This window comes from Mus pahari, chromosome 10, assembly GCF_900095145.1.
Source record: "Mus pahari chromosome 10, PAHARI_EIJ_v1.1, whole genome shotgun sequence".
In the NCBI taxonomy this organism is placed as follows: domain Eukaryota; kingdom Metazoa; phylum Chordata; class Mammalia; order Rodentia; family Muridae; genus Mus; species Mus pahari.
Window position 1 is genome coordinate 52,141,775 of NC_034599.1, and position 63,593 is coordinate 52,205,367.

General features: G+C 50.4%; 2 protein-coding genes across 4 annotated transcripts; one reads left to right on the forward strand and one right to left on the reverse strand.

The window, feature by feature from the left end:
* The first annotated feature begins 8,301 nt into the window (after positions 1-8,301).
* On the forward strand, positions 8,302-17,617 carry LOC110328346 (taste receptor cell protein 1). The gene is given in 14 exon segments (XM_021207792.1): positions 8,302-8,344; positions 9,098-10,129; positions 10,132-10,463; positions 12,018-12,079; positions 13,470-13,621; positions 13,769-13,843; positions 13,846-13,889; positions 14,256-14,320; positions 14,610-14,749; positions 15,878-16,002; positions 16,096-16,154; positions 16,249-16,394; positions 16,615-16,697; positions 17,564-17,617. Coding segments are annotated over 14 exon segments (2,412 nt in total).
* A 3,330-nt stretch (positions 17,618-20,947) lies between these two features.
* C10H15orf39 (chromosome 10 C15orf39 homolog) lies at positions 20,948-55,394 on the reverse strand. Of its 3 annotated transcripts, none has more exons than XM_029543620.1 (3): positions 55,325-55,394; positions 24,244-27,001; positions 20,948-22,174 (listed from the first exon to the last, which is right to left on the reverse strand). In XM_029543620.1, exons 2-3 carry the CDS (start codon positions 26,948-26,950, stop codon positions 21,807-21,809), a joined length of 3,075 nt encoding a protein of 1,024 aa, XP_029399480.1. In that variant the 5' UTR covers positions 26,951-27,001; positions 55,325-55,394; the 3' UTR covers positions 20,948-21,806. The 3 variants fall into 3 exon arrangements, with proteins under 3 accessions (XP_029399480.1, XP_021061993.1, XP_029399481.1); XM_021206334.1 differs by lacking the exon at positions 55,325-55,394 and adding an exon at positions 30,135-30,307; XM_029543621.1 differs by lacking the exon at positions 55,325-55,394 and adding an exon at positions 30,135-30,289 and having other exon boundaries at positions 22,099-22,174; positions 24,193-27,001.
* Between the last annotated feature and the right edge of the window lie 8,199 nt (positions 55,395-63,593).

Here is a 63,593-nt window from a genome sequence, read left to right on the forward strand (position 1 = left end):
AAAGGGTATACTAGGTAACACACTGTGTGTGACACACTATAGGCTTCATGACAAAATGTTCTGTTTTGAATCTTACTTTCTTTTGGCAGGGAGGTTGCAAGGGCAGAGTGTGGATACAAAAGGATGGGGAGATGAGTGGGATTGGGACGCATGAGGTGAAATTCACAAAGAATCGATTTTTTAAAAATGATTTTTTTTTAAAGGACATAAACATAAAACACACAGACTTCAGCCCGGTGAAGTGCTGAGGCAGGGGGATTGAGATCAAGGCCAGCCCGGTCTATAATGAGATGCAGCTTCAAATCCCCACCCCCCCTCAACCCTCTGCCCCAAGTAAAAGATATCTATCTATCTATCTATCTATCTATCTATAAATATAGCTATAGGTAATGGATGGAGAAACATTAAAAAAAAATGCTGTTAAAAAAAAAAGATAAATAAACTGCTGTTGATTTTGTTTCAAAATGGTCCCAGGAGAAACAGAAACGATGTGTGTCTGGAAATGTAGGCGCCAATACTGACGAGAGGAGCTCAGCACAGATATTGATCGTGGCTTTCAGATGTCATCCAAATGACTGACTCACACAGAGGTCGGGGAAGCACAGAGGCTGGCTTCACCCCATACCCTCTGACACAGTAGTTTGAGGGTGGAGTCAGAGTCCGGATCTCTTGCTAAGTCGCCAAGTGGTGCTGATGCTGTTGGTCCTGGAGACTAATTGGGAAAACCTGTGGTCCAGAGCTGCCTTGTCTCAACCACATCCCTTTGCCTTTCCCGTGTCCATAGCAAGCGATCCCTGCTTCAGCAATCAGCACCGCGGTATGGTTGGGACTACCGCCATCCGATCACAAGCTCTAGAAAGAGCCACCCCTATGTTGTCCAAGGTTAGATTCCCTCAGAGGAGCCTGACATGAAGCCCGTGGGTTCTAGCAGCTTGCTCTCCCTTCCACCTCACGTGAGATGTGGAGATGGGACCAGGGATTGAACCTAAGGCCTCCAATAGGATGACACTCCACTAGTGAGCTACAATGTTTGCCTTCTTTTCAGGTTTGGAAAGAAGGGCTGCACTAAGTTATCCACACTGGATTTAAACTTGTGGTCATTCTGTCCGCAACACTATCCTAGCCTCCAGCAGCTTTCTGAGGGATAAAAATCAGAGGGATGGAGAGAGGGTCAGAGGCAGCAAGGAAGGCAAGGCAAGGTAGAGTGTCTTGAAGCTAGTCATCCTGTCCCGTGGTGCCACTCCTGTAAGGATCTTCTAAGGACCCATGGCACACTACAGGATGCCTCGCTAAGAACTTATCTGTGGCTTCCTGGTCTCCATTGACTCTGAGTTACCCAGAAGAACAACTGGCTCTCCAGGCAATTTCTACGTATCCTCACTCACCCACTGATATCTCTAGGGCATACCCATTTGCAGGCTGAATATACTTCCCCAGCTTTGGACCAGACCCAAGGAAGACTGAGATCGCTGTAGACTCAAGAAAACCATCCAGTGAACAGAGTTGATTTGCCCGACAACCATCTCGGAAGTCAAACAAGAAATCAGGAATATGCATGAGCAATCACAACCCCACTGGCTGTAGCAAGGTCCTCAGGAGCCCAGCTTTCCTGTATTAAACCAGAAGATGCATATTTAAATCAGAGATGTTTGTTTAAGAGAAAGCATGCCAGGAATGTTCACGCACATCTTTGGTCCCAGTACTTGAAGGTAAAAGCAAATGGATCTGAGTTCAAGGTTAGCCTGGTCTACATAGTAAGAACCTGTTTCAAAAATGAAAAAAAAATTAAAAACTAAAACATAAAATATGCTTTGGGGGGGCAGGCATGTGTTGCATGCCTGTTATCTGGAAGGCTGAGGCAGAAAGAATGCAGAACAGGAGTATGCAGCAAGACCCTGTATACTGGCTAGTTTGTCTCAACTTGACACAGCTGGAGTTATTACAGAGAAAGGAGCTTCAGTTGGGGAAATGCCTCCATGAGATCCAGCTGTGAGGCATTTTCTCAATTAGTGATCAAGGGGGTTAGTCCCCTTGTGGGTGGTGCCATCTCTGGGCTGGTAGTCTTGGTTCTATAAGAGAGCAGGCTGAGCAAGCCAGGGGAAGCAAGCCAGTAAAGAACATCTCTCCATGGCTTCTGCATCAGCTCCTGCTCCCTGACCAGCTTGAGTTCCAGTCCTGACTTCTTTCAGTGATAAACAGCAATGTGGAAATGTAAGCTGAATAAACCCTTTCCTCCCCAACTTGCTTCTTGGTCATGATGTTTGTGCAGGAATAGAAACCCTGATTAAGACACCCTGACTAAGCTGGTAACAGTAAGGGACAGGGAGGGAGGAGGAGGGGAGGAGAGGAGAATGGTAGGTCTAACTTCCGCTGAGAGGACAAGGTCCAAGGTGAATCCAGAAGCATTTGCACTCCTAGTTCTAAGGCTATGGGAACTGTCGGTTCCTAACCAAAGGAACCAGAGATCCTGTACAAATAGTCTTTCAGTGGCTACAGTAGCATATATGTGGTAAGTCTAGAGTTGATATTGGTGTTTCAAGGCAAAGTACAATCTATCATCTCTAGGCAGGCTAGATTACGTCACCCATCCCAATGTGCCAATTTAAGAAGAGAATAACGGTGGAAAACAGAGAGAAGATTTGTCTCAATGGGGCCTCGTTGGGAAAGACAGAAAAGGGTCAAAATAACTCAAGTCAGTCCCCTCCCGCTTATGTTAACAGTCTCATTTGGCCCAGATTGACCTTGAACTTGTTACGTCTCTCTTAAGATGACTTTGGACTTCTGATCTTCCTGTCTCCATCCCTGGAGTGCTGAGATCACAGATGTGTGTCACTATGCCCAGTTAATGCTACCCTGGGGGATTGAACCCAGGTCTTGAGCATGAGGGGCAAGCATACTATGAACTGACTGACATCTCCATGCCTCCAGGTCTGTCTCTGAGGTACTAACATGTAAGCCTGTTTTGCTTTGTTGAAACAAGTTCTTGCTGTGTAGTGTGTGGAACCTCCTATGTAGACTAGGCTGGCCTTGAATCTACAACTCTCCTTTAGCCTCTTTCTCCAAACTGCTGGGATCACAGGCTGTGTCACCATTTGAAAACTATGGCAGGAAATGGGAAGAGTCTTGGTCAATGTGCCTGACGGTTGACCACTACCTCAGATCTGCTTCTCTGGGGTAGTTTGAAGAAGTTAGCACTGTTGTCATGTGAAGAGGGTAATTTGGTTCCCATGTGAAGATTATTCATTTCCGCCTGGTATGGTGACTCATGCCTGTAAGTCCAGCACTCTTGCAAGCTTCAGTGTTTTGAAATCCAAGGTAATTGCAAGCTTAGGACAATGAATGACCAGACAGCTTTGTGTGGATGTTAGGAGACTGGAGCAAGACACTGTAAAAGCTGACAGTAAGATGCCCCAGTTCTTCATCTTGCTCTGCCTTGAAGTAGAGGGAGACAGGTTAGGCATCACACATTTTCAGACAGACATCACTGAGTGATTGACATGACTACATGCACAGGCAAACAAACGACCCACAGTGAAGGAGATGCATAAAACAAAGGCAGAGGTCCTAGGTCCTGTCTTGCTTATTGTCACATGAAGGCCCAAGAGGTGTTGATACCGTTTAGCACGAGCAGTTTCTAAGTACCTTTTCAGGAATATCTGTGCTTAGCAGAAGGAAATTATTAAAGGCTCCTTGGGGTCTTAGCAAAACGCAAAATCAAGGCCAGGAAGAATGGTACAAGCTCATAGTCCCAGTACTTGCTAGTTGGGGCTTCTATTCCGAGGCCATTCCCAGTCACAGCAAGTCTGAGACTAATGTTGGATACGTGAAACCTCGCCTCAAAACAGAACAGGAACTCTCAAGCACAAGCAGCCTGGGATCCCCGCTAGAGGGGAGGTGAAGCGGAGAGAAGTTCAGATCCAGCCTGGGTTATAGAGTGAGTTCAAGGCCAGCCTAGGCAACTCAGGAAGAACATGTTTCAAAACTAAGAAAGTAACCTAGGCGTGACGTCTCATCCCTGAGATCCCAGAACTTGAGAGATGTAGTCAAGAAGATCAGGAGTCCAAGGCTATCCTTAGCGACAGATTGAGTTCAAGGCCAGTCTGGACCACAGGAGAACTAACCCAACAAAATCAAACTATAATTTTGAGATAGGGTCTCAGGTAGATGGAAATTCCTTTGTGGCTGGGGCAGTCATTGAATTCCTGATTCTCCTGTCTCTACCTCCCAGTTGCTGAGACTGTGGGGATGCAGCACCATGTCCAGCTCAATGATTTAATTCTCTTCTACCATCACACAAACACGTAAGCAGTAAAGGGAAATTGTCAGGCCAGGTGCCAGCCTGGAAGAAAAGAGCAGGAAGGGGAAGCAGAAACCCCTTAGGAAGTAAGATTCGAGTCCTGGGTTGGCACCCCAGCAGGGCATCATTATTCCTTAGAATGAGCAGCAGTATCCAGTGTGGCTAAAGATGGGCCAGGAAATCTTGATGATAGCCAATCAGACTGCCTGGTTCAGTAGAACTAGCCACTCAACCTAGCTTCTGGCAGGGTTCACAGAATGCTTCTAGCTCTCACAACCAGCTTAGAAGACGGAATGATGAACCAGAACTAGGTGAGAAGAAGCTGGCAGAATGTTAACCAATACCTTTCCTAGACCCTGAAGGATCCATGGCTTGAACCTTGAGATCTGCAGAGGATCAAAGATTGGGAAATCCTGGGATTGTTACTTCCCTCATTTGTATATACCTCCTTAGTATGTGCATGTGCAAATGTGTGCTCGAGCTCGTACACACACACACACACACACACACACACACACACACTGACCCAATTCACACCTTTAGCTGTGAGACCCATTCTGGCTGTTCTTCCCACCTGGAACTCTTGTCCTGGAAGCACAGTGGTTAGACAGTCTCTCTCATATGTCTCTCTGTAGCAAGAACACAGCCAAGGCATGTGAGAGAAGTTAGGCTGGTTCTGGCCTGGGGTTGACCCAGTACTGAGACCTCTAGTACCACATGAAGAATTCAGAATTGGAAAGAGACTGGGTGGAGTCCTAAGCACCCCACTCTTTCCTATCTAGTCTTTACAGACATCTCCAGTCTTGTCTTGTCCTTGTTGGGCTGAGCCTCATAGTGCCCCCTCTCTGATGACCAAGATGACATCCAGGGACTAAGGTCTCATGAATAGCGAAAGGCTCCAAGCCACTCTTCCTCAAACAGGAAGAGGGTACCAGGAAGGGGAGCCCAGCTTGGTGCCCCATCTCTGAAACTAGGAAGGTTCCTGTTAGAAGATATGTAAGCAAAGATGAGCATCTGCTGGCCCAGCTGCCTGTGTGTCTAGGCAAATGTCTACCTGGCTCAGAACCCACCCCTGGGCGTTCCACCATACCTACTAACCCCTCAAGACTTTTGAGTATGTACACATTCTGTCTCTGAGCCAGGACACAAGAAGACCGTGGACAGCATCTATTGCAAAGAGTGCAAGGTAGGATACAACCTGTGGGAATCCGTGGCTTAGTTACCAGGCTAAGAGGGCTCCCCAGCACTTGGCTGTGTTAGGGAGAAAGGAGGAGGAAGAAGAAGAAGAGGAGGAGGAGGAAGAAGAGGAGAAAGATCGACTAGAGTCATCACAGACAGGATTTTCCTCAGCCTGAGGCTGTCTGGGAAAGCAGTAGCCCCGCCCCCTGGCAAGAGTGGCACAAAAATGTTAGAGCCAATCTCCACCCTCCTCCTAGAGGGCAGAGGCTTCTTGGCAGCACCAGGGGTACCAGGTAAGACCTGGGTATCCAGGGGACACAACTGAGGGAAGAATTAAGGAAGAGGGATGTGTACAGGCTTGGAGACAGGTCAGAAGGACTGGGAAAGGCAGCTTCAGGGAGAAGAGTGATGGTGAACTCTGGATTGCAGGTGGGAGTTGTCAGAAGCCCAAGCTCTCTTCTCTTCCTGGGAGACATCTCTCCCATAGCACCTCCCAGCCAGGTAGTGAAATGGCTCTCCAAGGAGGGCAAGGAACAGGCTGCAGCTCCCTGGGGCCAGCAGAGTATAGGGCTACAGACAGTCAGCAGCAAAGAAGCCTGGGCAGGAAGGCCTGTAGGATGGTGGCCTGTAGGCTCTGTGGCCTGGGGTAGAACTGTGGCATAAACGATAGTTTTCCATCTTAGGAAATATTTCCAGTAGCTGTGCTTACTGATCTATGGCTCTAATCCAAGAGGAGGCTGAAGCAGGAAGCTTGCAGATTCAAGAATGGTCTAAGCTTAGAGTGAGTCAAGGCCAACCCAGGCCGCTTAGTGAGACCATGTCTCAAGATTTAAAACAAGAAAAGAAAAAGCTAAAGGGCTGGGGATACAGAAGGTAGCATGGTAGAGCACCATGCCAAAGTCATGTTGAGCTAGACAGATAAATAAGCAGACAGACAGACAGACAAACACCTCTAGGTGGGAAGGGATGTGCTCAAGTAGAAGGTGCTGGGGGTTGGTGGGATCTCGGCTGGGATGTCCCAGGCCCAGTTGCTTCGGAGGATTCTCTCCTTTGGGATTCTAGTTATTTTCTCCCCATCAAGCCTCGCTGACAAAGACCAACATTGACCCTGGGAACAGGGCTGCTGGTCCAGAGAAGGCTAGGACCCCTTAGAGGGGAAGGCTGCAAGCCTCTAGGTCTCCCAGTAAGAGTTAGAGGGCTGAGACCTGAGCCAGGGGTGCTAAGAGACTCTCAGCTGCTTAAGCTGGTCTCCTGCAGTGTGAGAGTGTGGTCCTTCAGTTTCTATTGCTGAGGTAAAAACCAAAATCAATTTAGGGAGGAAAGGGCTTATTTAACTTAGCGGTTACATTCCATCAGGCAAAACGAAGGCAAAATTCAGGGTAGGAACATAGAGGCAAGGACAGAGGTAGAGGCCATGGAGGAGGACGATGCACCGGCTTATTCTCCCCAGTTTTCTCAGCCTGCTTTCTTATACATCCCAGGACCACCTGCCAGGGTGGCACCATCCACACCAATTGTTTAATCAAGAGAATGCCTCCCACAGACTTGCCCACAGATCAATATCATGGAGGTATTTTCTCAGTTGAGACTCCTTCTTAGATGCCTCTAGCTTATGCCGACTTGCCCAACCCAGGGCATGGCACAGAAATGCAGCTAGAGGGAGTCTGGGAAGGACCCTTCCACCCAAAGCCCTTGCCTCCCCCACAGAGTTAGTGCCAGGTTCTGACCAGAACTCTAGAAAGGGTTGCTGGCATGACGGAAGCTGCCTGTAACGACCTGTCTAACCCAGCCCCTCCCTGTCTGATGGAGTGGAACAACCTAGCTGGAACAGAGCTGGGGGAGGGGCAGGGTGGGCCACGCACAGATCCCACAGCACGATTACCACCTCGCTGCCCTGCTGCCCTCGTACCTCACTTCTGACTACTGCTGTCCCTACATCCCCACCACCAAAATACCACTAGCACTCAGCTAAGGAAAGGAAAGAACACGCTTCATCCACCACAGCTCCAGGAATTGACCTGATGGGAGAATAAAGAAACACGGCCACACACACAGAAAAAAGGAGACCGGGTGGACTGGGTTCTCCCTAAAGAAGCCAAAGTACCCAGGAAGCGCAGCATGTTTATTATATAGAGTTGAACAGGGAGGTGAGTGGGGTTAATGCTTACAGCTGAATCAAGGAGGTGGGGTTAGTACACAGAGAGAAACAGGGAGTCAGAGCTATTATATACAGCTGATCAAGAATGCAGGTTTAACCAATCCCACTAGAAGCAGTCTGCAGGGGAGCCTAGCCCAGGGAGGCTTTGTCACTTCCATGGCTGAGGCACTGGCATCCTTCATACAGCCACACCATGTCAACAGCACATCCCCTCAGGACTTAACTCACCCAGGGCTTTCTCCCTTCCCTAAGGACATTTAACTCCTCAAAAAAAAAAAAAAAAATATATATATATATATATATATATATATATATATATATATATATATTTCTTTTAACCATAATAAAAGTCCAGGCTGTGGGAAAGGTGTATCTGTTCCCATTTGAATCTGCAGCCCCACAAGACAGGGGCTTTTCAGGAGGCCACCTGTTGGCTAGGGCAGCTTCAGGGCACCTTGCTCTGGAGGCAGAGCTCTGGACAGCTACTGGCAGAAGTGGACATCTGGGTAATGGGGTGGGACTCGGGAACACTGGCATCCTAGTCCAGGGCTCTACACTGAGTTCTACCCAAGCCTGAGGACACCTTTCCTAAGGGGACTTGCAAAGGGCATCATTGTGTCTGTCGCCTGACGCTGCACCCTTGGAAGTCTTGGCAGGAGCCTGCAGTATGGACAAGCAGTGGTTCCCTGCAGCTGGAATTCTCTTGGCTGGTGAGTGAGCAGGATGGGGAAGGTGAGCTGCAGTGTCGTCTCCCCATCTCCACCCACTTGCTTGTAGGGAAGGGCGGAATCCTCTCCTCAGGAAACCCCGTGACTTCCACCCCAGGCCGTCCCTTCCTGAGAGAGGCTAGGGAAAGATTGGGGACCTCAGGCTTCTTGAGGGCCCTCAGGATCACCTCCTTGGAGCTCTATACAGCTGTAGGTAGGTTTGGCATGACCCCCAAAGCCTTCAGAGATGCCTCTACATGCATGTTCCACCTCCCAGTCAGCCCCCAAGAAGAACCCTGTATGCAGGGAGCATAGTCAAGTCACATTTTACCCACAACGGAGAATCAGACAGCATTTCCAGCTCCATCAAGTTAGTCTGAGCCTCAGAGGTGGTTTGAATAGAGTAGGTAAGACCCTCAACTCCTAGTAACCACTTGGGCCTGGGAGACTTCTCTTTGTGGATAGGAGGTCCTTGACATAGGGGTTGTCAGCATGAAGATGAACAGACAAATCCTAAAGGCATTTCCCTTGGTGTTCACAGTACCTATTCCCGGGGAAGGCCATCATGCCACTGTCAGCCGGGCTAGAATGAGGGAGGGGAGATGAATAAGTAGCTCCGTGGTTGGGGACCTAACCAGTCCCAGGTATTACTCTCCAGTACCTAAGTGAGCAAGATGTGCCAGGGTGAGATCTGAGAGGTTGGGGGGCAGTCCTGCCCACCCGACATTGCAACGCCAGACCTTTCTTCTTTTGCAGCCCTCCTAGAAGACCCTGAGCAGTTTCCCTCAGCCCCTGGCACATCAGCTCAGCAAAGTAACTGCATTCTACCGGGCATCCTGACAGACATCACTGGTGGTATCAACTCGGCTGAGAGGGAACCGGAGGCCCTGGGGAGGAGGGCAGGAGGCCTCTCTACAGAAGGAGCTAGGGGTCAGGAGTCTCCCTCAATGCCTGGCCCCTCAGGCGGGGTCATACCTGAACCAATTCCCTCAGCCCTGACCGGATCTGCATCCAACACGGCTGTTGACTCTCAGCCAGTGTCCTCTGGGGCTGACCCTGTAGAGGAAATCGTGGCCCTTGGGACTCTAGAGACAACTATGATGTCATCACCACGGCCTTCTCCCAGACATGAATCTGAGCAGAAGTTCAACAAGGCCTTCAGGTTGGGTGGGACAGTTCTTGCCTCTGCAACACTGGAGAAAAAGGTTGGATCTAAACCAACATGGCATTTAATTAAAGCTTCCGCTTCCCCCATATTCTCTAGATCTCCACACCCGTTATGGTGTACCCCCAATCCCACTGTCCACATACCAGTGCCTGCATGGAGAGATGGCCACTCCAGGCCAGAGGCATTCTCATCTGTGCCACTGGCTCCAAGTACCTCCTTAGGACTGCCTATCTTTCCATGGATACCTAACATACTGAAAGCTACAGAGTCCCTGTTGCCTGCATCTCCTGGAAGATCAGGGCTGGACCTCACCTCCCAAGTGGGCTCCAGTGCATCTGAAAACACTGTGGCTTTGGACACAGGCCCAGTATCCCGTAATATTTCTGTGCTGCTGTTGCCCTCAGCAACATCCCCTTCACATGCTTCATCCCTCCACTCCCCTCCAACCCCATCAGCATCAACCCTGTCTACATCCCCATCACCTCCAGCTTTGTCCTTCTTCCCATCACCAGCCTCAATCCTGGTCCCGGTTTCCACCGTCACCACAGGAGTCGGTGACTCTCCTAAACCTCCCGTGTCTGTGATTGCACCCTCAACTACAGACTCTTTCATTAACACCTCAAACCCCAGGTGGTTCTACAACCCAGTCACCCTGGGCCATGGCTTCCCACCGGCCCAGTCCACATGCCCACGCTCTCCCTCCAACGTTTCTCTAGCACTCCCTCTACCCCACATAGCTCTGGCTTCACAGAGTCATCTGTAGATGCTGATCCTTCCCTGGCCTCTACCCTCCCTCAGGATAGGTCTTTGCAGGACTTGAGATTCTCCACTCGAGGACCTAGTCATACGACCCACTCTGTGACCTTTAGGATCAACAGCAACCGCTTCACAAAAGCTGTCTGGAACCTGGTACCCTTGGAGCGCTGGCTGCTGAACAGGCTTATCTGCTACCAGGCGTGGCACCTGCTCGCTAGGTAGAGGGACATGTAGATGAAGACAGTCTTTCCTGCTCTGCTTTCCTTCTGAGCATGCCAGGCATAGCCATAACACACTATATAGGCTGTGGCTCCCAACCTCAGTTAGACACAAAGTAGGAAAATCTAATGAGTGCCATGCTGTGCTCCTGAGAGGAGTCGGAGGAGAGGCTAAGCAGAAATACTTCTTTGAAGTCATTATAGAGGAAAAAATAAAATCTCACAGTGGTCCGGGGAAGTAACTCGCCTACCAGAAATACAGCAGGTACTGGCTGCTGGCTTTTTATCAGCACACAGTCTCGTCTGGAATCAGACACCCTGATCCCCTAGCTAAGTGAAGCACAGCTCCATGCTGGAGCCAGGATCAGGGAACTACCATTTCTCTCCTGCTATACAGGCTTCTGTGGGTTTAATGATTCATCTCAGGAAACAATAGGGAGCCAAAGGACCGCTCCTAATTCTGACAAACCAGGAAAGGAATGTGGAAGGCTGGCCACCTGCTGGGTGAAGTGCCCTGCACACACCAGGTGACCACTCTACCACAGCAAGGGACCATCCTCTCTTTTCTTTTTGTTTGTTTGGTTTTGCCTTGAGACAATTGTGGTCTAGAACTCACTCTGTAGACTAGGCTTGCTTGAAACTCCCAGAAATCCACCTGCCTCTGCCTCCCAAGTGACATGCCCAGCCCTCTTTTTGTTTGTGTTTTTTGTTTGTTTGTTTGTTTGTTTTTAATTTTACTTATTTTATGTATGAGTGCTCTATCTACATGTAGATCTGTGTGCCTGAAGAAAGCATCAGGTCCCATTACAGATGGTTGTGAGCCACCATGTGGTTGCTGAGAATAGAACTCTTAACCACTGAGCCATCTCTCCATTCCCCTCTTTTTGAGTTTTTAAGTAGTCAAATTTGACCTTGAATTGGTCCTTGGACATTCCTCTCCAAAGGGCTGTAAGGCTGAGACACTACATCTGGCCTGGTTGTGGGTTTTGTTGTTGTTGTTGTTGTTTTGGTTTTTTGTTTGCGGTCTTGACTAGGTTCCCACTATGTTACTCAGGCTGACAGTGAACCTGCCTCAGCTTCTTAAGTGTAGGGATCAAAGCCGTGCACCACCAAACCTGGCAGTGGGGAGTCTTAACTGGGTTGGACAGAAGGGAATCACATCAAACAACCAAAGGCTTCCCAGGCTGGGGCAATGGGAACACTGGGGTAATGAAATTTGCAGGTGGAACTGGCAAAGTATTCTATGGCAAATGAGGATGGAAGAGGCAGCCCAGGCTGGCAGCTGTTGGGATGTAGAGCCCAGGGTGAACTGGACTGCAGAGGTAAATCCTGCAGAGGTGCAGACCTGGGACAAACGGATCTCAGTCAGAATTTCAGTACAAAGAAATCACAAACCACAGGCCACTGGAGGGGAACAGCCAGGGAAAGGCTCAGCTGAACCAGGATCAGGCATGAGACCACTGCAGAGGCCAGCACAGATGGAGGGACTTGAGGAGGGGTGCTCACACTGACTCCCACGCCTTTGCCTCAGCAGCTCCAGCCCGTCTACCATGAGGCTTTCCCCAACTTCAAGAATGTCAGTGCCCTGCTGTTTCGGTGAGTGTGTGTGGTTCTCAACTGACCCCTGCCTTGACAGCATCCTCATGCTCAGCCCAGGCTGCTCAGCCAGGAATGCCTTAGCCTAGAAGGGTGAATAAGAGGTCTACATTTGGTTCCATTACCATCTGTGTTCCATGACCTCAGCTGGCCTTCCTGCCATTTCCTAATTCCAGCTGTTGGGTTTGGACAGGATGGTCTGAGCACAGTGAAAAAAGACAGGCAAAGAGCGGTCAAGTTACTTATCCTGGGGGCAGGCTTATGTAAATGATATGTAAATAAATGTAAATCCTTGGGTGACTCATTCTGGGCTGCTAGGAAAGTGGACTACCTCCAGAGATGGAGGGTTACCCAGGCCATGGTCCCAGCTGCTGCAAAAACTTTTCCCTTTTAATGAACTGAAGTCTGCTTCCTTGAGTCCACACCCTGACCCTGAGCCCATTTTATCCCCCAAGCCCTGGGATAGGACAGGTGCTCTCAGGCAAGGGCAGGTGTTATTTTAGGTTCTGAGGTTGATCTTTCCCTGGGATCTCCCCTGAAGGCTGCCTCCTGCTAGACTTGAGCAATTGGTCCATGCCCTGTAGGCTTTCAGAAACTCCTCAGGTCTGTCACTCCCCTCCCCTCTCTTCAGAGTCCCCTACTTTTTTTTTTTTTTTTTTTTTTTTGAGACAGGGTTTCTCTGTGTAGCCCTGGNTGTCCTGGAACTCACTCTGTAGACCAGGCTGACCTCAGACTCAGAAATCCGCCTGCCTCTGCCTCCCAAGTGCCACCACTGCCTGGCTGCTCTACTTCTTTTTTTTTTTTTTTTTTTTTAAGTTTTATTTATTATATGTAAGTACACTGCAGCTGACTTCAGACACTCCAGAAGAGGGAGTCAAATCTTGTTAGGGATGGTTGTAAGCCACCATGTGGTTGCTGGGATTTCAACTCTGGACCTTGGGAAGAGCAGTCGGGTGCTCTTACCCACTGAGTCATCTCACCAGCCCCTCTACTTCTTTAACTGCAGTGGAGGCTACTTTTCTGTGCCCACTAGACCTCCTGAGAGCTCCCAGCCAGCTGTGTCCTCTGTGTAACTCCTTCCCCCAGTCTTCCCCTGGATGAGATCCCCAGCCTTGCTGTGAGAACCAGCCCATTGAGGAACAAGGGAACTCTAACCAGGCGCCTGTTGTGGGCGCTCCCACCTGCATCCTTCAGACCTCCAACAGCCTCCTAGGAAGGGGATTTTATCCCCATTTACAAGGAGGCCAGCACCTCAGGGTCATGTGACTGCTTCAGTCACCCGGAGGCTCTACTCTACAGCTAGTAGATGCCCAGGTGGGCTCCTCGCCTTCAGCACACCACCGTCTGCACCAGCCTGGTCCATTGTGTCCTCAATGGTTGCTTCCTGCAGGCCTGGCTCTACAGAGGTGAAAACCTTCCTCACTTTTGGTCCTCCGGATCCCTCGGCCCTAGAAATCCTCTGGACTTTGTACCGCAAAATGAAGTCCTTCAGATGGTCACTTGGGTACCTGTCCCTGGCCGACCATGGCCTTTCCTCTTATGGTGAGTCTAGAGAAACACCTGTTCCTTGCCTCCTCATGGAGGCTAGGCTCAATGGAGGACCCACTTCAATCTTCCCAAGCCCTGAGCAGGCCATGGTGAGAAAGGGAACCGGTCCAACCTCCCCGACTGCTGTGTGTGTCTCTGCAGGGTACAGCATAACTGACCTTACCCGGGAAATCATCAACATTAGCTTCACACTCATGAGGCCCTTCCTGCCCCAGCTGCTTCTCAGCCTTGTATCCTGCTGGAAAAGCAGATCGTCCGGCTGGTGTGGTGTTCCCTCCCCTGCTTCTGGGACTCGGCTGTTCTCCCTGCCTCCCCTGCCAACAGGCCTCTATAGCGTTTAGCAATTGGTACAGTGATGTCCAATGAGAGCGGCACCAGCTTAGCAGTTGTGGGAAGGCAAGCATGGAGGGGGGAACCCAGCTGTGCCCTGAGGGCAAAGCTGGCTGTAAAGAGAAAGCTCTGAGGGAAGTCCATGACCAGGCTGTCACCAGAGGTCCCTGCCTAGGAGACCACACTGGAGAAGGCTCTCAGGTCCTCCTGCCTTACCTTGTCTAAAGCCTGACCCAGCCCATACTGGGCCTTAGGACAGGCAGCTCCAAGCCAATCTGACCCCCAGGATGTCCTACAGGTCACCCATGAAGTGTTAAGATTCTACAAGACTGAGCTCCAGGACCAGCCCCTGCTCCTATTCAGGTGGGTTGAGAACCCAATCTGGTCTGTCCAGGCACCCAGGCCCGCCTACTCCCACTTACAGAGCCTACTTGGTTACTTACGGACTTGGAGACATCTCTAAGGCAATTTCACTCCTGACCCAAAGCCAAGGGTTCAGGTGTAGGTTGGAGAACACCAGTAAGAACTTTGTCTGCTGTCTAGAGCCAACCTCCTAGAGCTCTGCCCTTGGAGGAAAGAACATCGGGTGCACACTTAGGAGCATGTACTGGCAATGATACTGTGATGCTGCACTCTCCCAATCCTTCCCTAGCAATGTGAAGGAGTGGGTGAGCGTTTACATGGAATACAAATTCAAGAGCCCCATCCCCATCCGTCTCCAAGGCCTGGCCAGTCACCTGGCCCATCATATAACAGATCCCACCCTTCAGAAATCCAGCATAGTGGTCAATGGTAAGTGAGCTGGGGCTCCATGTACCGCTCTGGGTCACTCCTCTAGGCCTCATTGCCCCCTATGAGAAGGGACAGAGCCCCCCCCAATAGCAAAGCTTGTGTGTCAGTCCATAGGGGAAAAGTGAGTCCAGAGGAAACCTAGGTTCAGAATACAGAATCGTCTAGTCAACTCTCAGTCCTCTGTCCCGAGAGGAGACACAGTGCCTGCTCTATCACCAAGGTCAGGATTGCATGTTCCCCATGAGGCCCCTTGAGAGGAAGAGTTGGGCTGGCTTATCCATCCACATTAGAGAAATCCAAGTCTGCTCAGGCTCCAGCAGCCACAACCTGGAGCTGGCCTGGAGTAGACCCTCAGCCTAGGGAGTGCTAATTCACTGCTAAGTGGCTGTCCCAGCCACCTCCCCTGTGCAACCTCTCATTTTGAGCATTACCATCTGGTGGGCTCTGTTCTGTAGCTCCCAGAGACAGGGCCTTGGTTTGGGTCCCTGCCCGAACTCTTTCAGAGCAAGTTTTCAACACAGGGTGTGTCTGGCCACTATGTGTTGAACCTAAAGCCTCGACATCCCCTTAAGAGACAGCAAAACTACGCTTCAAGCAGGGCTGAGTTATGTAGGTCTGCAAGTCACCATGGAGCCCCTCCTGGGAGCTCAGGGACAGTAAAGAACAAGATTTCCTACCGTCTGAGTGAACAGGCCTTCACCCTTCCAGTAGACACACCAGAGAGTGGGTTGGCAGATTACCACAGAGGGCTTGAAAATTAATATTCTTTGCCCTTTGTGGCTCCTAGCTCCTCCCTTACATGGAGAACACAGCCAGCCCTTCGAGGTATGTCACAGCAAGTGAGCTGGCTCTTTTCCAGTACAACTTCATATACAAACATGGAAACTGTGTATCATATACTTTTCATGCCATACAATTTCCTACTGCTGGTGGGTTTTCATCCACTTAAAACTAGAAGTCATTCTTAGTTCATCAGTCTAACAAAAGCAGGCAGCGGGCCCTCAGACCACTGGATGGGGGCAGAAGGGGTTGGGCTAGTGATCCTGGGCCAGGGTGTGGTCCTATCCCAGAGCGGTCAGAGGACAAGTGTCCTGGCTACTATCCCCATACCCACCCCCACCAATTTAGGGGGAAAAGCAGATCTGGTGTTTTATGAGATGTGGCTCTTGATCCTGGGTCACCCTTTCACCAAGACCTTGGAGAACAGGACTAGTTCTGAGTGCCAGGAGCTTCGTGGACTGCTGACGAGACAGGTGACAAGAGGGGATGGAGGGAACGAGGAAGGGTGTGTGGCTGGGCTAGGCTGTGGAAAGCTGTTACGCTCTTGGTTGTCTCTTTACCCCCAGCTAACCTCAGTCCTCCAGCCTCTGAAGAACTTTGGTCAAGTGGTGGTGGAGGAGTTCCAGTGAGTGTTCGGTTCAGAGGGTGGGTCCTGAGGCTGGATGAGAGGACCTCTCTGCATCTCTCCAGCCCGCTGAAGCCTGTGATGATCCCCTCAGCCAGGAACCACTGATTGCCAGGGTGCAAACGGCCTTCTTTGGGGCTGTGCCAGCCCAGGCCATCATTCAAGACACCGTGCTCCAAGCCCTGGGCTCCCTGCAGGAAACTGAGGGTCTGCAGTTAAAGATGCTCCTCCCAGCCCTTGGTCAGTGCCTCTTCCTCTGTTCATGTCTTCCATCCCTCTGCCTCCCTGACCTTCCCTCCCCCTCCTCCTCCACACAGCACTGCAGGGCCAAATCTCTTATCTTTCCTATGAGCCCCCAGGGTACATTGGCTCCAAGTGTCCTGGGAACAGCCACCACACTTAGAAGTCTCTGGGAGCTTTGAGGATGGAAAATCCACTCAGCCTTCCCATTTTGCTCCAGGCACCCCCAGCTCCAGAGCCTCGAGAGGCCCCAGGGGTTGGGCCATGCTGAACCTCCAGCTCGTCACTTCCCTCTTTGTCCTGGTGAGTCTGGCCAGACAAGGCTTCTTCCTAAGAAATGGGCTGAGGCTTGAGACCTTAACTCAAAGGGACAGAAGCCCCGCTATGCAACTGAACCTGAGTTTCTGTCACATGCCAGCTACAACAGCAGGTTTTCCACCTGGAGCTTGGGTTGGACCCCATGACTTCACCTCCATAGTTCAGCTACCAAAGTAGACAGAAGGGGACTGTACTGGGGGACTGAAGCCCCACCACAGCAGCGCCTGAACCCACACGGTATGGAGGCCCTTCCTCTGCCAGGCAGGCAGAAGCTGATCACCCCGGCTGCCCTTAGGAAATGATGTATATATAGAAAGTATCTGAGTGAGCTACCAAACCTCCTGACTTTCTGCCACAGTGCTGGGTTGTAGAGTCCCTGTTACAGGGCTCCATCTTGCCTTGGGCAGAAGCCGAGGGGCAGTCAGGCTGACTCCTAGAAGCCACCTGATGTGGGCTATGGTGACAAAAGCAGGACTTTGGTCATAAGGAAGAGCTGGGGCAAAGAATGGACAGGGGCAGAGGAATCTTTTCTCGCTGCCACACAAGGATGCTGTCAATGACCGCTCTAGGCCCTTAAAAAGGCCCCGGATGATGTCAACTCCTTCTCTCCTGCTTGGCCTCCATCTTAACCCAGGGCCAGGTAGATGGGGTAGGGTAGCAGTAGCCAGCAATTATCTGTGAGCTTCTCACCGTGTAGCTCCGACTGGCCTTTAACTCACTGCGTAGCCCAAGCTGGCCTCCCTCCTGCCCAAGCCTCCAAGATACAGGATTACAGACAGGTGCCACCACGATCTGTTTTGTTTCAGTATTATTCCTGACACATAGCTTCTGCCCCTTTTCTATACCTCCAGGTGGCCCTTTCTACGGCTCCTCCCTTCATCAAGAAGCAAACCCACCTCTCCTAGGTCACCTCACCTACGGTACTTTCTTCAAGCCCTGTTTCACCCCCAACTCCACGCTGCATAAAACTGGGGAACCACTCACTCCAATGCCTGTGGTTGCAAAGCCGGTCCTTGTCTGGGGCTTTGCATCCCCTCAGTTCCCACCTCTCAGGAGTGGTTTCCTTCACATAGAAAGCCAAGTCCAGGCTTCCTGCAGCACGCACAGTTGGGCCAGGACAAAAGGAGTCAGGTCTCATGAAACGTTCTGCAGGCCCTGCTACCACAATATAGGAACCACACATAGGAAGATGAGAGACCAATAGCCAGTATGTATATATACACAGAGCAAGCAGGGCTAGAGGCAGGGTGAGTATCCAGAATGGTCATATACATTGAGCCCTTATTGTGGGGTCCATTCAAGATGGACCCTAGTGACTTCATAATACCCCAGAGAATAGAGCAGAGGGAACTACAGTCTACAAACTTTTATCCTTGGGAAGGGGTCTGAGTCTCAGCCATGACATCATGGGGCAGGACTGGTCCTGTGGGGCTGAAGTTGGTGGCCTCTGAAGGAGTTTGTGGCCTTTCAAAGATGTTTGGCTCTGGGCCTTCCAGGATATACAAGAGTGAGAAATGGAAGTAGGCATGAGAAGTTGCTTTCAGCTCTAGATATTGTCTTATCTAACTAACACCAGTGGGAAGAGAGGAGCCATGGGAGGGCAGCTCAGAAGCCTGGCTCAAGAAGGCTTAGCACCAGTCTAGAGCGTAAGACTGCAGGCAGCAATTCAGCCACTCAGGTTCCATGGTTAGCTGGTTTGGCCAGAGAGGTCTTAGACTAAAGCCAACTCAACAGCCCGAAGATTCCCCAAACTATAGAAGAGCTGGGAGACCAGCAGCCAGACCACAAGAGTGGGGTGGGGGAAACACGATTCTAGTCAAGTCATATTGTCCATTCTGCCAGACATGGTCTTCAACTTGAAAATATTAAGGGCTCCGGGCCAGGATGGGAGCTGGACAGACACCCTTTGGGGTTAGGAGTTACCCAGTGAGAAGGAAGAGACCACCCACACATCATGGAAACTTTGGACCTGCTAGCCAGCTGAAAAGAAACAATCGGCCTTGAGCAAAGGAACCATGGGAGCACCCAGACCTGACTCTTTGTGTCCATTTTCTGGTCAGATTCCTAAGATAGTGGCCTCCCTCTTCCTGGGAGTATGAAGAGGCCCTGCGGGTCCCTGAATGCTCTGCTGCTTCCCTGTGTAGATCCAGAAGTGACAGGCACTCTAATCCCTTGGCTGAGTAGTCTTCTGAAAGCTTCCATGACCCTAAAGGGGTTTGGTTCAAGGACACCAGACAGGAAATGGCAGCCATTGTGAATGTCAGACCTTCAGAAACATGTTCCTCTGCCTGGAGACCCTGGGAGTCGCTTCCACTGCATAGCTCAGCGCTGAGACCCAGGGCTTGGTTAGAGCATCCTAAGGGTACTGCATCTTTGCCCAAGGATATATGTACACAAGGTGCCCCCCCCACCTGCCTGCTAACCGCAGCCTTACCCAGACATTCTGGCCAGCCAGGAATGGTTGGCTCTACAGTTCCTCCTGCTGAACAAACAAGGGTACCTGAAAAGGCTGTACTGTCAGTGTGTGGAGGTGGCAGCCAGAGGAGGCCCAGAGAGCACGTAAAACAGCAGCTGGCAAAAACAAAACAAAAAACCCAAAACCATAACAAAAAAAGTACTTGCTGGCTGGACACCCACAGTAGACCTACTTCAGGTGAGGTGACAGGTAGGGCTAAAAGCACCCCTCCATTTCCAGCAGAGGAAGTAAGAGGCACTTGGGCCATGCTCCAAGCTGCTTTGAGGGGCTGAAAGTTGGTTCAGCGCAGCCCTTTTAGCAAACCAGAAGTGAGGACATAGGTAGACTACCAGAAAGACAAAGCCTTCATCACTATCCCATCTCCCACATCCCCACCCGGACTACGGCCGGGGAAGAGCTGTTCCTCCACTCACCCTGCCGATTCTGCTTCTCAGCAAAACTGGCTGCTGGGGCCCTCAGCCTCTTGTCTTGAGTGTTAATGCCAGGTTTTCCCACACTGGAGCCTCAAGGCCCAGCCCCCTCCTGGCATTAATTAGGCAATGTGTGGGTCTAACCATGCCTCCTGAGGCACCAGGGATGGATTCCAAATCAGGAGCTCGAGTGAAGGACTTGTAAACTGATGGAAAGCTCAGGACTTGGGTCTCTGGCCCTGGGTGGAGACATGGTATCCTCAAGTGCACTGTCATCTAACAAGGGAAGAGGAGAGAGGGTGGGGCAGAGGGAGACTGACACTACTCTCCCGGGTGGTCCTGAAATGACAGTGTGACATAGTTCCTATTCCCACTGATTCCAAGGCCAGGTGCTGGATCTAGATGTGGTTTCAACATGACCCCTGCCCATTCCCCCACCCCGGGATTCATGCGTTGAAATTTAATCCCCACTGTGAGGTGAAGGGATGGGAATTCAATCCAACTACTGTGCTTGGAAGTGGTGTGTTTGAGGTGAAGCCAGATGACTGAATGCTGACAGTCTACGAGCCGCCCAGATGACACATGATACGATGATCTACGTCAGGATTCTGCCAACAAGAAAGCCATCACCAGATGTGGCTGCTCAACCGTGGATGTCTTGAACCATTATCCAAAACTGATTGTGGTACCACACACACACACACACACACACACCCAACAACTCAATTTTTAGGCCCACTGGGGCTACAGGGTGAGACCCCATCTAAAAGCAAAATCAAATCCCATGAACCCAAATAATCACTAGAACTTCTGGTGTTACCAGTGATAGAAAAGGGATTCACACATAACCGAATTTCTTGGGCCCGCACAAGGGCAATGATAACTGCCACATTCAGTCCAGGCTCAGGACCAGGCTCATCCTTACAGTTAGTATAGCTGGGAACAGGCGCTAGCCACACACAACCCTGATGAGCCCTCATGGACTGGTTCCAGCACAGCTGGAAGGAAGCCATGTTCAAGAAAAGAGGGATGGTGGGGAATGTTGTGAGTGAGCCTATGGTGAAACTGAAGGGACACTAAGGGAGGGTGACACTTCCATCTTCAGACTTGGAGACAGGCACACAGATGTGGTGACACATAAGGCACCCGTCTCTAAGATTCCTTAGTCATGGGAAGGTCTTTCCCAGGGTGGAGTGGATGGCCAGCAGGTAGGTGTGAACAGGTCTGTAGGAGTAGAGTACTAGAAGCCTGTCGGACATCCTGCACAGGAGCAGGGAGGACAGCCAGATGGTGACAGGTGATACGCAACACTCATCTATGACCCCTCAAGTACAAAGCTAGGTCCCAGCTCCAAAAACAACCCAAATGCTTTAATAACTGTCCCCCAGGGCGCAGTCTCATCAGCCCTTAAGTAAGACGGGAACTTGTCAGCCACCAGCTGAATACAGCCCACTCGCAGGGAGGGGACCCCAAGAGCCTTGGGAAAGACCAAGAGTGCCCGGTACGGACCTTCTCCCAGCACTGAGCTCAGACAGCCCATCAGGTCCGGTCCCTGCAGCTGCTTGGCTCTAGAAGCATACAATTCTACACAACCCTACAGGGGTGTGAGATGCAGCCCAGGGAGGTTAGAGATATGAATCCAGAACAGACTTAGGCTCTTCAAGCCAGCCCCGGGCCAGGTCCCTGCACCTGCAGCGGTCTGGGGGAAGAAGCGTGAGTCATACACATTGTACCAGGTACCTCTTAGGGTAACTGGGTCCCAAGACACATGAAGACTTGACAAGAAAGTTCTGCCAACCTCAGTCTTGTTATTCCACAGCCTGACTGAGGTCCCAGGCCTATCCCGGGCAAGAAGCAAACCAAAGCATGGTAGTTGCATTTCAGACATCATCCCCACAACAACCCTTGTGAGGTAGGCTGTGTTGTCTTATTCTACAAATGGGGAACAAGGGCTCATGAGAGGCGAAGTGCTTGCCCAGGACACAGCAGTCAGGATTCAAGGCCAGGAGGGTTGGCTCCAATGCCCACAGGTTCTCAAGAGAAGGAATCTCTTCTAACAAAGATCCTCAAGTTAAAAGTTCAGGAAGTCTCTGCCCAGTTAGGTGGGCCCAGCCTCATATCCACTCCTAGCCCTGGGCAGCTAGATGTCAGGACAGATACACAGCAGTCCCCAGACGGTTGGCTGTCCCAATAGCACTGGTAACAATGCTACAGATGATGGGTCTGGCTGCCCAAGAGCTGGGGGTGAGGCGAAGGTCGATCTGCTCCAGAGGCCTTGTGGCCCCAAGTAGGCAGTGCCACACCGTTGAGCCAGGCAGTTTCTAACAGGTTGCGGAAGCGGGCCCTCAGGGTGGGACCTGGTGGGCTGGTGCTGGCACCTGAGCTAGGTGAGGGATTATGTGACCCTTCCCCAGTGGCTGTCTCTGCTTTCTCAGGGCCAGGCGTTGGTGGCTTCCTCCCTGGCTTCTTGACCTTGGGGGCTGGCAACTTCCCAGCCAAGGCTTGGCTTTCTGGCTCATCTCTGGTCACCGTGGGTTCCGATGGGGATAGAGCTCTGGCCTCGGAGTCAAAGCCACCTGCAAAAGGAAAGCACAGTCAGATTGCAAAAGCCAAACTGCAAGGTCCCCTCTCCTAAGTCTCACCGTCGCCTACAACAGTGGTCCTGCATGCCCAGCAGGGGTACAGCATCAGAGAGAGCCCACTGGTCAGACCAATGGGAGCTTGCTAAAAAGACACACTCCTACCCAAGGGACACCAGAGCTCTGCCTGCGGAGGACACAGCTCAGAAGAGGCTGCTCAGAAGCAAGGAACGGAAAAGAGGCTTGCAGGATGGGGAACACCGGCTGGATCATCTCACCGTATAACTGAGTAAACAGGACAGGGGAGAGAGAAGGCTCTGCCAGACAAAAGAACCATTATCCTCCTGCCACAAAATCCCCAGGGCAGGAGCCAGGGTCCAGCTGCTATGGAACCAGTGCAGACAGAGGCCAGGAGCTCACAGGAACCCAGACAGTGCAGAAGCACATCTGACACATGATCCCCACCTCCACCCCACGAAAGGCTTGATTGCTCCTCAAAAGTGGTCATTAGCCACAGGCTGAGCAGCACTTCTCTAGGGACCCCACAGCTCAGGGAGGGCATGGGGAGCAAGGGTCTTCAACCTAATCAGTGGGAGCCTCACTACCAGGATCAGACTTCCAACAAGCAGGCAAAAACCAGGAAAGAGGACCTGACTCTTTCCCTAGACACAGCAGGACTCGGGAATGTGGGCCACCTAGGGCCCTGTTCCATGGCAGTACTCTGCCTCAGGCCTCCTCCACCCTGACCACAGCGGAGTTCTCAGCTAGTTAAGGAAGTAGAATACATTGTTCAGAAAACTGGCCAAAGGGTTGGGTGGCACATGTGTGACAGCAGGCAGGAAAGACTCCAAAAAGGGCCCCAAATCCACAAGTCAGTTTCCTGACACAGAAAAGGCTACACTACCCTCACCCTGTCATGGGTCTGAGCATCCCCACCATACAACATTGCAACATTTGTGTGTCCTCTAGAATACTATTTAAAAAAAAAAAAAAAGCAAGCTCGAAGCTGCGCATGGGGCAGTAGGGAGGCAGGGCCATCCACTGAGGGCCGCTGGGTTATAGAAGATGCTTCCAAAGAGTGCAGCTGAAGAGCCGGGACAATGCAGCATTGTGGAGGAAAGAGAACCACAAACAGTCCCCTGATTCAGGGCATCAATCAAGGTGTGCACACGAGTGCAGGACACCAGAGAAAACATACATTCAAAGGTAAATGTTTGTGTGGGAGGGAGCAGGAGGTCCTGCCAGATCCCAGGCACAGGAAGTGAACAAGGACGCTTCCCCAGGACTGGAACGACTACAGTTGTAATGTAAGGCAGAGCAGAGGCCCCTGGACAGGGATGAGTGAGGAGAGGCCCAGGGGACAAGAGGCAGGGGGTTCCTTTGGGTTAGTGCTTGGATGGAAGACATCGAAACTTCCAGATAGAACACACAGCCTAGCCAAAGGCTCAGAAGAAGCATATACAAGACACAGAAGGTACAAATAGCGAGAAAGCATGTGTCTGACTGCTTGGCCCATAGGAAGGGGCACTATTAGAAGAGGTGGCCTTGTTGGAGTTGGTGCAGGAAATGTGTCACTATGGGTCAGGTTTTAAGGGCTCCAATGCTCAACCTACACCTAGTGAGGAACACACTCCCCCTTCTGCTGCCTGCAGATCAATCAAGATGCAGAACCCTTAGCTCCTTCTCCAGCACCATGTCTGCCTGCACACTGCCATGCTTCCTGCCACAGTGATAATGGACTGAACCTCTGCAACTGAAGCCAGCCCCAATTAAAAGTTTCCCTTTATTAGAGTTGCCTTGGTCTTGGTCTTCTCTTCACATCAACGAAACCCTAAGACAAGAGGCCATCCAGAAGTGGGGCCAAGAACATTTGCATGCAAACAGATCACACTGGTGCCTAGAGTCAGAAGGGCAAGGCAAACCTGGGAGCCCTACAATCCCACCCGGTGCCCCACCATAAACTCCTAGAACCACTCAGCCCCTCTGCCCACCACCCATACAAGTAGTACGCACACCTGCCACACGTTCACACAGCTCCAGTGGCTACAGGGCTGCCCCATGCTCACCAAGCTGGCGGCGGACACAGTCATGCCACTGTAGGCCCAGCAGGTCAGGGTAGATGTCAGGCAGCTGACGCAGTGCCAGCAGCTTCAGCATGCGCGAGGTGCAGCCGTGTAGGGCACGTTCACGCAGCGCACGCTCCTCTGACAGAGTGGTGGGCCGTAGTTCCACGCGGTGGTCCTGCAACACATGGTCCACAGAGGCTGGTGGCAGCTTTGGAAAGAGACGCTCCTTCACCAGATGGATGGGCACAAAGATGGCACCGGCCCGTACTACATGAGGGAAGGGGCACCGCTGTGTGCACACAAACTTCTGCAGCTGCGACAGCAGCTTGCCTAGTAGCCCCTGAACACCCTGGCAGTCCTGCCACGCAGCCTGGCCCCATGGCCCAGTTGTCTCAAGCCACTCCCGCAGTTTCTCTGGTGGAGAATGGGCCACAGAGCCCGAGATGGCATCACAGAGGGATGTGTGCAGCCCTGTGAAGTGCTGTTCTGAAGAGTCTGCTGGGGCTGCAGTGGGAACTTGAGCAGACGCTGGAGCAGGGCCTGAGGCTGGAGCAGGAGCAGGAGCTGGTGATGGAGGTGGAGCAGAGGCTGGGGCCGGAGAGGCCACTATGGCTGGTGGGCTAGGCAGGGCCAGGTTAAAGCATGCCACCGGCAAAGGCTGAGTAAGAATCTGTAGTCCCACGGGCACAGATGGGGGATTGGGTGCAGGCTGTGCAGGGGCAGGCGCAGGGACAGGAGCCGGGGTAGGGGGAGATGAGACAATAGCTGCAGGTACGGGCGCAGTACGGAGTATCTTGAATTTTCGGAACATGAAGGCCACAGAGCTATGGAAGTTGGTCCTTGGTGTGGCTTCTGCAGTCACTGCAGGGATTTCTGTGACCATCTTTTTTAAGCCAGGCAGACCTGACACTGTGTTTTCTATACCTGGCCCATCCACAGCTTCAGCGGGCTTTTCATGCACCTCAGGACTAGGGGCCTTGACAGGGATACCCTCTGCCATCGTCTTTTTCACACTCAAGTCCAGAGCCACCTCCTCACGAAGAGAGCAGTGAGACCTGGAGGCCCCATCCTGAACAGGCAGGTTCCCCTTGCAATCTTTGTCTTGGCTCTTACTGGTGGCTGGAGCCGAGTCCCGCTCAGCCCTGGGCTCCGGTGTCTGCACATCCAGGTAGTCACGGTAGGGGGCCAGACTAAAAACGTTGTCAATCACAGGCATTGGTGGGGAGCTGGGAGGCTCAGCATCCTTCTGTGGAAGAGACTGGCGCTCCTTGGCACAGGGGTGCAGTGCTGGTGAGGTGCGGGGAACTGGACTGTCCCGGATAACAATAGGTACCCCAGGACGCTCATTTGGCCTGGGCTGGAGTTGCTCCTTTCTGCAGCTGGGCAGCCACATCTTCTCTTGAGCTTCTGGTACTGGCTTCTCTGCAGGTCTCACAGGCTCAGAGCAGGGTTGGCTGGCTGGCAAAGGCTGGCATGCTCGCTGGAAGGCACCGGGCTGTGGCACAGGCTGCACACTGTTCTGGGAATGGGAAGGCGCTGTTCCCCCGAGCCCTGGGGATGCCCCGTAGAGAGAGAGGTCATCCCTGGCATAAGGAAAACCCAGAGTTTGGGGGACAAAGTCCAGTGGGCACCTTGGAGCAAGAGGGGGCTCCAGCTTGAGCCCTGGTGACGGTGCTGGGAGGGGTGCAGAAGAGTAGGAATAACTGTCTATCCCAAGAGGGGGCATGTAGGGCGCCTGGGGTGCTTGTTGCCTCAGGTAGGGGCTGCCCAGCCCCCCAGCTTGGTACGCAGCCCCCTTGTGGGCTCCTAGAGGTGGCAGTGGGAGCAAAGAGCCATAGCTTCCCTGCTTCTCTGGATGACGACAAGATGGAGGGCAAGGCAGGGCCTGTGGAGGTGGAGGCAGTGGATAGTGGGCTGCCACTGCATCCTGGCAAGGTGGCCCTAGGGGCTGGGCAAGCTGAGTCCAAGGACTGGAGGGCCCCTCAGACATTGCTTGCTTGGGATCCCCAGGATAAGAACTGGTGTACTTGGGAGCCAGGAAACCCGTGCTTTGGATAGTTCGATACTTCTCTAATAATGTCTGGCATGGGGAAAAAGGCAGGGAAGAGTCCTTGCCAGGTCCCCCAGATGGTAGCCCACGCAAGAACGTCCCATCCAGGGGCTGGCCCTTGCCAGGAGCTGTAGCTAGAGGACAGGGTGGGTCAGCAGAAGGCAGCAGGGGCCCCGTCACCAGGGTCCAGTCACTGTCCAATGGTCTCTTTGTTCCCCCATCTCCGAGGCAAGTGGAGAGTCCGTAACACAAAGGGTTGCGGTAGACAGGCTTGGGCGCGGCCAGGGGTGGGCCTGGGTACGCGTGAGCCTGGGGACCGAAGGGCAGCAGCTCACTCGAGTCTTGTATCTTTTCAGAGCCTTCTGTCGGGGGACGGTAGAGCAGGCAGTTTGTCAGTAGGTTGTCACCCCGGAGTGGGGATCCTGCCACACCAGTGGGGTACAAGGATGGATATGGGGTCCAGGATGCCAATCGCTCAGATCCTGCCTTGGAAGTACCCCCTATGGGGCAGGAGAAGTATGCACCTTTGTAATTGCAGGAGTCCTGGCTGCCAGCAGAAAGGGGCAGGCCATGTCCTGGCCCTGGGTCTGGCTCTAGGCGAGGCAGCTTGCCATACATCATAGGCCCCATAGGCCCTAGGGGCCGCTTCTCTGCCATTACTGTGAAGGAGTCAAGCTCCCCTGAACCCCTGCTACTTGACTTGCTGACCTGGAAGAGAGGAGAGGCAAAGATGGTTAGAACACAGGCCACTCTGACTTGTTGCCATCCAAGATCCTGGCTCCTAGTAATACTCCGCTGAGACTACGCGCAGGAGCCACACTTGCACAGGTTTCTGGCCCTACTTTTTGTTTCTGGTTGTAGGTTTGTTGTTGTTGTACAAGGCTGGCCTCAAAAACTCACAAAAGATCCACCTGCCTCTGCTTCCAGAGTGCTGGGATTAAAGGTGTTCACCACCACCTAGTTCTAGCTGTAGTTTTTAAGGTATAGAACTCAAGTGAACAAGTATGTGTGCTGTGGCTGTACATGCAAGCCTGCACTCTACCATAAGAACCACGTACAGGGCCCTTGGGGTTCTGGGCAGTGCTGGAGTATCAGCTGCCTTGGCTTTCCCAGGAAAGAGGAATCTATCCCAAAGTCACTAATGAAAGGGATAGGACAAACTCCAAGATGTCACAGGTCAAAAAAAAAAACCCGCCAAGACATGGAATCCCAGCACTGCCTACAAATTCTAGTTTCTTCTAACACTATTGACCTGCTTGTCTTACCTAAACCCAAAACCTCAAAGCCAGGGCCCCAGAACCAAACTAGTCTTGAATGGACAGGGCAGTCCTCTCTTAAGAGGTGTCTGGGCAACTCAAGTATGGTCAGCTCAGCAGCAGGGTCAAAGCTGACCACCAGATGGCGCTGAGGTGCCAACAGGAAGGCCCTTGGCTCGGGGAAGGAGTGTCTGTGTTCATCTCCCCAGGCCTTGTGAACATAAATGGGGTGTGTGTGTGTGTGTGTGTGTGTGTGTGTGTGTGTACACCAGGGGAGGTGGAAGGCAAGAATCCTAGCTGGCAACTACTTCCACAGTGCTTTAGTGATGGGCAGACTAAGTGCTGGGAGAAACACACAAACACACACACACACACACACACACAGGCATTCTTTCCCTGGTGTTGTTCCCATTTTGTTCTCTTTCTTTCTCATGTTTCCTTAATAAATCTAGGTTCTAATTGAAAGAAAAGAATACAACACAGAGGGAAGTCCAAAGAAGGGTAAGGACCAATGTCCACAGTTGTCACAAGCAACAGGCATCCAATGACTTATGGGTGGCTCCCTCTGAGGTGGCTCCCTCAGTCGGGGTTATCAATGGCCTTCCTCTCCCTCCCCCAGTGAGCACTCCTACCCCCGAAAACTCCCAGTGGCTTAGAAAAGGGTAAATGGGATCAATATTCCTATGAGTAGGTCACAGGTCAAGTGTCACACACTTCTGTCACCAGCAAGCAGGGATCACCTTTCTCCTCCTTTCTGTACAGTGGCCATGACCATAGGGGCTCAGCTAGACCAGCAAGGTGACAAGAAAACGTAAAGGGTGGTAGTATGGCCTAAGGAAGGCCCCATCCTGCACTGCTCAATACTTACATGGTTGGTTTTGCTTTATTTTCTCACTGGGTCTCCCTGTTTCTCTATCTGGAACCCACTACACAGACCAAAATGTCCTTGAAAGAGATCTACCTCACTCTGCACCACAAGACTCCCATGGCTCAGAAGGTACCAAGCCCACTCTATCCTTGGGGATGTCTGGGTTAATTAAGGGCTGGCTTTGGTCTCACCTCCACCAATGCCCCTTGGGACCGGCTCTAACCACCCCTCTCAAGAGTCCGTCTCTCCAGGGCTCAGCCCAACCCGTGCCCTTTGGCCCTGGAGACTTCCTGAGAACCGGCCCCCTGGGACCCTCAGGAGTCTTTGTAGGAGGAGGGAGGACGCCAAAAAGCCAACCCAAGACTCTGAAAGGTGAGGAGGTGACGTAATGCCGGGCCAGTAGGATGGAAAGCTCCCTCGGTGGAGGCCACCCCCACCGAGAGAGTGGCCAAAAAGAAGGAGCCTTGTTTCCGGATACCTAGGTAGCCTCAGGCACTTGGGGAAGGTAGGGCCAACAGGTGATCCTTCCTTGAAGATGTCCAAGTTCTACCAGTTCTTAGAGGAGTTCTAACCTCAGCCAAAACCCTACAGCCAAGCGCCTACACTCCTGCTTTTCCACGAGGGAGACAGACAACTCCGTGGGTCCATTTCCACGTCACATCCTTGGGGCCTCATGAAGAGCGCGATCCCAGCCAAGTTGAGGCCCGCATCAGACACCGGTCTTCTAAAAAACTTTACGAGCTGAGGCTCTGAGCTCTTCAGACACTCAACGTGGAGCAGCCCACACTTCCCAGTTTGAGAGAAAGGGTCTCCGGATGCTCCGCTACTAATTTCCCTCTCCCGGCCCCGCCCGTGACCCTCGTGCCAGTGGCTCACAGTCAGCCGGCTTCAGTAGGGAACTGGCGCCCCACCGCCACACCAGGCTTCCGGGTGTCCCCAAGCCTCTCTCTCCGCGCCTCTGCAATGCACGTGCACCCCAGCAGGCTGACACACTGACTGCCGCCACGCATGCAAAGCTGTTCCTGCACGTACATGCATGGCCCGAGTCTGCACACATGCCCCCCACCGCCCAATGGTGCTCTTCCTTAGCTCAGGCACACGTGTGAAAAAGCCAGGAGATTCGCACTGGGAACCCCACGGATCGACGCCCGCAGACTGCACGGAGGTCCAGAAGGTTGGGGGGTTTGGGGGGGGCAGCCGCAAAGTCCGGGCAGCCACCTCCTTCGGGGCGATCCCGCCAGCCTGGGCTGCGGCCAGAGAGTGAGTCAAGCAGTGGCTAGGAAACCGCAGGCGGTCCTGTTCCAACAGGGCTCGTCCACGGCCCCGCGGCACCTCAGCGCCCGCCGCCACCAATCCCAACCCCCACCGCCACCCCGAATCGGCGCCCGGCAATCCGCGTGAGCCTGGCCCCGCGAGAGGCCCGAGGGATCCGCCTGACTCTTCGCCAGCCCTTACGCCCAGGCAGTGCTGAGGCTCCGGAGCTCTACCAGGCCCAGGGAGCATCCAAGTCCTGGCAAAGTCTGGGCAGCGGTACGACTGGGCCCCGCAGTCTGACCGCCCGAAGCCTCAGCACCTGGGCCCCGGTCCCCGGTCCCCGCGCTCCGTCCTGGGGCCGGCCGGTAGGGGCGCCCTGGGGCAGGGCCACCCGCCCCTTGCCCACGCGCCGCCCGCAAACTCGGCCCAAGTTTCCGCGCCCGCCGGGCAGGCGAGCTCCTACCTTCAGAGCACCAGGCTTCTAGAGGCCGCCACCCGGAGCAGCCGCGGCATCCTCCAGCGCCGCCTAGGCTGGGGGTCCCTGTCGGGCCGGCCTTGCGCGGGAAGTCGCAGCAGGCAGCTAGCCCAGAGCGACGTTCCGCGCTGCCGTTCGCGCTGCCGCCGGGCGCCGTTTGTGGTCCCGAGCGGGGCGGGCCGGGGGCGGGCCGGGGGCGGGGCAGGCCGTTGGGTGGGGGCAGAACCCGGCTGTGCCTCTGGGAGCCTGCGCTCCCCTGGGCCCTCCCGTGCCGAAGGCCTGAGTGGAACCAACTTTCCCGCGACCCGGCCTCTGGCTTTGTGCACCGTCTTCGCTCGCCGCGCTCCTCAAACGTCTGCCCCGAGGGCGATCGTAAGCCCTCATTCAGTCATTCCGTTAGATCATTCATTCCTTGCTACTTTCTAGCCATGTGACCTTGGACCTGCCACTTAACCTCTATGAGCTTCAGTTTCCTCATTTGTAAAAGTGATATTCTACCTCTTAGAAATAGGGCCATCAGGCTTCGAAAAGATGTATGGCACACAAATTGGGGTATGGGAGGCTGAGGCAGGGGAATTGCTGTGAGTTTGAACTGAGCCTGGGCTACCTAGCAGTCCTTTTTTTGTTTTGCTTTTGCTTTGTTTTGTTTGAGACGGTCACACTATATAGCTGTGGCTGTCTGGGAACTCACTATGTAGACCAGGCTGGCCTTGAACTCAACAGAGACACACCAGCCTCAGCCTTCTGAGTGCTGTGGTCAAAAGCATGGACCGCCGCACTCAGCTCCTAGCAAGACAATAAAAATGCTAAAAGGCTATCTCAAGGCAGCCCCTGACTTCCTCAACAAACAAGTTGCATTAAGAAATTAAGAAGGACTAATGCGAGTGTATCTTAGCTCCTAGTGACCTGGAATGGCCCAGGAATGAGACTCTGGAGGGGTTGCCAAGAGGCCTTGATGGGCATCTGAACCTTTCTGGCAAATGTCCTGCACTAGAAACGGTCTGAGCATGAGCAGCCTGGAAGGCTGATGGGATGAAGCATCCCTAGCCAAGATGATGTGTTACAGAAAGGCGCTGGGAAACCCGCTGCCTCTAGTCACCTGAATTCTAGCCCATCTGGTTGTGGGGCCTTGCTGGGCTCAGCGCTAGCACTTCTTTCTTGGAAGGAATCTGATCCCTTCAGTTCCAAGACTGCCCAAAGACCAAGGCAGGGTCACACGGTGAAGAATAGTTGAACACTGTACAGATCAAAATGAGTTTATGGGGCAAAACCACTCAGGACACCCATCTTGACCCACAGGTCAGGACTGCCTGAGTCAGAGCAGAGCTGAGGGCACAGGTGTGGGAGAAGCTGGAGCTGGGGAGGAGGCGCTGGGCTCCAGGTAGGACTAGGAAGAGGAAGTGAGGTCATTCAAGGAGAAGGGGAGGGTGTCTTTTGGATTAGAGCTGGAAGATATTTTTTTTTTTCAAACAGAGGCTAGACAAATAGGAGAGACTCTGAGATTGGAGCTTTCCCAATCACACTGCAGGCTGGGACAGAAGCCCAGGTTACCTGGGTTTTGTATCTTACTGACACGCTTTAACACCAGAAAGGTGCATCTGTGCCCTGCCAGCGCTGGGTCATGCCAAATCTGACAGGCTCAGCCTTCTCTCAAGGGGCTATTGTTTCCTACTCTCACACACCACTAACTCTGCCCTCCCCTCCCTTCTGCGTAGCATCTGCTCCCACTTCTGATGTCAAGAGTGACTTGGGAGGAAGACTGAGTACCCTTGGCTCCTGTGGTCTAGAACTCCCAGGCTGTGGGCCCAAGGAGGACCCCGTTATGCCGGGATGAGCATAGACCCTAGGGCCCAGCTAAGACTACAGCCCCATTATTTTGTCTCAAGTCATTAACATTTCATAAAGATAGCTGTCCCTATAATCAGCTTGTCTGTTCCTTTTTGTCAGGTAAACACCCTGGATCACCAAAGAAAGGGCATAGGATAGAGGACTTGAGAGCCACTTTGCAACTCCCAGGGCTTTAACTTGCTCAGCACAAAAGAGAACCAGGTAGCCTCCTGCCTTATAGACTGCAGTATCAGCATGCAGAGTGCCAGGCAGCTGCGAACTCCTGAAGTCTCTGGCCCTGGCCTTTCCCTCTCTGCTCTGAGGGTCATGCGCAGGGCCTCGGGCAGATGAAGGTAGGCCTTTTGAGGTGACTTGGAGAGGCCCCATGAGTCTTTCTTAACACCATGGCCTTGGAGAGATAGTGATGTTTTGTCTGGAAGGTGAACAGTCACTGAGTGGGAGCAGAAAGGGAAAGAGTTTAACTGTGGGCACAGGATGGGCGTGGGGTAGGTAGAAAAGTCGAGATCCGGCACATGGAATCTGAACACTCAGAAGGCTAAGATAGGGATCTACTGAATAGAAGGGAGGTCGGAGTTACACAGTGAGTTCCAAGCCAGCCTGGGCTATAGTGTGACAGTCTAAGACACACACACACACACACACACACACTAATGCAAAAATAGAAGAGTTGTAAGAGGGCTCCACTTTGGCTTGAACGGGGCGCATGCCCTTCCCCCATCCTCCCCTACACAACCCCTCCCCCCAACTCCCAACACAGACTCCTCTGTAGAAAGGTGAGGTAAAAGGTGAGCTTCCTGAACAGCAGCATGTCATGTTATAATTATTAATAATGTCCCTCCCTCTAATGAGGGCATGCCTGCTATTTACAAATAACCTTTCCTTCCTCAGAGGAGAGGTAGGGATGGAAGCCACCCTACAGGCAGGAACCTAAAACACAGGCAATGCTGCCCGCCATCCTCCGAGTACCAGCTCTAGAACCGGTCTCCTCCAGGGAGGCCCTCTCATCCCTAGTGCTTCCCCTGCCAGTAGAGGAAGATGTCAGCCTGGGTAGGTGGTGGAGCCAAGAGCTCTGGCACGGAGCTGGGTCTATGCCAGACACTTAATAGTGTCTTACTGAAGCCTTCCAACCCGAGAAACTAAGAATCTGCGAAACAAGCACACTCACCAGCTATGGCCATACATGGTGACAGATGGCTGTGATCCCAGCACTTGGGGGGCTAAGGTAGCAGGATCAGGGGTTCAAGGAAGACCCCTTCTCTCCCCCCACCCCTAAAAGTCAAGTGAACTGGGTTTGCCCTTCTGAATTGTGTGACTTAAGCAACACCTTCACTTGAGTTTGCACATCAGCCTAAAGGGTAGAATTATGACATGTCACAGCTCTGATGACTTCACTCCTGAGTTCACAGTGAGCCCGGAGCTGCTTGCCAACAAATGGAGGAGTAGGATCTCCCCTCTTAGACTTACTACAAGACTCCAAACCCTCGTGAGAGAAGGCTCAGATGCATCTGGTGGCCCAAAACCCTCTGCAAAAACAGCCTGAAGTTGTGTTGTGCTGACACCATTAGCCTGAGCTCAGAGCTCCCTGGGGAGGGCAGCAGCAGAGCTTCGGAGGTGCAGGGCCAGGGGGTCTCAACTGAGTGAGGTAAGCTGTTTTCCAAAGGCATGCTGGCAAACGGAGTCTTCCTCCTGCGGGAAGCGGGGGGGGGGCAATCTCTTGTCATTCTCAGTGTCTCCTGTGACCCCCCCCCAATCTAGATCTGCCTGTCCCCTCCATTGTCCCTCTCTGGCTGCGTGACGTGACGCAGCAGACCCAGAGAGCCAACCGAAATTCATTGCAATCCTACATGCCTTGGCTTCTAGTCAGTCTTTGTTAACCCCCTCTAGAGTGCCTTCCCTGATCTCCAGGCTGATTTAGGTTATCTTTCTTTTGGGGGGGGGAGGTGAGGGGGGCTGGGTCCCTGTCCTCAGATGGCTTGGTTTCCAGCTCTCCCAGTGAAACAGGGAAGGGACCTCCTCCAGGACATGAGTCTGTCTGAGCGCTGGGATGCAGTTCCCAGCACAGGATTAACCCAGGCCATGGCTACGGAGTCACAATTTAATACAGAAGCATTCTGCAGATCATCAAGCGAAGAAAACCAGAAAAGCTCAGGCCTGTTCATTCCAGCACTTGGAAGACTGAAGCAGGAGGGTCACTATGAGTTGGAAGCTAGCCTGGGTATATAATAAGTTCCAGGAGACCCTGGACTACAGAGCGAGCTCCTGTCTTACAGGTGGCAAGAAAAACCCACCTGGCCACACTTGGCTGAAATCTGTGCTCCCTCTTCAGCCTCCAAGATACTAATAAGCTTCAGGTTAATGCAGGGCAACTGGGATCTAGAGACCCAGTTCTGTGCCAGGGCATCAGGCAGGAGGGCTTACAACCCACATCTTCTGAGGCTAATGGTCTACACAGCAAGTTTCCTTCCTGTTCTGATCCCCACCCCTCTCTCCATCTTTCTGCCTAGACCCAGGATGAAAACAAAACAAAACTGACTGTGAGTTCCACCTGCCTCCTGTGCTCTGCATTCCCCACCAGGAGGCCATCAGCCTGGAGCCAAACCCCATGGGAAGGCAACACCCTTCCCCATTCAGGTCCTCTCCCCTGCCCTCCCCCCCATCACTTTCTTCCCTGTCCCAAGTCTTTCTCCGGGGATCCCCTCCCCCAGCCCAGGTGCCCCTGGCAAGAGCAGACAGTTATGTCCAGGATGGTGGTTTGGGCAGAAAGCTTTCCCCACCTCCCAGTCCTGAGTGTAGCCCGGTGCCTGCCCCTCGATGTTCAAGCTTTGGCTTCCTGAAGGGATCACCTTCTTCCCAGCCCTCACCCCCGCCCCCAGTTAAAGGTTTGAAAAGGGCTGCCAACCCAGTTCCTTCTTAGCTCGACATGCACCTTGCCCCAGTGCTAAGGCACCTCCCCTCCTACCATGGGCAAGCCAGGGGGACTGTCTTCCAGGCCTTCCTAAGGCTGGCTGCTGTCCCCTCATTAGTGGCCTGCTGGGGTTTCTGTCACTTAGGGCTGGTTACTAAGCAACCAGATTCAAGAAGGGCTCTGGACTGGCAGAACAGAGTGGCTGCTGAGGGGCGAGGGGTAGCAGGGAGAGGTCAGCAGGCCCGTGACAGGGGTCATGGTCAAAAGGTTTCAGAATGGGGCCTCGGAAACGCCCCATCAATAAGTCAACTTAGAAACTCACAGCCCTGGACCAAGAAGAGGGTCTCTGAGCCCTTAACCCGAACATCACACGCAGAACCTTCAATCTTCCTAGAACTTAAGGGGGCACTTCTCCCCACGTCTGGACTAGAGAGACAGCTCTCTGTGTCTTTATGAACCACAACCCTGTGGCCTGAGGTAAGAGACACAAAGAATCCTGTCTCCCAGCATGTAGGTCTTAAGCTCTAAGTAGAAAGTCCACCTTGCTTTTTTAACACTTGCATGGTCTTAGCATGCCTTTGCTTTTTTTTTGAGACAAGGTCTCACTATATAATCCTTGCTGGAACTTGGCAATCCTCCTGTCTCAGCCTGAGTGTTTCTGATTACAGGCATGCACTGTTTTGCCCAGCTGGTTTTATAAATTCTGGTGGACCCTCAGCCCCCATGGCCGCGTCCACTCCTGGGTTGATAGCCCTGTCCCAGTTTTCAGACAGCATCGTTACACAGCTTGGTCCCTGTTCATTGCTCAACACCTGGTCTCCCGCATCTTAGGGAGGAGGGGAGCAAGGCTGACATCTAACCACGTGCCACCTATGTGCCAGGTGACCAAGGAATGTGTCATCTGCATGCCCCTCTCCGCTTCCTGACCGGATTGTTTTGTTTTTCTAATTTGACAAGGAGATTGCCTTTCCTATGCAGGGGCGTGGAGTTAATTTTCTAAAAAATAGTAACACGTTTATTTGATCTGGTTAATGGATTAGGTCATTTTATCCATTCATTTAATTAATCCATTTGCTAGATTAAACATAGCAACCTTGAGGTGGTAGGAGAGCTGACCAAACCACCCTTCCTACCTAGCACGTCAGCTGTGTCCCTAAAAGCAGCCTGGGTTGGTACAGCCACAGGCAGGTCAGAGTTTTAGGAAGAGCAGTGACAGCTAATTAAAATTTTAGCTCAGGAAGGCCCCCTAGGGGCAGGGATTGCCTCAGTCGGCCTCCTTGGAGGAGTCCCCTAATTGGACCCCTGGGTGGAAGGAATGATGCAAACTCACCAGGCAGAAGATAACAGGCGGAGAGGGAGGGAACAAGGGGAAGGAAATGGGTTGACAAATAAATAAATAAATAATAATAACAACCCCTCCCTACACCATTGTGAGTAGTGGCTTTGAAGTCCCCAGACTGTCACTTATGAGTTGTGTGACAAGAGATGCATTGCCTGGCCTCTCAGAGTCTCTATTTCCTTCCTGGGAAATGGAGATAAGAAAACTTCTAGCCCTAGAGGCATGCTGGGAAGAGTGGAAAGTGAAAACGGCAAAGCTTAGATGCCTGGCTCAGAATTAGGGACCCATAAAGCTTGAGCTGTTAGCATCACACAGTTACTAAACCCTGATTACCACTCAAGCCTTCCCTACCCATAACCTCATTAGCCCTCAGTGCCTCTTCAAAGGAACGAGAAAGGAGCTGGCACTGGCAGAGGTAGGGCTTAGCTGCCCAGCTTCCTCTATGGTTGGCAGGCATGGCAGAACGTGGTTGCAGGGCTGCGGGAACTCAAGCAGGTAGCCAAACAATCTGAGATGCATATAGATCCACAGCCTGCAGAGTCTGACAGAAAGGGACCCAAGGACAGAGAGGCTGTTAAGAACCAGAGAGCGCAGAGTGTGTGGTCAGGTACCCTGGAGAGTCAACAGGGCTACCAGAGCAGGGCAGGGGCCAGTGTGAGTGGCAGTTGAAGCCTAGTCCAAGTACCCCAATTCCTCCCTAGGCCCAGGGCACTATGACTTATTTGTCCCAGAATAGTGGGCATCTGGGGGAGAGGGGGGGATACTAGCCCTACCCCTTCTGGCAGTAGGAAGATGACTTCAGAGTCCCCCACCTGTGTCTAGAGAGCAGCCAATCTAATCTTCCCAGCCTGAGGCCTCCATAGTCACAGCCCAGGTCCATGCCCCTGGTAGTCTTAAATGAACAGGACCCAGGCCAGGGTTAACATAGGCATCTCAGTCTCTCTGTCTCTCTTACACACACACACACACACACACACACACACACACACACACACACACATGCACGCGCGCACGTATACACACACACACACACACACACACACATACACACACACACCAGAAACATCCCAGTCACCTGTAGTGGTTCTATTTTCACTGCTGTTTGTCAAATCTATTTTTTCAAATGTTGGAGACTCAGTCTCCAAATGTATGTACTGAAGAAGGGAATCTTAAAGTTTGGGGTGGTTGGGTCCAGAAAGCTCTGCCCTCATGAGTGGATTGCTCAACTCACAGACAAAAGGCTCTTGACAGAGAACTGCTTTCAGGACAGCAGCCTTGGACAAGCTTGCTTATGGCACCATGTGAGGTCCCTCATGACTGGTACCCCAGGATGTAAGACCCTTCTATCCAGTGCCCAGCAGCTGCCTGCACCAGCTTGAACTTCCCACTTCTAGAGCCATGAATAGAATAGACTGCAGTCCCAACCCAGCACTGTGCCTGTCTGGGCCTGGGCTCTGTCTGTCCTTCTCCTTGGCCCCTTTCCTGTCCGGCAGCGTACTGTTCCCCCAAAAGCTCCATGAATCCACTTCAATCAGCAGTGGTCACAGAACACAAATACTTTCACAAAGAGAAAACCCAAGCCAGGACAGAGGTGTGGAGACAAGGATGAATCTCAAAGTGGCTGGTCACCTCTAACCAGTCTCGGTCCCCAAACGAACAGTCCTGGGCTTGGCCTTTCTCCCTGTTTCCAGCAGCAGCAGCCTGTCTCCTTGTGCAGCCCCCAGCTCCTGTGATCCAAGCCATCTGTAGTTCGGCTCTGGCTCCAATTAGCTCAGCAATTAGCACCTCCTCAAGGCCTGTCTGCCTCTGATGGCTCCCCTGGGAAGGGGGCTTCAGGAGGTCTCCTTGACCTTAGGGCCCAGAGCTGTACAAGTCTAGGCCCGCATGGCCCCAGTCAGTCTCCCTGCCTCCTCAGGTGCCTCTGAGCATATAGCAAGGGACTGAAAATTTCCCCGAGGAAGCGGGACCAGGGCTAGGAGAGAGAAGATCCCCACTCAAGCAGCCCCGCCCTGCAAGACCCTGAAAAAGCACCCCAACGCTTTCCTCAGCCATTGCTAATTTATCTGGGGGCCCCAGATAACTGGGGTGTCAAGGAGATGGCAGACTGGAAGGTAGCCTAAACCCAGTGGGGACAAATCACCAAGTGGTAGGCAGATACTCTTCAAAAGTCCCCAGGTCTATACACAGCTCAGGGTTTAGAAGTTAGTTTGGGCAGACAATGACTACTTGAGTCATTGCTCTCTGCCCTCGACTCTCTCACCCTTTTGGTGACCCCTCATTCCCTTGAATCACAGCCTTTTACCACACAGTCCCTTGAAGGAATGGGCTGAGTGCCCCCATCCCACCCAGCCTTACAGCCAGGCTAGAGACACAAGGGATGTGGGGCAGGGGGTGGCAGGGTGCACGCACAAGTAATTCCAGCAGACTCAGGAGGCTATGACAGATGGTGGAGAGTTCCAGCCTGCCAAGGCTGAAAGACTTTGCTGCCAGAGATAGTGTAGGCATGATACAGAGCATGGGTCTGAGGGAAAGGGCTGACTGAAACGTGTCCTTTCTAAGCTCAACATTCCTATCAGAGGAATACTAACAGTAACAGCCTTGGCCTGGGGATGTAGTTCATTTAGTTAAGTGCTTACCCTAACACACGAAAAGCCCTTGGTTCAATACCTAGCATTATATAAATCAGTTGTGGTAACACGTGCCTATAATTCCAGAATTTGGGAGTTGAAGGCAGAGGGATTAGGAATTTCAGAATCAACTTTAGCTACACAGTGAACTCAAGGCTAGCCTGAGCTACATGAGACCCAGACTCAAAAAAAAAAAAAAAAAAAAAAAAAAATAAAAAAAAAAAAAAAAAAAAAAAAAGAGGTAAAAGCAATAGCCCTATGCCCCATAGAGAGTCACAAAAAGGAGGACAGCCGAGTCCAAGAGAAGCACCTGGCCCCTCCCTCTCTCTTTTCCTCCTCCCTCCCTTCCTCTCTTAGATTCAGGGCAGTTAGGGAGAGAAGTCACATGGGGTAGTGGGGAGCCACAGGGTATTGTTCAGGTTCAGGGGATGATGGGCCATGCCAGGACTAAATGACCACTCTGAACCTCTCAGGAGGGTGAGAGGTACGGGGACCCAGCTGGACAGGAAGTCACTCTCACCCCAGGCTAAGGCCCAGACTGAAAGGCAAGCCTTTGCTGACCCTGAGTCTAGAGCCCCAGTAGCAGGAGCCAGGCAGCTCTCCCACAGCTGCAAAGCTCAGCCAGGAAAGTCCCAGTGAATGGAAACTTGCCACACTTGCCACTAGGGACCAAAGCCACTGGTGTTGCCCATGGGGAAGCAGGGGCCTTCTCGGGGTACCTGGGTACAAATGGGACTCCTGAGCCCAAACCAGGCTCAAATCCTGTCTCCACTCAGCTGTGAAATTTGGCATTCATTTTTTCATCTCAGAACCGGAGCGCATCTGCTTGCTTTTTGTTTGTTATAGCACTAGCCAGCCTCACTGTGAACCAGGCTGGCCTCTCGCTATGGCACTGTCCTTGCCCCTGTCTCCAGAGTTCTGGGTTCATGGCCATGTGCCACCATCCTCGGCTCTAAAGAAGCCTTGACTTGGGAAAGTGTGTGGAGGGGAGTCCTGGGATCAGAATTCTGACCCATCCAGAATAACAGGGCAGATGGCTCGGGCTAGTCATGTCCTGGGCTCTTCTTTCTGCTGGCATGCTATTAGGGGTGGCTGGACTCAGGAGGTGAGAATTGAAGTCTGCTTTCATTTCTCTGAGAAGTTTTGAATCTCAGCAGGAACGCCAGGAAGCCAAAACCACCGTCTCAAGACTGCTTTCCTCCAGAGGAGAGGCTCTAAGGCTGAGGGACTGGCATGATCTGCACCCTCCCCACCAGCCATGCTAATCCCCGCTCTGGGTTCCAGCTTGGTCCTCATTCCTGTCCCAGTTCTAATGTACTGACCAGGACACCTACTAGTCGGATCACAGCAGGTCCCAAAGGCCGTGAATTCTTTACCTTCAGTAGGCAGTCATTGGGGGGCCTCCCTCAGTCAAGGGTATCTTGGCACAATCCCCTTTGCCCATGCTATATCTGAACCTCCCCAGAAAACCACAAGGATTTCCTGTGACCTGCAGCCCTGGACCCTTCATGCTGACAGACTAACCACAACAGATGGGGAGCAGAAGTGTCAGACTCAGGTTAGCTGGACCCCCCCCCCCCGTGACTGTGACCCCCATTAGCCCACGATGGGGCAGGTGCGAAACTCTTGAGGGCAAAAGGCTATGAGCAGCCCTAGGAAGGGTTGATGAATACAGAAGGGTTTGGACATGAGACCTAAGGAGGTCCATGGTGCACGCCTTTCCTTAGGCAGACTCCCACCGAACCTTGAGTGTCCACCCTGTCGACTTCCTGTCTGGCCCTCGCTTCAGGCTCAGTGGTGATAGAATGCTTCCACCGTGGCCCCTAACAGAGTTCTGGCCTGCGATGTGCTTCCTCAGAACTTGATGAGTCAAGACAAGACAAGGCCTCATGAAGCAGGCAGGCTCTCCCTGAATTTGAAAACCCCTGGAGCTGAGAGGCAGGGAGAGGTCAGGGTACCCATAATCTGTGCTAAGGGGCTGTGAGCTAAGATTAGTGTCTGCCTTCCTGGGTTCGAATCATCTCTGCTTGTTATCTGCGCTGCCTGGGTGAGTCACTCCATCACTCTGAGGGTCAATTTACACAAGTATGAGACTCAGCATGAAGCTGGTGGAAGCTCCCTGTGCTCTTATCATATGAAAGACCCTCAGAACCAAAACAAACCAAAAACACCTACCTACCTACCTGGGTGTATTTTGTCTGTAACCTCATAAATCAGGGCTCAGAAATGGGAGGATTGTGTGAGTTCCAGGCAGGTCCAGGGAACATACTGAGTTCCTAGTCAGCTTGGGTTACAATGTAAGACCCTGTCTCAAAAATACATAAATAATAATAATAATAATAATAATAAAAACATCAGTCGATAGGATACCTACTGCTCACATCATGGGATTGCTAAACTGATGGAGATCATAAGGAGCACAGAGTGGCCACAGCTGTGTTTGGTGTTTCCTGCAGTAAGTGAACTTAGAGGGCAGGGAAGGAGGCCACTTGGCCTGCACAGCTTGTGTGCATGTTAGGGACCCGGTGATCTAGGACATTCAAAAGAGCCCGTTGGGGAGATTTTCTGCCCCTCTCAAAGACCCCTGTGTGGCCTTCCCAGTCTCCCTGCCTACCCTCACTCCCACCTCTGTGGACCTGTGTCTAGGGCTTTTAGATCACAATGAGGGGACAAATGTCCAAACAGGCCCTTCTTCTTCCCTTTCTTCTCCCCCATCTTCCCTCCCTCCCCTTCTCTTCCCCTCCCCCATTCTGTCCTCTCTTTCCTTCTCCCCTCCCCCATCACCAGCCTCTGCAGGTGTATGAAACTTTTGTGGTTGTCCACAGTACATATATTAGTTGCTCAAAGCAGAATAGTCCCTAGAAAGGCCCCAGCCCTTCTCCTGCCTGAAAATAAGCAGACGCTAGGAGAAAGGTGATTGGTGGGGCCGACCAATCACCATTGTCCACCCGAAAAAGTACTCCCCTAGCCTGTTCCAGCACCCATTGCTTTAGGGGGTCATATTTAAAGCTAGTTTATCTAGTTTGCATTTTGCCTGCACCCCAATCAAGTTTGTGATCTCAGAAAGCCCTGAATACAGCTGGCCCCAGTTTCTTCTCTACAGTGGAAACATTTTACCCTTTTATTTAGAGGGGGGGAAAGGTTCTTTTTCCAAGTTTTATTTATTTATGTGGGAGTTGGTGCTAGCTTTCTGAAGTCAGTTTCTCCTTCCATTGCATGTCCCAGAATCATATTCCACATGCTTAGAAAGCAAGTGCCCCTACCCACTGAGCCATCTCACCAGCCTGTTTCATCTTTCTCATTAGGTATGGAGGGGAAAAGAGCTCCGAAAAACAACGAACTGAGCATACACCTGTAATCCCAGCACTCAGGAAGCAGAGGCAGGAGGACTAGAGTTTGAGGGTAGCCTTGGCTACATAAAAGATTTAGGCTAGCCTGGGCTATATATACAAGTCTTACATAGACCTGGACTGCTTGAGACTCTATTTCTATGATGGAGTGTGTGTGAGAGGACGGGGTGGAGGATCTGGAGGAGGCTGACTTACTAGCTTGCTTGTCAGGCCTGGCCCTTCCCCGGGAATCCCTGTAGACATGGGTGATTACTTGGCTCCCTCCCTCTCCTCCACAGGAGAGAGCAGTGTACTGTAAATCAGTGTACCATTCACTCACTTTCTGTGGGGACTGCCCTGCAGGGTGATGCTGTTAGCCACCTGCCCACCTAGCCTCACCTACTCAGACTCTGGCTTCTGCAAAGCCTAAAGGACATCCTGTCTCCTTCCTATCCCACCCTTGTCCCAAGATCCCTGCCTTCTCTCCTCCAAGCCCCCCCCCTCTCCCTGAGTGACTCTCCAGTGCACAGGCACTTCTGTTTACCCCATCCCCTCTTCCACTTGAGGGTCCAAACTCAGGCAGCTCTTGTACCAGCCCCAAGCTAAAGAAGTTTGTCCAGTCTGCATTTATGCCCTAGCCACCCCTTGAGCCTCAGTTTTATCTCCTGTAATATAAAAAATAAAAATACTTAGAGGTAGGGCTGGAGAGGTGGCTCATACTACACCTGAGGAGAACCCAAATTCAGTTCCCAGCACCCACATCCAGTGGCAACTCCAGTTCCAAGGCCACCTGCACCCTGTGCACATTCCCACACATACACATAATTCAAAATAGTAGGGGCTGGAGAGATGGCTCAGTGCTTAAGAGCACTGGCTGCTCTTCTATAGCAGGTTCAATTCCCAGCACCCACACGGCAGCTCACAATTGTCTGTGCCTCCACACCTCACATAGATATGCATGTGGGCAAAACACCAGTGTAGATGAAAGTTAAAAATCATTTAAAAATTTACTTCCTTTAAAAAAAAAAAAAAAAAAAAAAAAAAGTAATTCCACACTTTTTAGACGCTGGGGCAGAATGACTGATGAGAGTTCCAAGCCAGCCTGAGCTTGCGGCGTTTGATCCTGTCTCAAAAACTCAACGAGAAAAGGAAGGTAGAATTTAAGAAACAATAAATAAATGACCCTGATTANAAAAAAAAAAAAAAAAAAAAAAAAAGTAATTCCACACTTTTTAGAAGCTGGGGCAGAAGGACTGCTGAAAGTTCCAGGCCAGCCTGAGCTTGCGGCGTTTGATCCTGTCTCAAAAACTCAACGAGAAAAGGAAGGTAGAATTTAAGAAACAATAAATAAATGACCCTGATTAGCAAAATCAAGTTCTGTGTGGAAAGTACATGGCCTGGCCCTGTCATGGGCCCATCCCCGTGCCTCTGAAGTCCTAGGGACTACATACAAGGGCTGAGACTGGCCACCCAGGAAGGATAGGTGTGGCTGGCCCTACCAAGTGGAAATGAACTCCTGCTTGGAGTCAGGACGAGGCCTTGGGAGGCTGGAAGGGCCCTGACTCAGGAGGACCTGGCACCACACATTGTATGGGACCCTAGTGCCTGCTGTTTGAGAGTGCAGGGCTTAGCTTTCAGCAGACTACCAGGAACCTGTGCCAGCACACAGAGCTCTTGGCATTGGGTCCCCACCAGGTGCCTGGTGTGGGAGCTGAGCCTGCACTGCATCTCAGGGACTGGATGCCACTGTGGTTGGACACACTTGGGCATTGCCCAGACTGTGTCTGGCAGAAGCCCATGCTCTCCCAGTAACTCTGAGGTTGGCAGGATCTCAGCTGTTTCTGCAAATAGCCAACTACTTGCCCCGTACCAATGGCCCACAAACCCACTCTTCTCTACCTGGATTCCCCTGCCAGGCCCTCAGCCCCTTCATCACTGGTACTATAAACCTGTCTTGTACAAAGTTTCATGGGTAGAGAAGGATGTAGCTTAGCACACACCACCCTCTACTCCTCCTACTGTGATATATATAATACATTTTTACATTTTAACTTATTTTATGCATGTGTATATCATTTGCATGTATGTGTGTGCACCATGTGCATGTCTTGTACCTGTGGAGCCTGGGACTGGAGTTACAGATGGTTGTGAGCTGTCAAGTGGTGCTGGGAATCAAACTGGGGCTCCTGGAAGAGCAGCCAGTGCTCTTAACAGCTGAATAATCTCTTTAGCCTCCAAATGTGTGTATTGCATATGTGTGTGTGTGTGTGTGTGAGTGTGTGTGTATGTGTGCATTTTTTAAAAATACAGGTCTACTATGTAGCCCCAGCTAGCCTGCCTCTGCTCCCCACATGTTGAAATTACAAACATGTGCTGTTCCACCTGGAAACCTTCTCCTTTCTCTTTCTTTTTTTCTTTCTCCCTTTTTTCTCCTCTTCTTGACAGTCTCATGTATCCTAAGCTGGCCTCTGACTCGCTATGTAGTCAAGGATGACTTTGAACTTTTTCTATTTGTATGTATGTGTGTGTAGTTACATGCAAGTGTGTATATATGCATGTTTTGCGCGTGTGTGATTATGTGCATGTCTATGCACGTGGATGTAGAAGCCAACTAAGGTGGATATTAGGAGCTGGTCTCCATAGCTCTTCCACTTTCTTTATTGTAACCAGGTCTTCAGTGAAACCCAGAGCTCATTGATATGGCTGGTCTTGCTAACTACCTCACTCTAGGGGTCCCCTGTCTCCACCTTCTGGGGCTGCCATGGCCATCTGGTGTTTACATGGGTCAGGGAGGTCAGAACTCTGATCCTCACACTTGCAGAGCAAGCATTTTACCACTTTACCCACTGAGCTGTCTGTCTCCCCAGCTCAGCCTTTTTACCCCCTGAATCCTCAGTGCTGGGATGGCAGACGCGTGCTGCCCTCTCCTCAGCAAACAGTCTAACAACTGAGTGTCATCCGCAGCTGCCTGCAGGCTCATTTCTTAGGCAGGACTTCCTTGCCTGCCCACCTAGACCTATGGATAAAGAATGGCAGAAGTAACTTGTTTTTAAGATGTTTCTTCTTCCTATGGTCTAGTCACTGCTACAAGTAGCAGCTGAAGGGCAGCTGCTTGTCTCAGCCATTTTGTTTTGCTACAAACACAATATCTAGAGTGGATCAATTGGGAAGAAAGGGTTTATCTTCACTCATGGTTCTGACACAAGAAGGCGATGGCCTTCTTGCTTAGCAAGATCCAGAGGCAGCACAGGGCATTATATGGAGGGAGGGAGAGAGGAAGAGAGATAGGGAAGCGGGGGCAGAGGGAAAGAGGGGGAGGAGGGAGGGCAAGCTCAGCAAAACAGCTTTTATAGACCTTTTTGAGACAACCCAATGACCTATTTATCTAGTCATCCCAGGAATGGAGTCATACATCCATGAGGCTCTTAAAGGTCTATCTCATTGTTCCGTAATGGGGAGGACATTTCTATTTGTGCTTTGAAGAGACCAAAAAAAAAAAAACAAAAAAAACAAAAACAAAACGCATTCAGCCTGTAGCCTTATCCTGTGTAAAGAAAGACCCACCATCTGCTTCCTGTCCTGCTGTGCCCCACACCAGCCACAGCTTGCTGACGTCTTCCTGGGTTCCTCTGTCCCCTGACAGTTCTCTACTTTCCTGTGTGAAGGGCATGCTCTTTCCTTCTCACTTCTGACAAGTCAGCCCACGCCCTCCTCCCTCAGCAGCCCAGGTGTCTCCATCTCAGTGCCCGCCTAGGTGACTTGCTAGTCTATGGGTGCCAGTCAATGCCACCTCCTACCAAGGCTCATTTTCAACAAGCTGCCCCCATGCTCTGTGCCCTGTGACTACCAGAACAGCCAGAGATACAGGATGTAGGGGGTTTTTTGTTTGTTTTTTTCCTTCTTCTCTCATGAGTTTGGTCACTTTTGCACCTCATAAATTTTTGGTGTGTTTAGGTTAATCTCTGACACCTTTTGATTGTGAACACATGTCCCGGTTCATCATGAGCTTGTTATTAAGGGAACAGTTAAGGGAACGAAGCAATGTGGTTCCTCCCAGCATTCCAAGAGCGCAGGCGCTGATGCCAGAAGGCTCGGGTTTCAATCTGCTTTACCTGTCTAGCTGTGAGACCCTGCCCAAGTTCAATGGACCTCACCTCTCTGTGCTTCAGTTTTGATTCCTTTGTGGACCGCAGTTAGTAACACCTCATGGGGGTAGTTGTTGAACTGACGCATGCGAATTGAATTCTCACTAGCACAGTGCCTGGTACACGCCAAGCACACTAGGAGTCCAGGCTGTTTATTGTGAGCGAGTTTATATATGGGAGGAAGAAGGAATGCTAGATAGGGTTGTTTAAATAAGTGCAGCTCTGGCTAGCCTTTCAGGACTGTAAAGCTGTCACACATATCAGCTGCATGGGTTTAAACCCAGGTCAGACCAACCAGGCCCATCTCTCTTAGAAGCCAGGTGTGAGCTGTGAATCAGAAATACCAGCCACAGAAACTGTTGTCTTATTTGTTTTTGCTAGAGACTGAGATAGATTGCTTTCTTAGACCTCAGCCTGCATCTCTGGGCGGTTATCGGAACATCTTTTAATCAAGCAGGGCCTGGGAAATATACGGTGACAGAGAGGACAAAGCCCGGGAGCCCATTACTGCTCTGACAACCAGCACTGCTGGCAGCGTTAGCCTAGGGTTTTGCTGCCACTGAGAATCATCCAGGAGGGGCTGGGCAGGAAGGTTTGAGTCTGTGTAGATGAAAGGCTCGTTTGTAGACCTGGCCATGAAAATTGTTCTCAAGGACCAGCCAGAGTTCCTGGCCATTGGCCACAAGGTCTTCAGAATCCTTGGCCTACATAGAGCTTCTTCTTTCAGCTCCCAGAGCTTTATCAGGCTCCACAGTCCTGCCCAGCCTTCTGTTGTCCTGACTGCCCTGTGAGGAAGGGAGGCCAGACAGCAGGTGGCCAAGAGCAGGGCTTAGCAGCAACCTGTGGATTGGCACTGAGCCTCTCCCTCCCTCACCTGCTGCTGCCTAAGCTACTCAGAACAGGACACAGGGCACTCAAGTTAATACAGACTTGCTAACGTTCCTTGGCAAACTCAAACCCAAAGATGCAAGGTCACTTGACATTCAGCAGTTCTAGCCAATAAAAACATAATATGAACCCATATGTTATTTGAGATTTTCTAGTAGAGACTAAGAGCTTTTCTTTTAAAATGGGAAATTAGCCTCAATAATATACTTAACCCAGTTTACTCAAAAATTATTATTTCAACACTTATCAAAGTGTTACTGTTTCAATATATAAAATGTCAAAATAATTAGGGAGACATTTTACATTATTTAGCTAACTCACATAGCAATGTGTAGTGCAATGTGTAGCAGCTACTATAGGAGAGGGATCCACTCTCCCTCCCCTCCTTGTGTACTTTGCTTAAGACCTGCAAGTTTGGGGCTGGAAAGATGGCTCGGCGACTAAGAGCACTGACTGTTCTTCCAGAGGTCCTGAGTTCAATTCCCAGCAACCACATGGTGGCTCATAACCATCTGTAATGAGATCTGATGCCCTCTTCTGGTGTGCCTGAAGACAGTGACAGTGTACTCATATACATAAAATCTTAAAAAAAAAAAAAAAAAAGACCTGCAAGTTCAGTAGGCATAGCAGATTAACAGGGAAATATGTCCTTAAGCACATAGCAACCAAAAGGGAATGATTATGTTGTTTTGAGACGTTAACATCATTTCACTGTATCACTTGGGCTGGCCTCAAACCCAGATTCCGAGTGCTTGCACTTATCTGCTTGAAGCTAACTTTAGTTGTTTAAAGTTAAGGGCTTCTAATAAAGGGTTGTATATTTGACTTAGTAAAGGGGGAGAGAGAAAAGGGCAACCAATAGGAAAACCAAACACTTTTCTTTAGGATAAACAAATGGGAATGCAAGGGCAGATATCTGATTAGAGAGTTCATGACTACCTTGCTGTGTAGGTCTGTGGTCTTTCTGTCTTCTTTGGGGCCATAAAAGTTCTGAGGAGTAGAAATGTATGGGCTCTTTGCCCATAAATTTCTTTGATTAAAATAAAGGAAGTACCTACCACACTTATTTTGGGGAGGGAGAGGGGCATCAACTGAATCTCTGCCACCTTCAGCATAACACGATTTATATGGACTTTAAGTTCCAGAGTGGGTCCCAGCACCTTTTGAGTGCCGGGCAGTCATACTTGGATACTGGCTAGATGCTCATTGGACCGCGCAGGGGCAGACCCAGCAAGTGTCCCTTGGGGTAGTAGGTCATGCCTTGTTCTGCAGCCTCTGGGTGCCCACCACCTTCTCAGCAGCTTGCTCCCGCAGAGAAGCTGAAAGTGTGGATCAGAAAGCTCTGTCCAGGGTGTGCAACCCAATACCTTTCCAACTCAACCATTGGCACAAAACAGCTAGAGGGTTGACACCCAGAGCACGTAAGAACAGGTGGATGCTAACACTCAAAGCTGTGCTTCCTCTGTGGTGGCTGAGCTCTACACTCCAAGGAGCCTAAAAAGGGGTGCAGCGGCTGGGTACGTCCTAGGACACGTGGTTTTACAAGCACCCCTCTAAACTGCTCAGTACACAGCGCAAAGCTGGCCTCTGGCCACTGGTCACAGCCCATCTCAGCCCTCGCCGTGGCTGCTTCCTCCACACTTCAACTGGGAGACCCAGAAACCTACCATTGCCACCTGGTCTCACAGATGGGGAAACTGAGGTACAGTTCTTGTGCCTCCCTGGGAGAGCACCCTGTACACTCCAGTCTTGGGTCTAAACCTATGTTTCAAAAAAGCCCTGTAAGTCTCAAGAGAAAAATTTGCAAAACTTCGCATCCTGGCACCTTGCCAGCTGCCTGCCCCTCGGACATGGGCAAGCGTGGGCCACGGGGGACTGGCTGCTAGGGCGGCGCCCTCAGGGAACCGTGATGTAACTCTGCGCTCCGCTTGCAGGAGAAGCCCCCAGGCGCAGCGCGCCTTTGTTTACTCCAAGCACCGCCTGAGCGCGGGCGGAGTCACCGTCGTGGTCCACAGGCTCGGCCTGGCATACACTCCCCAGCGGCCACAGCTGCGAGCTAAGCGCCCACACCTATATGTCAGCTCTGTTTCAGCCTCTGATGACCCAGAGCAGTAACTCCGTGTCAAGACAGACTCTGCAATGTCCCTGAGTCCTGCCTCCCCAGCCCCCAATGTCCCCTGCCCCCTGTTCTCTGTGGGAGCTGCAGAAGAGTTCAAAGTAACATTCAAACACAAAAGCCTGGAGCTTCCATCCCCAGCAGCCAAGACTAGAGCCCTGTGTCCGGAACTTTACAATGGCTTACTGCAGCAGTGGCAAGTCCCCCGTGGACCCCCACAGTGTGCTAGGTCTGTTTACTTGTGTGTCTAAGGAGCGCATCACAAGAGACTTGGTGGGAAGTCCATCTCTGGATGCCCAAAACTCTCCTTAGGTGGATAGTTGGGGGTGGGGATTATCATTTCCCAGGGTTTGCTATAGATGGGGAGAATTTAACATTGGAGAGGCTGAAAGGCAAAGCTAGCAATCTCCCAACACCCCTCTGTCCAGTACCCAGGTCTGGAGAACTGTCGCCAGTGTGAGAGAACAAAGTTCTCTGGGGCCAAAGACAAGCTCTACCCCGGGGTGGGGAGAGCAAGAAAAAGCCAATGTGTGTCTAGATGACAATGTGTCTGGACAGACCCCAAGCTTGGACAATGCTGCTGGGCCCTGGCAGCTGTGCCCTGTGCTCAGTAGGACTTCAGTTCCCAGGTGACTGTAGAAGAGGGAACTAAGGCTCAGAGAGAGTAGGGGACCCACAAGTCACCGGGTGAGTTGGTCACAGCAACAACTAGAACCCACAATCCTTCCCCTTTCTGGTCCCTCATGCATTCTAAGAGGATAAGAGCCTTATGGATTGGGGGTGGGGAGCTGTGCAGAAGAGGCTAGCCCCTGACTAGCAGGGGAATGCCCTTTGGAAGCGTTATGGGCAGGAGGGCTTCCTGAGGTAGGAGCTGAGAAAGGCCGGGGCTCTTCTGTGAAGAATGACTCTGAGTACTATAGGAAGCAAGTTCTGGAAAGACTGGTCACAGCTGGACTAGGGCCAAGGAGGAGCAACCTCTTCCAGGCCAGTCGGGATCAAGGAGAATTTCTAGAAGAGTCCACTAGTATTGAGTGGAGATTTCTACTCCTGCCTCCCCCTTCCTTGCTCTCTTGAGTGTCATTCCCTCTGGGAGCTTGTTTCCTCTTCCTTGACCACAGCGCGCACGCGCGCGCGCGCGCGCGCACACACACACACACACACACACACACACGCACGCACACACACAGTGCTCTGTGATCAGCTTCTTCCTACTCGAGACTGAGACATTTATGCAGCAGTGTAACAAAAAGATGGGGCCTTCTCTCCCCCCTGGTCCCTCTCAGCTTGGTGAGTCTTTGTACCTCTGATCTACTTGGTGACTGCTGCAATATTCTGTCCTACTGTGTGCTCAGGTAGGCTTCTTCGGAAAGAAGATCAAGATGAAACGTTGGGACTTCTAAACTCCCTCTACCTGCCTATGTGGCCTGAAAGTTCAGAGCCCTGTGCTGGACATTGTGCAAGAGACGGGGGATCTGCAGCTCCAGTGAGCCCCTTCCTCTCCACCCAGAGTGCTGCTGGGACTCTAGGTCCAAATGTCAGCTCAGTGGGAGTGGGTGTGTGGTCTTGGGTGAGCCCATTGCCTCGCTCAGCTCACTTGCTCACCCCTGAGATGATGAAATGATTGGATCAGTGCCTGTGCTTTGGAAACTATTTTCTTCCTTGTCTTCTTTTTATTTCTCTTCCACTGCCCAACGTAACCAATAGAAACAATTAGCCAGTGATCTCAGGGCTCAGGAGCACATCATGGGGGCGGGGCAGCCTGGGCTATTATGGAGACTGTGTTTCAAAAAGTTCACAAACAAAGCAGACAGACAGACAAACAAACAAAAGAACTGAACAGCAAAGGTAAGGAGGTTTCCCAGACTAGATAGAGTGCTCTCCTCAGTGGGAGGCTGGTAAATGTTTAACAACCAGTTCTAAAAAAAGGGATTTACAGCATTTGCTCTAAATCTGGGTCATTAATACAATCAGCATGGCCATTTCAAGCTATTAAAGTGACACCATTGAGTGTGTGGACTTGGGAGCCACTGAGAGCTGACTGGCCCAGCACTGTGTATGGGGTTAGCTGTATGATTTGCAAAGCCCTGAAAAAAAGGAAAGAAAGAGGAAGGAAGGAAGGAAGGAAGGAAGGAAGGAAGGAAGGAAGGAAGGAAGGAAGGAAGGAAGGAAGGAAGAAAGGAAAAAAGAATAAAAGAAATTAACTGTAGGCCCCTTTGTTTAAAAGCAGAAAGTGGGCTCTTCCTTTAAGCCGTGGACTCTCTCATGATGTAGTGTTTTGCTTTTCCCTCTTAGCCCAGGCTGTCCTGGAACTCCCTGTGCAGCTCAGGTCTGCACCAAACTCTCACCAATTCTCCTGCCTCAGCTTCCCAAAGCTAGGGATTACAGGACATGCCTGTTGGGAGTTTTGTTGTCGTGCATTTTAATACTTTATTTTAGCACAGATAAAATGAACACTAGTTATTGGAGCATCCTAAAAGATGCAAGCCCTTAAATACGAGAAAAGAGATATTACATATTTACTCTTTGCTGATTTCCCAAGCTCCTTCAGATGTCGCCTTGTTTGCTTTCGTATCTCTAGTGCCAAGATAAGGCCCAGAATTATGAAGGGCACTCAGAAGAGATATACTGAGTAAATACACAAATGGTTTTAAAAAGAAAGCTTCTAGCCGGTCCGTGGTGGCACATGCCTTTAATCCCAGCACTTGGGGTGGGGGGGGCGCAGAGGCAGGCAGATTTCTGAGTTTGAGGCCAGCCTGGTCTACAGAGTGAGTTCCAGGACAGTCTCGAAAAACAAAAAACAAACAAAAAAAAAAAACCAAAAAGAAAGCAAGCTTCTATTTACTGTCTTATTGTCCCTAATTCAGGAATGTCCTGTGGGCACTCACAGGTAGGGGCATACACATGTGGGGTCCAACTACTATTAGAATTCTTCCCATCAGCCATCTGCCAGATGCCCAGAAAACAGTTGGACATCTTCCCTTCTTAAGGGTTTGCATTCTCAATATTTAAGCCAAGATGCATTAGGCGCCTGGGTGGGAACTGGGGACAAGCTTGCCCTGCCTAGACCATGCCATTGAGCACGTCATTCTGCTGTCAGCCACCACTATCCCAGTCTGATGCTGTGCTGTCAAGACATCCAACCCTGAGAGTGAAAACTTGACAGTGCTGGAGAGCAGCAGAGCAGGAGAGTGAAGAGAGCAGGGCCAGAAGATGAGGAAACAGGTTGTAAGCAGAGATGTGGACGAGATGGAAAATAGAGCATACATACATACATACATACATACTCACACCAGCATGCTCCATGACCCCCTTGCACTTACAAAATATATGTTTTTATATTGAGATATAAAATTATTAAGAATTTCAAGGTGACCATTTTAATGCATTTAATATACCAGGGACCCTTCTGAGTACAAGGCCCTATCTGGGGTCTGAGTTAGTTACACATCTGTGGTGATTTAAATAGGTATGACCACCATAGACTCATGTGTGTGAATGCATGGCCCATAGGAAGTGACACTAATAGGAGGTGTGGCCTTGGAGTAGGTGTGGCCTTGTTGGAGGAAGTATGTCACTGTGAAGGGAATTGAGTTTTTTTTTTTTTTGATTTTCGAGACAGGGTTTCTCTGTATAGCCCTGGCTGCCCTGGAACTCACTCTGTAGACCAGGCTGGCCTCAATCTCAGAATACCGCCTGCCTCTGCTTCCCAAGTGCTGGGATTAAAGGCGTGTGCCACCAAGCCCGGCTTTGAGATCATTTATAAGAGTTGCCTTGGTCATAGTGTTTGTTGACTGCAGCAATGGAAACTCAAACTAAGATAGCTGGTGAAGATGTAATTGGATGGGGGCAGAGTGGGGACAGGGTAGCATGTTCCAGTCCCAGCAAGCAGCAGAACATGGCAGCTTCTGCCATGTGGTTCTGGCTTTAGAGTCAAGAATAGCAAAAAGGGATTATGGAATCCCCTTCTGTGCCTAAGGAAAGCCACTGTGGCTAGATGTGTGTCAGGGTGTCCCTGCATGGAGGCCCAGAGAGACCATTGTGTGAAGCTGTGAAGGTGGAGCCTGGACTGCCTTGAACCTCAACATTTCGAGCACAGCAGAGTCAGATACCTGCCAGAGGAGCTGCTAAGAGGGAGTGGAACCAGCCCAAGAGAGAGAAGGGTGTTACAGTCAACAAAGCTAAAAGGAGTTGGAAATCTGAAGAGCACTTTGACATCAGACATGGAGATGCAGGGTTTGGAGTTTACCCAGCCTGTTTTGGATCTGTCTTTGGTCCAGTGTTTCTTCTTTATCCTCCCTTTGCTGCCTTTTGGAATGGTGAAATATATCCTGTGCCATTATATGTTGAAAGTGTGTGATGTGCTTTTTGGCTATGGGGACTTTTGAAGTTGGACTGAATGCACTTACACATTATGATGTGAATACAAAGAAGCCTATGGGACCAGGGAGTAAAATGTGGTGGTTTGAATAGGAATGCCCCCCCCATAGGCTCATGTGTGTGAATGCTTGGCCCATAGGGAGTGCCAGTGTTAGGTGTGGCCTTGTTGGAGAAAGTGTGTTACTGTGGAGGTTAACTTTGAGGTCTCATATGCTCAGCTACACCCAGTGTGGCACACAGTAGTCTCCTTTTGCCCACAGATCAAGATTCAGCTCCAACACCATGGCTGCCTGCACACCGCCATGTTTCCTGCCGTGACAATAATGGACTAAACCTCTGAATTGTAATCCAGCTCCAATTAAACGTTCTTCTTTCTAAGAGTTGCCTAGTCATGGTGTCTCTTCACAGCAATGAAACCCTAAGACAGTATCCATGAATGTGGCTCTGTGCACCATGCCAAGTCAATGATATTCAGTATCTCCCCTTCCCCCCAACCCCAAGGAACTGGTCCGCCCATAACAGAGAGATATCCTTAGGTTCTTGGAGCAGTAAAGACCACATGTCTCACAAATCCACCCTCTTCAGAGAGAAATCACTAGTATTTGCTGACTACTGTAATTTGACAAACACATGGTACACGAATAAATATAGCCTCTAGGCTTGGGGTTTACTCAGTGGTAGAGCATTTGCTTAGCAAGCATGAGACTGGGTTGGGGAGGGAAAAGGGACTGTCAGACATATATCCTTTTAACATACGCAACTGTAATTATACTTGGGAAATAGAGTCAGAAGGATCACATACCTAAACTCTGTCTAAATTTAAAAAACAAACGGTGCTGAGGCTCAGTGGTAGAGTACTTGCCTAGCATATATGTGTAAGGCACTGGATTTGATCTCCAGCACCATAAACACGCATGCGTGCAACACGCTTGCATGCACACTCAAACCAAAAACCTGGCGCCAATAATCCTAGCACTTAGAGAGTTGAGGCAAGATTATCAGAAGTTAGAGCCAGCTAGGACCACATAGTGAAGCCTTGTCTCAATAACCACCACCACTGCCACTGCCACCGCCACCGCCACCACCGCCACCACCACCACAACAACAATACTGCCTGAGAAATGACTCAACAAGTAAGACTTTAGGTGCCAAGCCTAACAAAATGGACTCCTGCAAGTTGTCCTCTCTCTCTCTCTCTCTCTCTCTCACTCACTCACACACACACATACACACACACATACACACACACACACCACGGCACATACTAGTTAATTAATTTATTAAAATTTAAAAATTACAAACCAAACCATTTTGTTTTCAAACATCCACCCAGTGGCCCAGATGTCTACCATAGAGACTGGTCTTACTCACTGGTCTACAGAAGCACCCGTGCGGCACAAGCTTTCTCCATATTGACATTTCTCTGGGGCATAGAAACCAAATATTGATCCAGTTTCAGCAAACTTAGAGCAGTAGCCCTTTGACTTCAAAAACACGTCCACTAATCATGAGTAATTGCTGGTTCTCTAGAGGGGAATGGCCAGGATGCTCCAGGCATTGACTTCCTGATGGGAATTTAGAAGGGCCTCTTGTATCATGCTTACCCTAAACCAGAGTGATGTTGGTTCCACTTCTCCAGCGTGGCCAGATGCTCTGCACCAGCTGCTGGCAGCAGCCTGAGCACAGACAACATGATGACCTCACAGCTCATTAATAGAAACCCAGGTCCCACTGTTGGGGCCTCCACTAAAAACTCTCCCTCTAAGCATGGTATTGTGCCCTTTGCAGACACGCTAAGAGTTGCTCCCCGGATCTAAAATACAGCGTCCTCATCACCGCCCACTGTCAACGCCCACTCATTGCCCGGACCAACCACCGATGTCGTCACCGCCCACTCAATTGGACCCGCCTTCTGGACACAGCTCCGCTTAGGATCGGCCGCGCGTGCCATTGAGACATTGAGACTTGCGACATTGAGAGAGACACGCACAGAGACAATGGGACATGCGGGAGAGGGTTAGGTTCTCCCGTGTGTAATTAATAAATAATGTTTCTTTCTTGCAGCTCATCCCTATCTCAGGAAGTTTAGTCCTTCAGTACGAACCCAGTCCAAGGTGTTTTCTGCCCACGCAGACACGGCGCCTGTAGCGTGACGCAGAAAAACACATCCCACTCTGACTCTGAGCTCTGTTCACTACTGTGAGCCCAGCCTCAGTCTATGGTTCAGAGGAACCTCAATATTCCAGGGAAGCGGGCTGAAGAGATGGCTCAGCGGTTAAGAGCACTGACTGCTCTTCCCAGAGGTCCTGAGTTCAAATCCCAGCAACTACATGGTGGCTCACAACCACCCGTGATGAGATCTGACACCCTCTTCTGGTGTGTCTGATGTCAGCTACAGTGTACTTATGTATAATAATAAATAAATATTTTTTTAAAAAAACTCACTCACAGAATGAATCCTGCCCCTTCTCTCTCTTTCTCGTATATATATTGAATTAGAATGACTCACAGGCTGCAGTCCGTCGATCCAACAAGGCTTGCTGTGAATGAAAAGAATCCAGTAGTTGTTCAGTCCACAAGGCTGTTTTAGATGAGTCTGGCATCCCAAAGAAGTAGGCTCTGATGCCAGTGAGTAGACTTGCTAGCCAGGTAAGAGCAAGTAGGCACAGAACAAAGGCTTCCTTCTTCCATGTCCTTATATAGGCTGCCAGCAGAAGGTAGGGCCCAGATTAAAGGTGTGTCTCCCCGCTTCAAGATCCCGAATAAAAGCATGTCTTTTCCCAAATCAAACTATCTGAATTAAAGATAGTTTATCTGATTAAAGTGTTTCCCTCCGCAGGAGGGATTTAGGGAGTGTGTCTTCCCCACCTCAAAGGGCCAAGATTAGATATGGATCTACCTACTTCAAACTAAGCTAAAATCCCCTCCCCCACAGGCATGCCTTCTTTTTATCTATTTTGGTTAATCCCAGATGTGATCAGGCTGACAACCAACAATAGCTGTCACACCTTTATACTCCCTAATCTTAGGGAAGTGCCCGAACATCTCTGACCTCAGTTTCTCCATAAAATGGAGGCCAGGATATATAACTGAAGATTGTGGTGAGAATTCAAAAAGGTGTATGTGTTTATGCATATAAATTGGACATATAGATAAAAGCTGGATGTGGTGGTGCATAAACCAGACACATACATGTTCTCAAAGGTGGGTGTGGTGGTGCACACCTTCAATCCCAGTTCTTGGAGGCTGAGGCTGGAGTTCTAGGCTGGCTCGTAGCTCTGTTCATTGACAGCAGCAATGGAAACTCAAACTAAGATAACTGGCGAAGATGTAACTGGATGGGGAGGCATGTTCCAGAGCCAGCAAGCAGCAGAACATGGCAGCTTCTGCCATGTGGTTCTGGCTTTAGAGTCAAGAGTAGAAAAAAGGGATTATGGAATCCCCTTCTGTGCCTAAGGAAAGCTGCTGTGGCCAGATGTGTGTCAGGGTGTCCCTGCATGGAGGCCCAGAGAGACCATTGTGTGAAGCTCTGAAGGTAGAGCCTGGACCACCTTGGAGACCTCAACATTTTGAGCACAGCAGAGTCATGGATGCCTGCCAGAGGAGCTGCTAAGAGGTAGCAGGTTCCACCCAGAGTTTAAAGCAGGGTAGTAGAAACTACACACTACAGGTAAGAGTGCTTGTCACCAAATCTAATGGCCTGTGTTCAGTTCTCAGGACCTAGATGTATACGTGTACAAATAGAGTGACTCCTGTGAGTCCTTTCTGACCTCCACAGATGCAATGTGTGTGTGTGTGTATTCTAAGATTATATGGATTGAGGGTGCACCTCGGTAGCAGAGCATTTGCTTAGCCTTCTTCTTCTTCTTCTTCTTCTTCTTCTTCTTCTTCTTCTTCTTCTTCTTCTTCTTCTTCTTCTTCTTCTTCTTCTTCTTCTTCTTCCTTGGTTTTTCGGGACAGAGTTTCTCTGTGAAGCCCTGGCTGTCCTGCAACTTGCTTTGTAGACCTCGAACTCAGAAATCTGCCTGCCTTTGCCTCCCAAGTGCTGGGATTAAGGGCGTGCACCACCACTGCCTGGCTTGCTCTAGGTCAAATTACATTAGGACAAAAGAAGAAGAAAAAAAGAAAGGAAGGAATAAAGGTGTTGGGACCTAGGTAAAACATTAAGGCCTAAGTGGAATGTTAAGGCCTAGGTAACTGTCACCTGGCTACCCTGTCATTAAGGAAACTTTCTCCTATGTTTCTGCTGTTACTAGAAAACTTTCTAATGCCAAGATTGATTATGTCCTTTGCCCTTGGGAACCAATCAGGAAAGAAGTCAGTAGAACTGTTTTGTATAGTTACCTACAAGAAGCTTGGACCTGAACCAGCCACCCAACACTACCTATACCTATGGATAAGCTTTTATGGTATTTGCCTTTATAACCTCCTCCTGGGATGGACTCCGACTTAAGAGAGACACCTGCACCAATATAAGAAACCATTGGAATAAGGCTTCCAGGCTGGAGAGATGGCTCAGCAGTTAAGAGCACTGACTGCCCTTCCAGAAGTCCTGACTTCAATTCCTGGCAACCACATGGTGGCTCACAACCATCTGTAATAAGATCTGATGCCCTCTTCTGGTGTGTCTGAAGACAGCTACAGTGTACTCACATAAATAAAATAAATAAATCTTTAAAAAAAAAAAAAAGACTTCCATTTTGAGTAGTGGTCCAGTAAAATTTAGGTTCTCAAGACCTTCCTGGGAACTGACATCCTACTTGGCAGAAAGAGACATACACATGGGCCATTGACACCCAGGTTGGCAAGTTAAGACATGAATATTAGGGCTGGTGAGATGGCTCAGTGGGTAAGAGCACCCGACTGCTCTTCCAAAGGCCCGGAGTTCAAATCCCAGCAACCACATGGTGGCTCANAACCATCNGTAACAAGATCTGANGCCCTCTTCTGGAGTGTCTGAAGACAGCTACAGTGTACTTACATATAATAAATAAATAAATCTTAAAAAAAAAAAAAAGACATGAATATTAGACAAGTCCCATCCTGGTAGACAAGTTAGGACATGAATATTAGACAAGGTAAGTCCCCTACCACAGTTGAATACCCCAACCAATGTGAGCAGGAAAAATGTTCCTAAGGAAATCCCCTATCCCTAAATCATGACTGGTGGAATAACTTGGCACAGATGTTTGTGGATTTGGGGTTTAAAAACCCTGTAAGATCGTAACTCAATATCATGCATCAGTTCCTGAATCTGGACCGTGGCCCTGGTTGACCAGTCCTGGGGCGTGTGCTCAATAAACTGTCCCTGTCTGACTGAGATCTGTGTTTGTGTGGTTTGTGAGGTGATTCCTGGATCCCAACAAAAGGAAAGAAAGAATGAAGGAGAAAAGAAAAGAAACCCAATCGTCATTCTGAGTGGTGGTCAAATATGATATTCCTGTGACCCTGTTGCTCAGAAATGGACAGTGGTGGAGTCTGCTACAGGTAGGAGAAGGCGTGTATGTTACCGGCATGAGATCTATGCTGGGTCCTTGCTGACCTACCCCCCACCACCCCGAGTCAGAAGTTTGTTTGAAGTTAGGCACATTGACTCACACTTGGAAAGACAAGACAGGAGGATTACCATGAATTCAAGCCTAGGTTCAATTGTCCACCATGACTGACACCCCGCCTCAGAAATAAATGGAGCCAGCAAGATGTCTCAGTAGGTAAAAGCACTTGTTGCCAAGTCTCAAGACCTGAGCTTGATCCTCAGAACCCATGTGTTGGAAGGAAAGAAGCATCCTAAAGGTTGTCCTCTGACCTCCATGTGTGAGTTCACACACACACACACACATGCACACACATGTGTGCGCACAAGCACACACACACACACAAGTTTTAACATGATAAACAAATAGACCTAGAGTAAAGTAATGTCCTCTGGGCATAACAGGACCATTGGACTCATGAGGTCACAGAGCAGTGGTTGTCTGCACAGGACCAAGCCAGTCTTTGCAGTGTGATTATGTGAACCCTCAGCACTACCCAGGGCCCTGTGGACAGCAGCGGCTGCTAAGGAAGGAAGAGTCAGTTTTTTTTTCTCTAGGGTATATGGTCAGGGGTGGCCTCACATGCATGTATATATGAGCCTCACAAATTGGTCCCAGTGCTTGGTTTCATTTTGTTTTTAAGGAAAACATGGTGCAATGGTTAGTCTCAGTTGTCAGCTTGACTATCTAGAATGAACTACAGCCGAGAAATGGAGGGTACGCCTGCAGTCTGCATCTTGAGGCAGAAAGGCACAGGCTTTTGATCAAGATCAACTCTAGCTCTCGAGGCTCCCCTTAAATCTGGGCCCCACTGTCTGCTGGAGGCCTACAAAGGACAGGGGTAGAAGGAGGGGTTTGCCCGTTCTTTGACCGTCTGTTCTCATTTGGTCAGCACATCCATTCCTTCACTGGCACCGGAGCCTGCTTCTTTGGGATCCCAGCTTATACAGAGGACCAGCTGAGATGCCCAACCTTGTGGGACTGAGCAACCTCCAGATTCTTAGAATTTCCATTCAGAGCTGGCCATTGTTTACTTAGGTTGGGCTGCAGTCAATAAGTCATTCCAATAAACTCACCCCCTCTATGTATCTATATCTATGTCATCTGCATCTATATATCTATATCATCTATATCCATATTTATATCTATATCTATAACTATAGTTATTCCATAAGTTCTGTGACTCTAGAGAATCCTGACTAGTACACATGGTATTGGTTTTGCCTTTTTTTCCCCCAGGGCCTCACTATGTAGCCTTAGCTGGCCTGGAATTCATTATGTAGACCACTCTGGACTCAAACTCAAAAGACATCAGCCTCTGCCTCCTGGATGCTGAGATTATAAGCATATTTTAAGATGTAAGCACATACAACTTATTTTGTGTTTTATTTTAATTATGTGCATAGGTGTTTTGTCTGCATGGATGTATGTGCACCATGTCTGTGCCTACTACCCTTAGAGGCCAGACCCCTTGGAATTGGAGTTACAGATGTTACAGGCCATCTGGGAATCAAACCTGGGCCCGCTGCAAGATCAATGGGTGCTCTTAACTGCTGAGCCATTCTAGCCCCTGTTATTGTTGTTGGATTTGTTTGTTTGGTTTAGTTTGGTTTTGGTGGTTTTGTGTGTGTGTGTGTGTGTGTGTTTGGTTTTGTTTTTTTGTTTGTTGTTATTTTAGGCAGGGGTTCACTCTGTAGTCCACACTGTCCTTACTATATAACCTTGGCCAACCTGAAACTCACCATGGAGTTCATGCAGGCCTTCAACTCTTATCCTCGTGTCTTCACCTCCTAAGTCCTGGGGTTACATGAAACAATACCTCACCCATCTCTGCTCTATATAAAGACCAATCTGATGTACTGTATTTTAATAGCCTGACTAGACTAAGGCAGGATCTAACTGTTTTTTGTTTTTTTTTTTTTAAGTTATTGATTCTTGGGGTGGGGGTGGTGTTCATTATCAGTAGTCAATCCCAATACACACAATGGTACTCAACAGTGTAGTTCTGATACTGCCTAGAGCTAGAATCAGGACTTAGAAAACTGTTTCACTTCAGATTCCAGTCACAGCCAGGTGTGGTTTCACATGTCTGCGATCTTAGCATGAGGGAGGCAGAGACAGGAAGGTTTTGAATTCTTTTGTTTGTTTCGGTTTTTGTTTTTTTGTTTTTTGTTTTTGTTTTTGTTTTGTTTTGTTTTTTTCTGAGACAGGGTTACTCTGTGTAACCCTGGCTGTCCTGGAACTCTTTGTAGACCAGGCTGGCCTTGAACTCACAGAGATCTGCCTTCCTTTGCCTGAGATTAAAGGTGTGTACCACTACCAGCTGGCAGGAAGATAGTAAATCCTAATTTTGCCTCAGAAAACAACACAAACAAAAAAGATGCCAGCAGCCGGGTGTGGTGGTGCATGCCTTTAATCCCAGCACTTGGGAGGCAGAGGCAGGCGGATTTCTGAGTTCAAGGCCAGCCTGGTCTACAAAGTGAGTTCCAGAACAGCCAGGGCTACACAGAGAAACCCTGTCTCGAAAAACAAAAACAAAAAAACAAACAAACGAAAAAAAAGATGCCAGCTACAAATAGGATTGGTTACCCATATTTATGTTGTTTTTTGTTGTTGTTGTTTTTTGTTTGTTTGTTTGTTTGTTTTTTGTTTTTTTTCGAGATAGGGTTTCTCTGTGTAGCTCTGGCTGTCCTGGAACTCACTTTGTAGACCAGGCTGGCCTTGAACTCAGAAATCTGGGATTAGAGGCGTGTGCCACCACCGCCCAGCCCATATTTATGTTTTTTTAAGACTTTATTTTTATTTATTTACCTTTGGGGGGAGGTATGTAACCTTGCCTCTCCTTGCTATATATCCCAGGTTGGCCTGGAACTCACAGAAAAAATATCTGCCTTTGCCTCCTGAGTGCTGGAATTAAAGGCTTATGCCACTATGTCTAGCTGGTAAATTTATTTATTTAAATTTTATGTGTTTGCCTGCATGCATTTATGTTAAAATATCTCTTATTTGCCTGAGGTAATCGTCATATTGGAGGCTTACTGCTTCTGTCTGCTAGTCAAGTCCTAGTCCTGGGAGCTTCTAGTCTCCATACAACCAAATTAATCTAAGCCTAGAATGTTTTCAGCCTCTGAGTCTTAGTGCTGAATAATCTCACCCTCTCTAGCTCTTTTCGGTCTTTGGCTGGCTAGTTAACTAAGCTGTTCTGGCTCAAACTCCTCTCCAAGCTGATCGATTCAATCTGGCTTCTTTCTCAGCCTCTTGACTGAATTGCTCTGTTTGGCCTCACACTAACACTGGCAATCTGTTCTAATCCTCATTCTCATTCTCTGGCTCACTCTGTCCTAACCTGTGTCTGGCTTGTTCTCTCTTCAACCTGTGTGATGGTTTGCATATGCTTGGCCCAGGAAGTGTCACTATTGGGTGGTGTGGCCTTGTTGGAGTAGGTGTGTCACTGTGGGTGTGGGCCTTAAGACTTTCATCCTAGATGCCTGGAAGCTACTGTAATATCCAAAATAAATTCAAGACCATCCAGTACCTTCCCCCTTCGAAAAGGATTTTCTAAACTGTACTAGCAGGCCCAGTGCAGAGCCAGATAAGGAAGCTGGCTGACTAAACAAATTTAAAAACATAGTTTTAACAGTCAAAATGATTAAACCTGCAGCTGCCAAAGTAATATTAGCTGTTCTCACAGAAATGACCATAACAAAAATAACAGTTCTCAGAGAATTCTCCTACCCCTGCCCCACACTGAATTCTGAAAAAGATCACAAACTGCCCTGACCTTGCTAGAATTCCCTGTGATGTTAATAACTATCACGTTAATAGCTGACCCATAAGTTCAAAATGTACTATTGCTTTGCTGACCAAATCATAATAACCTGCCATGGGGGCAAACAAAGTGAGTCACTAGGCCAGAGGTAGTCACTCTGCAAACCAACCAATGCCTGAAAGGGTTACTTGCTACACCAATGAATATAAGTCAGCTACCCTGTTGCTCAAATCTGCCCCTTACTAGGTTTAAAAAGTGTGTTCTTTCTTTGCTCTGGGTCTCTCCTCTGGCCTGCGTGCTGAGAGGGGGGTCCCCAACATGTTGGATCAATAAAAATCCTCATGTGGTTTGCAGTGATGGCCATCTCTGTGGTCTTTGTGAGTGAGGGCCTTTTAATGAACTCCAACATTAGTCTTCTCTTGTTTGCCTTCCAAACAAGATGTAGAACTCTCAGATCTTCCTACATCATGCCTGCATGCTGCCATGTTCCTGCGTTGATGATAGTGGACTGAAACTCTGAACTTGCAAGCCAGCCCCAATTAAAAAACAAAAAGACAAAAAAAAAAAAAA

Bases quoted from the DNA above. Each gene is read 5' to 3' on its own strand.
- C10H15orf39 (XM_029543620.1), bottom strand. From the start codon at position 26,950: ATGGCAGAGAAGCGGCCCCTAGGGCCTATGGGGCCTATGATGTATGGC. The intron at 22,175-24,243 runs GTGAGCATGGGG...TTCCTTTTGCAG, and splicing joins CTGTGTCCGCCGCCAGCTTG to GTGGCTTTGACTCCGAGGCC.